General features: G+C 34.2%; 2 protein-coding genes across 2 annotated transcripts; both read right to left on the minus strand.

Annotated features, from left to right (window-relative positions):
* Nucleotides 1-19,128: 19,128 nt before the first annotated feature.
* LOC128204884 (uncharacterized) lies at nucleotides 19,129-20,688 on the minus strand. Its single transcript, XM_052906286.1, has one exon. It carries the CDS (start codon nucleotides 20,686-20,688, stop codon nucleotides 19,129-19,131), a length of 1,560 nt encoding a protein of 519 aa, XP_052762246.1.
* Nucleotides 20,689-29,830: 9,142 nt separating this feature from the next.
* LOC128204885 (receptor-type tyrosine-protein phosphatase S-like) lies at nucleotides 29,831-59,977 on the minus strand. Its single transcript, XM_052906287.1, has 20 exons — nucleotides 59,974-59,977; nucleotides 59,331-59,403; nucleotides 58,342-58,574; nucleotides 55,809-55,976; nucleotides 55,015-55,172; nucleotides 54,759-54,846; nucleotides 54,522-54,589; nucleotides 53,060-53,096; nucleotides 52,567-52,670; nucleotides 52,179-52,304; nucleotides 48,715-48,863; nucleotides 47,987-48,122; nucleotides 47,294-47,422; nucleotides 32,085-32,187; nucleotides 31,850-31,926; nucleotides 31,553-31,687; nucleotides 31,129-31,257; nucleotides 30,644-30,798; nucleotides 30,167-30,302; nucleotides 29,831-29,923 (listed from the first exon to the last, which is right to left on the minus strand). Exons 1-20 carry the CDS (start codon nucleotides 59,975-59,977, stop codon nucleotides 29,831-29,833), a joined length of 2,301 nt encoding a protein of 766 aa, XP_052762247.1.
* Nucleotides 59,978-64,548: the final 4,571 nt, after the last annotated feature.

Consider the following 64,548-nt stretch of genomic DNA (forward strand, 5'->3'; position numbering starts at 1 on the left):
AAATTAGAAAATGCTTCTCAACAAATACGTCTGCAGCGGGCGCACCGGATAGGTCCCTACAATCCTGAAAAAATTCGACCGTTTGTGGCCAAGTTCGTCGACTTCCTCGCGAGAAGGTACGCCGTGCGGCGAAAGAGCTGAAGGTACAATCTACGGTATTTCTGAACAATTCCCAAGAGAGGTAGTCGAGCAACGCCGGAAACTGATACCCATCATGCTCCAGGCCCGGAATGATGGAAAGGAAGCCTACATTAAGGTCGATAAACTGTTTATTAACTACCAGCTTTACCGTGGACGCTAGTGAGAGTGTGCTCAAGTGTATATCATGGAATGTAGAAGGGCTTACACTTCAGAAAAAATCGTCCAGTAGTTTTGTAAATATAATTAGTGAATATGACATTATATGTTTAAGGGAGTCATGGACTAATAAGAGCTCTATTATAAATATAATTTTTTAAAGGATATTCTAAACCTATTCATTCATATCATAAATATCAAATCGACGGGCCAAACGATCCGGTGGTGGAATTATAGTATATATTCTAGATTACATTCGAAATGGTATGTATTCACTAAAAAAATACAATTGATTGTTTTTGGATAAGACTAGATAAAAACTTCTTTCATATTGATGATGATCTATATATTTGCTTTTCATACATTGCCCCGGAGTCATCTCCGGTTCATAACATGTATAATGTTGACATTTTTACCCAGTTTGAACAAGATATTTAATTGTTTAGGCCACGTGGGAAAATATTTTTGTCAGGCGATTTAAATAGTAGGACTGGTAGTAAAGCGGATTTCATTCAATGCGATCGTAGTACAAATGTAAATGACGTTATCGCCATAGATACACCTACGTCTCGCGTCTCGCGAGATTTTACTTCCAAAAGCTTTGGTGAATACTTACTTGACCTGTGCAAGGCAACGTATAGCGTATAGTTAACGGTCGATGGCCAGGCGACCGTGGGAATTTTACCTGTATGACCTATAACGGGGCCAATGTAGTTGATTTTTTGTTGACACACCATGATCATTTTGATCTGCTTACAAATTCCACAGTCGGGGATTTTATTACGTTTTCTAACCATGCACCTGTGTCATTCTCATTTAAAATAAAGACAGTAATCGGGATCCAAGCGATGGAAATAATGAATTCACATTTTATAAATTTGATACAAAATACACGGCTTCTTTTGTGAGAGATATAACACAAAATATTGATAGCCTGATACATGATCTAAATACTGAGATAAGCGGGGAGGGGAATGTTGGTAGATTGACATCGATTTTTACAATCTTTTTTATGTGATCACGGAAATAAGTATTTTCGTAAAACATCTAAAAGAAGAAATGTCGGATGGTTTGACGATTTGTGTAAACATAAATATGAAATATATAAAAGTGCAGTGCGTCAATTTAATCTTAACCATTCTGATGTTGATAAAGCATCTTTGTATAACGCGAAGAAAGACTACAAGTATCAGTGTCGGAAGACTAAAAATATATTTAACTATGCACGTTGTTGTAAAATGAATGATCTCAGACGAAAGACCCCAAGAGAATTTTGGAAAATATTTAAACCATCGAAGATGGTAAATGGGGCCGATAATATCACTAACGAGGAATTTCGAAGTTTTTTAGTAACCTCATGTCAGGTGTTGAATCGTGTGATAATGATGACTATGATGATTTTGTTGGCCAGTATGATGCGGAGGTAGAACAAAATGTTACGTTTGAATCGTTGGATCCACCTATCACATTATGATGAAACTAAAAAAGCAATTGGGAAACTAGGCTCAAATAAGGCAGCCTCTATTGACAATGTGTTATACGAGTATGTTAAGGTATCAGTTCCACTAATCATTGGGCCATTGAAACCTTTTTTTAATCATATATTGGACATGAAGTCATTTCTAAGTTCTTGGGCATCTGGTGTTATTATCCAAATCCATAAAAAGGGTGATCAATCAGATCCAAATATTTATAGGGGATTACTCTTACTAACTGTTTTTCAAAATTATTCACTGTTATATCGAATGAGAGATTAAAAGCGTGGGCGAAGGAAAATAGTATATTAACAGATTCGCAATTAGGGTTTAAAAATAAGAACAGTACTATGGATTCTGTTTTTATTTTTGCGTTCATTGATTCAAAAGCAGTTTGAAAGAGAGAAAAAAAGCTATACTGTTATTTTATTGATTATACAAACGCTTACGATTGCATTGATAGAAACAGACTCAGGTATAAATTTATTAAGTTGGGAATTGATGGTAAAGTGGTGTCCCTAGTAAGATCAATGTATAATGAAGTGAAACTATGTGTAAAACACTTGGGAACATTATCAGATTTTTTTAATAGTGACATTGGCCTGTTTTAAGGAGAAATAACCTCGCCGATATTTTTTTCTTTCTTTCTGAATGATATTGAAATGCATTTACAAGAAAACCCTGACGTCAGAATTAACATTGACCATATTTCAATTTATTTGCTGCTTTTTGCCGACGATGCGGTTATTGTATCAGAGACTAAGGTGGATTCTCTTAATAGTTTACATTCATACTGTCGCAAATAGAACCTCACTGTTAATATAGCTAAGACTAAGGTAATTGTGTTCAGGAAGGGTGGAAGACTTGGTATAATGATAAATGGTTTTATGACAATAAGGAAGTAGAAATTGTTAGCTCGTTTAATTATTTAGGAATTGTATTTATTTGTGGCGGTGCATTCATGCAAGCTACAAAAACTTTAGCTGGAAAGGGGTTGAGATCACTTCACTCTTTGATGGCACAAGTCCGTAATATTTAAGTGCCAATCGATATAATGTTTAATCTTTTTGTTGCATACGTATTATCAGTCCTTAACTATGGTTCTGAAGTCTGGGGTATATAAATTCGGATGTGGTAGAAAGAGTCCACAATCAGTTTTGTAAATGGGTATTAAATGTGAAACAGTCAACCAATACCTTGGCTTTGTATGGAGAGTTGGCCAGGTTCACATTGTATATCGAAAGACATGTAAGAATGGTTAAAAACTTCATATAGTCAAGCAAGATAATTGCATTTTAATGCTTTATTACAGGATCAAATGTATAGTGTTGAAAATCATTCTTCTACGAACTGGGCATCAAAGGTTAAGGAAATTCTCCAATCATCCGGTCTTTATGAAATATAGTTATACCCTGAGTCGCTAAAAATGGACGTATTTGTTTCCGTTCTAAAAGGTAGACTCATATATATTTATATCAGCAATTGGAGGTCTGGGTTAGACTTGTCTTCGTCTCTAGATGTGTTCAAAGGCAATTAAGACAAATTTTGAACAATCTTCATATCTCAGACTTGTTGAAAATACAAAGTATAGAAGTATTTTATATAAATTACGCCTATCAGCCCATAAACTAAATATAGAAATAGGTCAACACAATAAGGTTCTAGGAATGAAAAAAAATGTTCACTCTGTAATCTAAAGGATATTTTTCATTTCGTCCTCAAATGTCCAGTATATGCGGACCCTAGACGTCAATATATTCCGAAGTATTTTTACACTCATACGAGTTTGATAAAAAATATATTGTTTTAATGCAAAGTAACAACCAAACCACCCTAAGGACGTCAGCGCTTTACTGTGATAAGTCCTTCAAATCACGTGATTCCATAATAAAGTATACTTTTTTGCTATGTTTCTTTGTTATGTTGATTGTATCATAAACGGTAGTGTTTAAACATAAACATCTGTAGATCCTTAGGACATACTAGATTTACATATTTTTGTTCCTTTTGTGTGCGTGTTGTTTGTTGTTGTTGTTGTTTTTGTTGTCTTTTTTTGTAATATTCATATCCTTACACAGTAGCCACAAAGTCGTATGTACCATGCAGCATGAACCTTGCGGCTGTATTAATCAACGTTGAGCAGTATTTATATACAGAGAGACATTCATATAGATTTATATAACACCGAAATCATTGCCTTTTCGTGTTATACCTTAATATCGATCACATTCTTGTTTTTGTTATACACACTCTCACAATATTTATATCAAACTCATGATTGATTTATTAATAGATCTTATGTTATAATTGTCACATGCCATGCATTATTTCTATACATATTGTTGTGACGATGAGATTTTTATGCTTTAGTCGAATAAAATTTCTGTTGTGTTTTGTTCCGTATTTTCGCAAGGTTGATTTTTTGCAGGTTATTATCAATCTCATTATTATGTTATTTTGTCATCAATCTGTCTTTTACTGAATTCAGACTTGAAGCACTCATCTCTTTCTACATACCCTAGTCAAAATTTAGCAAACAGAATAATGTATCTTAAAAAAAATGTATAAAGTGTTCACTATTTGTGCTCTCCATAGCACGAATTAACGGATAATTTACTGTCAATGAAATGAACGATTTTGACGTAAAAATTAATAACTTGTACTTTGACATATGTTGCCACATTGTCCACAGATGTGTACGACCATAAGAAATTTTAACTTCCTACAACAAAATCTCTCCAAGATAAGTGTTAAATACCTCAATAATGTTCGGTTGTGTGACCTTAGCCAGAAAACATTGTATAATATATTATTGTCATACCGTTTATTTTGTTTTACTCACGGGACTTGTGATTTATTGAACCTGTATTCAAAAATAAATCTTTTAATATATGTACACACTATACACGGTCATGTTCTTATTATGTTATGTTTCTTCATGATGAAAAAAACTCAATTCTAAGATTATATTAATTATCTTTTTACATTATTGGAGTGACAGGTGACATTGTTTTAAATAGAAAAGTATTGCATGGCCATGCCGTGCAAAGCCTACGCCACTGTTTAATTGATGATTGCGATCAATTGATAATATTAACATCCCTGTCGCATAACGTTACCATATATTACCCATTATAATTTCTATGCATATTCACTTGAAGATCCTCTTACTCCCAGTTAATAATAATTTTTAATATTGTTTTAATATTCCAAAAAAGATGAATAAATGTCGAAAACAATGATTCTTGTGAAGGATACCAAGTTTATTTTGAAGAAATGAACATAAAACACCGTATTTCTAACTTATGATAAGTGATAAGTTATTAATATTTTCTAAAAACACACCATTAAGTAAGTTATTAAAAGTTGATCGGTCAAAAATGATGTTTGTAATACCTGTGTATACATGTGTTGATCTTGAATAAGTGTGTCACTTTAAACGACATTTTTCAGAATACCTCTAAAACTGCGTTGTCCACGAAACCGATTTTGATTGAAGCGCCATTTTCAGTGATATAGTGTAAAAACATTGACTACTTGGCAATAAGGTTTAACTTTCTATGGACACATTTAGTCGGTGCATGAATTTTGAAATACTTTTTATTACATCGAATTACTGCAATGTGTAACATTCAGACTTAGCTAAAAGCTTGTTTTTGTTTAAATAATGTATTGGCTATGATTGTTAAGTGTTGCTGATCACGTTTAAAGCGTAAAAAACTAAATGACGTTAATGAAAAACAAGAGTTCTTCACTATAAATAAATGGAATGCTGGCGAAATATTCCCATGATGGTAGTATAGCCTTAGCCAACGTTTTACATTCAATTAAGTGTTACAAATGATCAATGTTTGATCAAATTCCATGCAGTGATATTGTGTTTTGTCAATAGCGCTTTCCGATGTTAAAGCCAAATGTAATTACAAATGGTCATATATGGCAAGAGATGTAGATATTAATATTACCTATAACATTTAATAATTGCTATGCCTACCACAGCAGTTAAATAACGCGACCTTGATAATATTACTCGATTTAATCTTAGAAATGATTCCAGAAACTTTAAGAACATTTCTGCTGACATGTATTATTAAGTCATGACTCAAATAGAATTTAACGCGGTATAATCATCCGTAGTTTATTCAGGTACTGACTCATGGGTGAGCCAAAACTACGAACTGACGGAAAAACACACATACACATTGCATAGGTACGAACCGAACATTGTGTAAACTGATGCCTCATCCGGGAAAATATAAAATTGTGACAATCGAGACGTTTTCTTGTTATTAAATAACAAACATTGCAGACATAATCGATGTTAATTCATTCGATCCAAATAATACAGAAAAAATGCATGACAACTTGGTGATATGTGTTCTCTTCACATTCTTCAATAAATTTGACAACTTGATGAAAATTGGAGAAAGCATTTTTATTTTATTTGCAGTTCTTTTTCCCCTTGTGTTTTAGTGTTGTTCGAAAAAATTGTGGATGGGAACAACCATCAAACAACTTAGAATGTTAATACAATTATACTATACCGGAACCGAATTTCAACATTAACTGATAAATAATTACTCAAATATTAAGAAATGGTTGAGCCAAAACTTTAAGACGGCGTTTGATATTGCATTTAACATGAAACAATTTATACATTTGAGTTTCGTTCAATTTAGCTTCATCTAGTTGACCAATATCCATAGCGATCTAACTGAAATGCAATAAGTATTACAATTAGGAATTTATTATTAGCATACCATAAAACAAAATTGTTATTATAGAAATCAATGATATTCTTTAATGCAGATAATATTAGACAAAATCGGGAAACAATCCATTCTGATCGTTTTTGATCTTTAAACTTATGATGTAAATAAAAAGATTATTTAAATTTTACGGCTGAAAAAGTTCATACCAGGAAATAAAAAAACAGCTAATAACACTAAGGTATGTCAAATGTTTAAACCCTTTATTCAACAAATTCATTCGTTTTACAAAACATAGGAAGTTATACACCGTCAGTTGTGGTGTAGGTATCTTTAAAAGCTTTGGCTAAATGTACATTGGAGCTAAATGCAGAAGTGGATGATGACTTCCTTATGCCGTACACCTTCTTGCCTATTTTACAATTAATAAAATAGAGAAAATTTATGTCATGTTAGATGTGGCTTCAGCCTGTTGTAAGCCCCTAAACGTAATAATAAGTATATGTTTAATTTATGAACTATTAGGAATCGTCAAGTTTTAAATTGCTACTTTTTCCATTTGAGTGTTTTATCATCATAATCATACTCATATTTCTCCATCTGTCATTAATATGCCTGATTTAACAGTTGTCGATATGAGATTACAACAAAGTTAAATGCATGCATATATCTGTCGCAAAGAGTTTCGAAACAAGTGTAAACATATGCTTGTGCTTCCATTTTTTCGAATTTTAAACAACTATTTTTTTCACTTTTAAAATCACAATTAGAATATACAATGCTGTTTCCCCTGCTTAAGAAGCTCAAATGATATGTTGTCCAATTGAATTATTCAAAGTCCAATTCGTTCGGTAAATCAACAGTATGGTGCTGTTTATTTTAATCATGTAGATCGCTTGAATTGAAAACATGCAAAACATAATATTGAAAATTTAGCCGGTTGATGTTTTAATTTGCATTGATATGTCAATGACCGGCTGTTCTGGGCCTTAGATTGTTTAAATTGTTCAATGTATATCAACAAGATAACTATGCGTGATTACAGCTGGCATTTGACTGAAACCTGTTGTCAGACGATTTTCAATAAGGACGATTAAACAAGGAAGATTACAATTTATAAAATGAACACACACATTTGATGCTAAAACAAGGCACGGAAGAAAATAATACATTTCATCATGACCCTTATGATACTACGCTAAGGCCACTCCATTAAACAGTTTGTTTTATAGATTTTGACAAAAAGGAGCGAACGTAATATAAAAAATCAACACATTTTTTTTGTTTAGTTTATAAACGAGAAAACATTTGGGTCCATGTTATTACTGTTCTCAATTCACATATTGAACTAGTCACCACTCTGACTGCAATTTCAAACTTAGGCATTGTTGTTAAAGGATAGTATACTCTCATGAAATATTTTGTAATTTGAGACAACATTGTTCGCATGTCAACAATGTTTTAAAAGGTGGTGGGACATGGCATTTTATATTTGTTATCGTTATAGAAATTTATAAGCTGTCAGTGAAACCGTTTCTTAAACTATTAAAACTAGTTGACATAATTACATATGCCTAACAAAAAATAAAACAGCTTTCCTTGTTTTAGGTGCGGGGATAGCAGAGACTTTGTCTGAAATAGCTCATTTTGAACTAGTTTAATACTCTTTAGTCAACTATATTAAATTATTAAATAAGTAAATTCTTACACAATTTTAGTGGGAAATGCGCCATCTCTATCCCCCCCCCCCTTGCTACAATAATGCACCAGTCAGTCAATGGTAACCATGCCCCCCCCCCTCAAGGTTCGGGGAATAGCCGGGACTTTTACTTTCGGTCCAGCCAACCCAGCTAAATCTTAGTAGACCAAAGAATTGTATGTTTACGGATTTTTTTACGTTTTTTGATATGGCAAATCCTTCACGTACAAATTGTTTAGTATCAAAAGTGGGTAGTTATTCCGATCGGGATTCCGGGTTAAAGCATTTAACATCTCAAAAATATCATAAAACAAGAAATATTACCAGATTATGTTATTTTATATCAGTTCCATACATAAAAATGTCATATCCTACGAATAATTATGAGTTTGACGTGTTTTTTTCATTTCTTGATGTCAAAACATAGCGATATATACATGAAGGGCACCTGCAAGGCTTCAGGGCACAATTTTTAAACAATCAGAACATTTCGGCCATGGCTGAGTTGTAACGATTGTATTTACGAGGTCTATCTAGAAGCTTGTCAGTGGTGGCCGAGTTATTACGATTGGGTCGAGTTGTTCCGCTTGGCATAATTGTTGTCGTTTTATTGGAAAGGTAAATAATGTGTTTTAATGCAAAATAACTTCACTTACATGATAAAATATGAATAAAAACCTTTATGATCAATTTAAACCATAAAATACTTCAATTAATACAATTTCAATATTTTTCAAAACACCCCCGGTTTTTGCACAAACCTGTTAAGACGTTACTGGCTAAGGTCACAAATCCGAACACTTTCTGATGTTTTTTACAATTATCTTGGAGAGTTTATGTTGTAGTAAGTTAAACTTTCGTATGAAACATCTTTGGTTCATGTGAAAACAGCTGTCAAAGTACAGATTCACGATCTCGTCAATATTATGTCTAAAATCGTTCATTTTATGGACAGTAAATCACCCTTCAAATTACGCTATGGAGGGCACAAATACCGAACACTTGAAAAGCGAAAATACATGGTCATACAATTATAGTTAAAAAGTATGCTATATTAAATAAACACTTAGCTGCAAAGTGATTTATTGTTTCCGAGGTTTTTTCAAAACATTTGCTTCAAATGTAAACCGTGATTTCTATTTATAAATATCTTAACTGCAAAACCTAAAGATGTGCGTGCGCCCTCTGATGTCATTCCCCCATGCGCTACATTTTGATCTTTAAGCGTATAAACATTGAATGGCATTTTTTAGAAAAATACTTAACAAAACAAGATGAAACTTCGCAAGTGTGACCAAGTCAAGCCTCTGTATTGATCTAGATCATCGAATAATAGATCACGGTAAACAAACGCGTGTTTTAGCCGGTGTTCGGGATTTGTGCCCTGTTCGGAAATGTACCGTCAACCAGTAAGGATTGGAAGAATGTATTACACGTCTATAATTTTAGACTGGGGGGGGGGAAGGTACAATAATGAGCGATTAGGGATACTTTTTTATTAATTTGACATTTCATGTGTATCCCTGTAACTGCCATAGTCTAAAAATCGTCAAAAGACTCATTGACGGTCATTTAGGTGGACTATGGGGGGGGGGGGCATGGCTACAATTGAATGGTGCAACCACTGGGACACCATTTTTTATAATTTTGATATTTCTTAAAATACTCGTTGACGGCTATTTAGGCAGAGTATCCCCACTCCCTGTCGAAGTGTGGATAAGAAGAGGCCTGTTTCAAGTGAACGTTCTTTAAGAGATGTCCTACTTCTTGACTGTCTATATATTAAAAAATCAAGACAAAAAATTAAATGGCTTACCAATGGGTGTTTGAGATATTAATTTGGCACCACTTTAGTGCCATTCATCGCTCTTCAAAGCTCCATAAAACAAAATCATTCGTCTAACACACAGTTACCTGGTATTTGGACTGCAGTTTTGGCCAGTCGAGCTATCTGATTGGGGCGATTCGGTCCCTTGGGTGATCTCTTGGTCTGAGAATTATAAAAAATGTGTTCGTGTACTCTATGATACAAATAAATAACAAATAATGCACTTTTGGTCGTATATTTTTACATATTAAATATTTTAATATTTCATACAATCTTTATCACTCACAAGTTATGAAGGTTAGCAGATTTCGGATTTAGTCCACCTAAATGGCCGTCAACCAGTCTTTTGACAATTTTTAGACTATGGCAGACTGGTCAAGTTGGGAGAAGTTGATGATGATGATGTTCGTGATGATGATGATGATGATGATGATGATGATGATGATGATGATGATGATGATGATGATGATGATGATGATGATGATGATTAGGTATCACCATTTTTGAACACTGTTGCGTTTCTCTGCACAATACATAGAAAAGGGAGGATAACTGTGACTGCGCACAGGGTTAACCATCATTGACGGATGGGTACAAATTTATTCGATAAAAATCAACATGTATAAAAAATGGTGGACTGCTACGCTCATTTCGTGACCCAGAGTATATTTATGTGAAAATAACGACTCTAACGACAAATCCAACCCAGTTAAGATCACTGTTAGGTACATTTGTAACAATTATATCATTATTAATCAACATCGATGCATAATATTACTATATATTCTTTCGCCCAGTGTTAAATGGTAGAGAGTTGTAGCGTTACAGGGATACACATGAAATGTCAAAATAATAAAAAAGTATCCCTGATCGCTCATTATTGTAGCTAATTTCGGATTGAGACACATGTGCAGAAATTAGCTCAGATCTACAAGATTTTTTCAATAAAACAACTATCTACCTCGCATGCATGTTCAGAAGGAATTTATCTCCAAGGTGCAATAGCTCAACAATCACAAACTAGTCGCGTTTTCGCAAATTTCTTTAATAACTCGGCCGAGAATACGGTTTATTTACCGTCTCACAGATCTTCGCCAGTACTTTTGGGTATGCACACCGGCCGGACCCGGCATGCGCTTTTCAGCTCTTCGCGCGGACGGGAACCAGTCAAAATGGTAAACATCTACTGTGTTGAATCATCTACTCACACTCTTCAAAGCAGGAGATTGAAATATTTTCGAAAAAAATGTTGAAAATCTACTTTAGCTGATACATATTAGTACATCATTACACCTACTGTTAATGTTTATCAAATAAACATCAGGAAAATGTGGAACACAGACCATTGTGTGTCTTGGTAAGATTTTTGAGAAGGATACATGCGTTTGTTTACAGTTTACATTTTACTTTTTTAACTGCCTGTGTAACTGTCCCGTCATTAAATAGTTTGCGTTTGTGGGGAGAGGTGAGCAATCATAGGGGTACCATACTGATAACTGAAGTCAACGTTGGAACTATTTACTGAGATTTTCAATTTAATTAGAAATATATCCCTTTTTAGAATGTTTTATGAAAACGGTTCTGAAACATACAGGGGCGGTTCCAGAAATTGAGGGAAGGTGGGGGGGGGGGTGCGGCGTTACTTAAGTGCATACACCAGTTGACACTCCCTCTTCCTCAGAAACAAAGTTTAAAATGTTGGCAGGGGGTTTGGGGGAAGTCTCTAAGAACAATTAAAAAAATGTAGTCCTGGATGTTGCATTTCATTTAAATGACCTTGACGATTATTGAGAAAAATGAAGGGGGCAACGTGCACGCCGCTCTAACTTTGCTAATAAAATATAAATTTTTATATTTTTTAAGGTTGCAAGAACAATATGAAGAAGGTTCAGGTGAAGAAATACTGCACGAAATTCATGAACTCTATGCATTGGAGGGAGGGAAAATGAACTCCAAAAACCTTGGGATCTACATCAAGTATCTCTTTCCGTCTGCCGAAGTAGTAAGGAAGTGGTCAAATAGACTGAAAAAGAAAGTGAATTGCTACGAGGGTATTAAAAAAACAGTGGTGTGTGAGGGTACCCATTCCAAAGGCAACAAATGCTCCCACAGTGGGTCCCAAACCCCTTCTTTGTTTGTGAGTCCACGGACTCACATGTATCTTTTGCCCTGTTCGGTGATTCTGTGAACGGCAATGCTACTATTAAAAAAGTGAAATTTGATGTCAATGGCAAATGGCAATTGTACTTTGGCAGCACAGAAGTTCACCTGACGGACCTTGGCATAGAGGGCACATTCGAATTTCAACGAAATGTCGTGTTTAATGTGTGTCACATTGTAAAAAAACTTCCTTCATGCAAAGGCAAGCCCATTGAGCGATGTAAAACTAACATAGCTTCAAAACACGGAATCATCGAGTTTGTAGATGATATGAAAAAACACATTGTTCGGTCAAAGAGCTGTCTAAAAATAATGGGGCCTTTTGCAAAAACTGATTCATGCAGACAATGCCAATATCTGTACAGGGATATTCAGAATTCAAACAATGAACTTGCTGAACAAAATATAGCGAGCACGCCAAACCAGCAAAGTTGTGTCTTAATTGAAGAAGACAACAAAGACATGAACGCAGTACTGGAGAACATTCTCCCAGAAGCGCCACCTGAAATGATAGAGTTGTTATCCAACCAAAAACAAAATCTTTCAAGGGATCCATCAGGAAGGCGCTGGGATAAAAAACAATTAGCCTCTGCTTATCACTGTGGTGCCGCAGTCAAAAAAACTATCAGCAGCTTCGTGAAAGCAAAATCTTGGTTCTCCCTTCCGGTAAGAGGAACATATACATTAATGGGGCTTTTTCTGATCGTTTTGTTTTCTAACGATTTCTTAAACGTTAACAAAATTCCACTTCCTTTCGATTAACTAACGTTTTTGGTGCAAAACAAACATGTATTATCGATGTATTGGTGATATTTCATTGAAATAAGCTCTCTCGGCCAATACAATTATATTTGTTTATGTCTAACACCATAACATCTGAACGAGTCCCTTTAAATCTTGCAACAACCGTTTAAATACTGCAGCGTACTATTTGAATTGCCCTTAATGCTTTCGGTTGAAATTTTACTCATTAAATTTACATATAAGCTTTAATATCTTTTTAATTTCTACAATACAGTCTTCATAACTTGAAAAAATACAGGGTCACTAAGATTAAAAATAAACAAAATCGTAGTTATATTTAAGAATATAAATAATACATTTTCTTGAAAACTTCATTTACATTTTTAGGTAGAGCAATGGGCTACTACAAGGCAAGCGTCGACCAAAGAGCAGGCTTTAACCAGGAAGTTTTCCAGTGGATGCGCACTGAGGCTGGACGCCACAAGGCCCCGGAAGGCAGCTTCGTGGGTGGGGTGTGCATTGATGAAATGAGCATACAGGATGACCTATGCTTTGTGAAATCGCATGGGGAAATAAGGCTCATGGGGTTTGTTGATATGGGTCCTGTTGCACATGATCTGCATATATTAGCCGGTGGCCAGGAACGACCTCTGGCTACTCATGTTATCCAGTTCCTATATATAGGCCTAAACGGATTCCGTTTTCCTTTTGCATGTTTTCCGGTGAACCAAGCGAAAGCAGGCAATCTTCATTTTCTGTTTTGGGAATCTGTGAAATTCCTGAATATGCATGCATTTCAAGTCAATTTCGTCTCAATGGATGGGGCGCAAAGCAATAGGGACTTTATGCACATGTTTTTTAATGAGACTAGTCCTCGATTAGAAAATTTTTCAACCAAGAACATTTGGTCTCCGAATCACCCTGATATCACTTTTGTAATGGACTACTCACATGTTATTAAACGTGTTAGAAACAACATACTTAAAAGTAGCCACAAAAATCCTTCAACCAAATTGCTTTGTTTTAGTACCACCATCCTATGGGAACACTGGACGAATGCCTTCAAATGGGACCACGACACCAATGACTTCCCATTACATAGGAAACTGACCAATGACCACTTCTTTCTAACCTCAGAGTCAAAGATGAGAAATAAATTGGCAGAAGATGTTCTCGATGGTGAAATGCTTAACCTCATGGTGACATTTCAAGGTTTCTTAGGGGATAGTGGGTCTGAGCTTAACAGTACAATAGAATTACTTCAAGCAACAAGTGTAATTGTAAGAGTGTTTAGAGACAGGAGACCCATCACTGAAACAGCCGATGATAGGCTAGAAGATTTAGCGTCGGCTTTAAAGTGGTTTAACGACTGGGAAGCGCACGTGCAAGAAAAGGAAGGTCAAACTAATGCACAAAAAGAAAAGCAACTGATGTCTGTTCAAACAAGAGAAGATCTTAACTCGTGCATTATCGGTTTCACATGCCTCTGCGAGAATGTCTTATCACGTGCACGTGTCTCGATAGTTCCGGCAAGGGTGAATAGTGATGTCATTGAGAACATCTTTTGCCAGCAACGTGGAATTATAAATGGCAATAACACAAACCCAAACTTCTACCAATACGTGAAAAACGTAAATTCGGTGCTTCTTGGACAGAACGTTATTTCCAAGAACTCGAATGCTGATCACAGAGGATGCGAGCCACTCTGTTTTAGTTCCGATCGGGCCGTCTATCCAAAAAAGCGCAAACTTGGTGAAGTGTCATCTCGCAGACCATTGTCTGAACTGAATAGATAGGCACAATACAATCGTGAAAATAGTTCTTAATGTGTTCTGAACCTCGCGCGTTTGGACTGTCCAGACAGCTGGTGATGTCCCATTTTGAACTATTTTTTACGTAAATGTAGGCACTGAACATAAAATCCTTCAACTAATTTTGTCAGTAAGAAATATAAAGAGTCCACACATGAAATACTTGAAAGTGTTCAGATCCTCGCGCGTTTGGACTGTCCAGACAGCTGGTGACGACGCTTCGTGATACATAAATGTACAAATAAATTAATTACAGTTTGCAGATTGATTTTATGAAACACAAATTGTTCTCTTGATATGAATGCATGCTTTACAGACTGTCAGCTCAATTTCAGTGTTGATACAATAATAATAATAATAATAATAATAATAATAATAGTAATAATAATAATAATAATAATAATAATAATAATAATAATAATAATAATAATAATAATAATAATAATAACAATAATAATAATGATAAAATAATAATAATAATAATAATAGTAATAATAATAATAATAATAATAATAATAATAATAATAATAATAATAATACTTATCCGGTTTTCATGTTTGAATTTCAGTTTTGTAATAATGCACACAGAAACATTTTTACACATATAAACATTTATTTGCATGTACAGTATATGAATACTGTTGAATATATACGAGAATTAGGTATATAATTCGGGAGAAACATTATTGATTTGAATTTTATGTAAATGTTGTATTTTTCTTGGTGTCTTCAACATGTTTTTGATCATTATCTTTATAACCATTTAAGGCTATTGTGTTCGTTATAATTCTTAACACCATTATGAACTTTGGTCTTACAGTACAGTATACATTGCATAAAACAATGAATTTTAAGATACATACACTATCAAATGAACTTTATTCGTGTTTTCTTTTCACATTAACTCAAATGCATACTGACTTCACAATCTGAAATAACCATTTTTGGGAAATTTCCTTGACTGGGTGTACACCATCGACTAACAAAACACTTGATAGTGACTTCCTGTGTCCTGGAAGCAACGATGACTTCCTTTTCCTAGTTTCCATACAGTCAATGAAGAATTTGGGTGACAAGTAATTTAGGTTGCCATTCACGTTTCGAACATAAGAATTTACCACATCTAACTGCTCGTGCATCTTGCCGTCTGTGAACGTATTCCATTCCGGATGGTGGTTAATCTGGTTCCACTTTGACCAAAAGACCGGTGGTGCCTCTAAGATACCAATGTCGATATTTTCTCTTTCGCCATGTATTTCAAGTAACCGGTCTATGCTAGGTTTGACGGATTCAAGAAATTCCTCACCGGAGCTAAATCTTGGCATAAGCCATCTCTCCGGCAATTTAAATTCGTTAACGTCGCACGTAAGATGCCAGAACAGCACAATCGAACGACCATGTCTGACCCCCCTCTGCCTAATCTTGTCCTCAAGGAACTGAACTCCGGATTCTGTGTTTCTCCCCCCTCTGTGCCAGAAATGAACGTTATCGGTGTTGATTAAGTCTTTAACTGAATTTTCTTCTCTTTGAAGATACTTTCCTTTACTGTCGGATAAAATGTACACGTTGTCATATGAATGAACGAAAACTCTGTTCTCTTCACGTGTTTTTTGAAGAAAAGACTGCACTTTCCTCAACTCCAACGGCCCAGGTTTATCTCCTGACATTGAAGCCATACTAAAAGCAAAAACAAATAAACGTGATCTTATTGATTATCATAAATACTCTTACATACAAGAAGTAGGTCATGTTTGGCTAATGTGGATTTTTGCAGAATCAGATTTCACGAGGATCTAGCTGTGGGAAGTCAAAAACTGCGAAAATCCAAGAGAACAGAATAACAATATCCGAATTAAAACCCTTTTATGATAAACAATTCTTGTTTAAAACCGAAAATCACATGTAATTCTGGGATGGCATTCAATATGCAACTTAATTTAATTTCAGGGTCATACATCATTGACTTCATTCACTCTATTGGCCATTTATTAATAACGAGCAATCCAATTAGCTACATCGTTCTTAGATCCAATATTTGATACCACTATTGAATAACAGCCCAGGACTTCCTTATTTTCATTTCAATGACACCTTAGCTGGTATTATGACGTCACTTCAGTAGCCTGCAATAATCCTTGTTTTAATTTGGTACCACTAAAATTTACAAAAGCTTAAAGGACTTTGTCACAGATTTGCACCAATTTTTTTTTTCTGTAACGAATCTCAGGACATTAATCTTATAGAATGTGTTACGCTTTGATGTCATAATTGTAAAAAAGTACCAAAATGTAAAAAAAAAATGTGTCGGAGACCGGGTTCGAACCCGCATCGCCAAAATTGAAGACCAGCGTCTTCCTTACTGAGCTGTCATGGCTTACATCAACAGGGTTACATAATTAAGCTATATGGAAAATACAAAATAACTCCTAAACTTAAATAAATTGTAAACTAATTGGTACTTCAATTAGTAAGTTTCAATGCATTGTACACATCGATGCCAAGTTTATGTCATTATTCGACCATTTCATTTTTTCCCCGCTATTTTATCATCTTGAGACAGCCCCTTTAAGCCAAAAACGTCAGTAGCGCTAATATGATGATATAACGATTAAATTCAATTTCATACCTTTTTACACTTGATCTGTTTACAAATAAAGACAATTAAGTTGCCTTTAAGAATAAGTTAATGCGTTTGTTTAAGGCATTAAATTAAATAGCATATTAACAATGTTTATGATTATTTCAAATATGCTTGTATGCAGTGTGTACAATTGTTAACCGATAATGTAATACAAAATACAATGTTGTTATAAATGTATTATTACAATATAGTTTCCGCTTACCCAGCTTATTAAGCTGTCTAGACGGTCTAAACGCGCGATAATAAACTGGGCAGAGCTAAAGACAGAATGGACAATAAAACGAAACGTCTCCTTCGTATTTAAGCCAGTCGTCGGAAGTGACTTTGTCAACACAACTTCCATGAACCCACTTTTCACAACAGTCACACATTATCCAATCTGGTGTATCGTCATATTTCTTTTAACATATTGAACAACATTCAGATGCGTTTTCATCTGATTTATCTTTTGTCATTTTCTTCTTTTTTGTTTGAGTTGGGTTTTTTGAACTCTTTTTGGATCTCTTTCCTTTACCCTTTCTAATTTCTGGTTCGTTTTCATCGGTATTTGTAGAGCCAGTAGGTTCATCAAGATGAGAAGATGGTTCACTTGCCGAACATGCATGTGGGGTCAGCATACATTCACTTAATTCTATTGCATTTACCAAAGTGCCATTCATTTGATCTTCCGTATGTTTTGTAGTGTAGGTATTTCATAAGCGGAACGCAATAACTGAATGTCTTTCTTTGTGTACACTTTGTCAATGAAATATTTATTATTGTCTAAAACACCAGCCTTAAGACGTAAATGTGACGCCAATTTTCCATCCGATTTATCTGATTTTATTTCTGACATTAATACCTTCTTTGTAGATTTCTTTTCCTTTGATTCCAAAACCTTTTTTCTATGGGCCTTGCTTTTAACCACTTTTACGTGCGTTATAAAGTCTTTCCTAAAATTAGATGCTGAAACAGATATAAATTTTTGACAAATTTCGTTGAAAAGATCATCTAGGATAGCTTGTTCAATGACTGGATCTGCATCATTTTCAAGATTTTCAAACAAAGTAATCCAGATGTTTCTAAGTTCGGTGTCGTTTGCTATGTTTGACTTGATATTTTCAATCAAAAACTCGCCATGCTTGTGAAGATTTGAAAAGGTTTCGCTATTGCGAATCGCTTCGTTCAATTTTTCAAAGAACTCAAAAGTAACGTCACTTATATTAGTCAAACTCTGTCTAATATTTTGTTTTCGATGTGTTGTTTTCAATGTGTCAGTACTGGTAGATGAAACTGTCAAATCAGAGTAACTGACCGTTACATGGGACAAAAACAATACCTTCTTTCTCGCATTTTCTAATTGTGATACCTTGTTTGTATCGTAAAGCGCGGACTGCACCTTCTTTTGGTATTTGTACTTCAATTTGGCAACACAATAACCGCCGATGTGTCTGATGTTGCCGCGTCCAACGTCGCTCTTTTTAGAAGGTTTTGTCCGCTCTTTAATGACTGAATCAAACTTGACAAGTGATGATTTATGTTCTATTTCAAGATATTGCAACTTGAACAAAATAGACGTGCAAAAAAACTGCCCTTCTTGTAATTCGCTGGCGTTATAATGTAACAACAGGTCCTTGCATGACTCAAAGTTCTTGGTAGTTTTCAGATAGCTGTTGATATCTGTACAAAAGCGAGTAATTTGTTTTTGTTGTGCCTTTTCACCATCTTCGAAATTGCTTTCCGAAACATGTTTCACGGAAAGAAACTGCTGACACAACCATTCATTTATTTTTTGTCATTTTGCAAAACATTATCAGATAACGCTGAAATGTTGTTTTCGAAAGGAGTATTAGCATATTCGTTACGAACATCAAGAACAATTGTATTCATATTAATATATTCTGGAAACGGGCTTGGTCCAAATTCAGGTAATTCCTCTGATGATGGTTCATCCTCGTTGACAAAGTTTTCCGGCCCAGTGATGTCGTCTGGATCTTCGTCTTCTGTTAATTCTATATTGTCTATATCAAAAGGAGCAAACAGATCAACTTCTAAGTCTCTGGAAATGAATTCAGCCTTGCAACATGACAAATCGTCGCATGAAGGTTTAAAAGAACAGTCATAAAAGTTTTTGATGGCCTGAGGATGTTTCGATACTAATGATGGTTTGAAATTTTTCACTTGAAGCTGTTCAGAGCTCGTAGCGCGACCAAGAGCAACACCTATTTGGCCTGGTATTTTGGCGTCTTCACAATCAATTATAATAGACTTCAGTGACATTCCTTGTGATTTGTGTATGGTGAGTCCAAAAGCTAATATTAGCGGAAATTGCACGCGCTTTGCTAATGCCCGTCGAGAAACAGGATCGAACTTAACAAATAATTTTCTTTCAATCGTAACAATTTGGTCTACCATTTCGAAATGAACTTTGACATGATCTTCGGTCAGCTCTTTTACTCTACCAGTAAGGCCATTTACCAGGTGATCACTTAAGTTTGTAACTAGCATGACTTTGCAACTAATTTTTAATCCAAGTATTGGCGGTGCTTGAAACCTGTTTAAGTAATAGGCGTCTCCCTCATTTCTTGATTTATAAGTTTTCAGGTCACCCTCCATTTTCATCACCTGATCATGGTTATGTAATTTTGCCTTATAATTTGTAGCAAACAAAAACACTGTTTCTTCATTATGATCAATGTCTTTGGTAACAGTATTTATAAATTGCGCTGTATCATCTGATAATTCTCCCTTTTCAAGTGCGTTTATCGACTGTATTAAGTTGTTATCTTCTTGGCGGAAAACTGTTTTCAGATCAACATGATGAGGCACTGAGCTGTAGAATGCTTTGGACTGGAAACAGAACTTTCCTGTCTCCCCATTCAACTGATCTGGAACAGGAGGAAGATGATAAAAGTCGCCAGCGAGAATAAGCTGCAGTCCTCCAAAGAATGCATTGTTTTTCTTAACATTTCTGCAGATACTTTCGATGGTATCGAACATTTTTTGGCTTAACATGGAACACTCGTCAATAACTAGCACGTCGCATTTCTCGATTCTCATTCGTGCTTTCAAGTATTTTTCTTCCTTTGGAATAAGGTTTGAAAGCTCTTTCCCGGATATGCTTCCATCTCCTAATCCACACCAGCTGTGGATCGTTTGTCCGTTTGTGTATTGAGTCGCCGCAATTCCGGTGGTCGCTGTTACTGCCACATTTTTTATGTCCATCAGACGGGCAACAATCGCCCTTATCGCATACGTCTTCCCGGTCCCACCTTGTCCCGTCAATATGATATTGTGTCCGTTGCTAGCTAAATTCAAAAATTCAAGCTGCTCTGGACTATACATAGTCATTTGTTTATTTCGCACTGTAACCCTAAAAAATTGATATTGTTGAATATGATAATGATTTAAGTTTTAAAAATCTAAATGACATTCTAAATGATGACAATTCATATCTTGACAATTTTTAACCTATCGAATTCCGTATTAGTCCAGATGGACAACAGTGAAAATCAATTGAAGAATTCATTAACGTGCTAAAAAAAGGTTCCTCGTATTATAGTAGTTGCCATCAGGTACAATTAATCTCCAAACTTTAACCAGTAAGCGCAATAGGTAACGCACTTGCTCCTCACCTAGGCTACCCGGGTTCGATAACCGTTCTAGGCGCATGTGAGTTTGGTTTATGGCTAACCGGTTTCCCCCACTACACACAACCACAATATCGCATACTATCGTGCCAACGAGTGTGATTAATATAATGTTGTAATAATTTTTTCACAATCATTGTAAAATAAACAATGTAAACCTATATCAGGTACACAAACTAAACAATACATGCTAAAAAATATTTATATCAATGTGACACTGCGCATATTATACAAACGCAGTATTAATTCGATTAACAAACCTTATTGCATGATCTACCTAATTCCTTGTAATATCAGTAGAATTTCATTACGTTAATACATACGAAAGGATGTGCACCTTATTGACAATTATTTCATATGTGCATAAGTGGTGTATAATACCTTTATGGTCAAAAGAATCCGGATTTAATGATTAATACACGATGCTACTCTGACATAGAATGGTGTGTGAATTACATCAGCATCTGAGCAAACTCCCTAGTATTGCTCCGTATCGCTAACCTTATTTGAAAAACATCATTCACTTTCATAAGTCTCCGATAAAAACTAATTAATTTCTAGAATAATTTTCTTGACATATTCATGTAAAAATATAAGAACAGCATGTATGTCTTGACAAAATGAGGCATTAAAGGAAACTAACTAAAATAAAATTGCATTAATGTTTTCGTTCCATGAGCAAGACTATGAAGGTCTGTCAGAGTAGATGATTCAACACAGTAGATGTTTACCATTTTGACTGGTTCCCGTCCGCGCGAAGAGCTGAAAAGCGCATGCCGGGTCCGGCCGGTGTGCATACCCAAAAGTACTGGCGAAGATCTGTGAGACGGTAAATAAACCGTATTCTCGGCCGAGTTATTAAGAAATTTGCGCTATTGCACCTTGGAGATAAATTCCTTCTGAACATGCATGCGAGGTAGATAGTTGTTTTATTGAAAAAATCTTGTAGATCTGAGCTAATTTCTGCACATGTGTCTCAATCCGAAATCTGCTAACCTTCATAACTTGTGAATGATAAAAATTGTATGAAATATTAAAATATTTAATATGTAAAAATATACGACCAAAAGGGCATTATTTGTTATTTATTTGTATCATAGAGTACACGAACACATTTTTTATAATTCTCAGACCAAGAGATCACCCAAGGGACCGAATCGCCCCAATCAGATAGCTCGACTGGCCAAAACTGCAGTCCAAATACCAGGTAACTGTGGTCTAACACATCCCCGACATCTTAACGCAGATGGTATTGATTACTGTGACATGTTTGTGTTAAACCGGTTTGAACGTTCATTCATTCGAGTAATAAAGATGCACTCTTAAGTACTCCCAGATAAGGTTTACCACAATTAATAATATTGTTTCAATATTCCTAAAAGGATGAATAAATGTCGAAAACAATGGTTCTTTTGAAGGATATCGAGTTAAATTTGAAAGAAATGAGCATTACACACGGTATTTCTACCTTATGAGACTATAGTAGACCACAATAAATATTTAAGCATTTGCCAATCATTTAATATTTTTTGCGCTTTCTGCTATTAAAAACACGGTTACAATCTTGTTATCAGTAATAAATATTTTCAATAAATGCATCATTTAGTATGTAGTTAAAGGTTTATCAGTCACAATTGATGTTTGTTAAATATGTGTATGTATTGATTTTGAAAAACAGTGTCACTAAACAAAAATTAATTACACAAATTTCACAACCTAAAAGGTTGTCCTGTTTTTTCCAGTTCTTCTGGATTACCCTGTATCCCCTACCTCGAAACGAAAAGTTAACTTGGACGACATCGGTACGTTGTCCCCCCCCCCTCGCCTCCTTCTGGCCACTAGTGCAATTGCAAAATTAATTTTGATGCGTGAGGGATATACTTAAGCGACGATGTTAACCATTGCTTCAATATTTATGCATGCATATGTACTTGGCATTTTGGGTGCCTCATTTCTACCTCAAAAATGCTCAACCAGGTATGAGTTTATTGTATAAGTTATAGCTCGTAGTTTGTAAAATGTGGTTCTTTAGCAGATTTGTTTTAAATACGAAATAAAAGATGTTGCTTCCAAGGTATGCATGATCAAAATATTCATAAATTATGTATGAGTCCCTTTTGCTGAGTGGTTATGCTATTTATTTTTCCTTGACGTAACAAGCGTAGGTTCACCCCTGATTAAAACAAGACTTTATTTTCATACTTTCATTGTATTTTGTTCTGCAATTTCAGTATCAAAGAGTTAACTAATCATTTCAGACACATTACCTGGAAAATGATTATTTGGTGCCAATGAGGTACGAGTCCCTTTAAGAATGACAAAGTGTTTTTACAATCAGCTAGATAACAAGTTCAATTTTTTCCACATATACAAGATGATTTACAAGTAATCATCATATGTGTATATTTGCTTCACTGCTATCTTGTAGGAAGACTGGCTTATATACTACTACCGGGTATGTAGTAAAGTGACACCATGGCATTAATTACCAATAGCGTTTATTTTGTAATGAAAAATTCACCAGCCTTATATTTTTGTACAGTTCGATATTTTTTTTCTAAAACATATACTAGTATTACTGTTTGAGGAAGGCATTTCATGGGCACATGATGCATGTTAACATTCTAAAATGCCTTCCAGCATTTTTAATGGTGTTTAGCTTGGACCAGCTCAAAACCAAATAATAGGGGTTGGAAAGTCTTTGGTTTAGGAGTTAAAAAGTCTTTAATATGGTTATTAAAATAATTCAACTAGGGGTTGAAAAGTCTTTGATATAGGAGTTTGAAAGTCCAAACAGGTAGGGGTTGAAAAGTCTTTGAAATAGGGGTTTAAAAGTCTAAGGGTTGAAAACTGAAAAGTGTTCTCTTTTAGAAGGGTTGAAAAGCCTCTTGGGGTTGAAAGGTCCTGCTCCCCTGCAGAACAGTGTGTATGAAATAAACTATTATCTTAGGTAAAACATTTCATATGGATTTCCATCAATTAATTACATCTTCATTACAAATCAAGAAAATGGTACATTTTTTGTGTAAAGGTACTAACAACCGAAATAACATTTTCAAGCGTAAAACTGAGTATAGCTTTGGTCCCAAAATGAATAAGTTCTTAGTCGTTTGTAACCACAACTTAATCGATTAAAAATGGCGTCTGAGGAGATGAAACTAGTGTAAAGATATTTAAAAATTGGAATTTGTGTCACTGGTTGAGTAAGAATACTTCAGGTAATTTTTGATATGATTTATTGCATTCAAATTCATTAAAAGATGCTTAAATCTTATCGCTAAGATATCGGCACAGAAGTATTAGCTTGGAATTGGATGGATACAATGTCAGGACACAGGTAAACAATAAAACAAAACTTCAAATATATTCCAAAATAAATAAATAGGTATTCTTTTAAGAGATTTAGGAAAGTTGAAATATTTTCCCATTAAATTTATTGCCAGAACCTCCAATTGGATTAAGCCCATTGCCAATGTTACCAATTGGAAGATTCCAATGGGACAATGTTCCAATTGGAGTTTACCAATTTCCTGACTTTTCCCATATTGAATTGTGGGAAATATCCAATTGGAAAAATTGGTCGACGGGATTTTTTTTTACAAAAAATGATAAAAAGTACTATAAACGCACTTTTTCTAGATAACATTTTAACCATTAATGATAATGATTGTTATTAATCACTAATTCCTTTTTTGAAAATGTGGAAGAATTTTCCAACAAAAAATGTTGGGCTGATTTTCCAATTGGAAAAACACATTTTCCAATGGGAAGGCCATTTTCCAATGGGATTTCCATTGGAAAAGTTGACTTTAAATGCCAAAAAAACATATTTCTAAATTAAATTTCAGGAAACAAAAAATATCTCTTATTAGTATTACCTAACACATTTTAAAAATGCAAAAATAAAAAAACATTGGGTGAAAAATAAAAAAAATAAGTTTGCAAAAATTCCGGATTTGCAAACTTAATCCGGATGCTGTTACTGTACTTATAACAAGGTAACGCATCTTTTACTTATTTACGTTCCAATATGGAAGTTAAGTGTAGACGAAAAAAGAAACACTGAGGGTAAATGAATAGTTTTTTTTTTGTATATAAATAATGAAAGCAGAACTTTACCTTGCAACTAACGATAAACCGATGCAGTTCAACATAGTAATTCAATTTTACTAAAAAGAAGTTTGGATATTTTATTAAATTATTTTTATTAAAACAAATGTTTTGCCTATCACTCTGTAAATCAAATTTTGTTTTGAATACAAGGATTAAAGTTAAATATAATCACTACGGTGATATTCATATAAAGGGTATAGTTCAAGCATTTTGAATTAATCAAATGGGAGCGTTCGTTTCCAAAATAAATTAAAGGGATCCATGAAAAAAAGCGGTGGTACTTTAAGTTAAGATAAAACAATCAATGGAGTTGATACATTAAGTATAAATGTTAAAGTTAATTTATTGCAATTTAAACTCATTTATTAAAAGGGAGCAATAGCGACTGCTGGAATAGTAATGTTTGTAAAATTTATAATACCCAAACTAAACTTGATTATTCTGCTCTTAAACAAATTTTAAGCAATGAAAGTTATTGGCTAAGTGCTAAGTTAACGTGGCAGCTCCTACCAACTGACTAATTAGGATTATGAATGAGCGCTTTAGCGGGAGCGTACATTTTCATTCATGAGGTTTTTGTTATGACGTTACAGTTTTGAATGGTGTTGGCATGGACATGTAACTTATCAGCTTGCTGTTTACTTGAATATACAGTGTGGTTGAACCGTGCTCTTGTGACATAACACTAGAATGTCATCCCATGGATAGCGGTTTCGAAACCCCCGCCGCACCACTTCAACAAATACTAATCATCTGCTGGGTGAGACATTAACTGTGGTCCGGTCTGACAGTGCTATACTCGTCTGCATGTTAAAGACAAAAGTAACTCTAAATAGGGTTGCATTCCGTCTTTGTACTATGCTCTAAAAACCTAAACTGACTAACCCTCTCATCGAAACACTTGCCGAAGGGACCTTGCCTGAGTGTGAGTATAAATAAACTTACACACACATTGAATAGACTTGTTATTAATCCATTCAGTAGTTATATAAAAGTTTACGCTCATTCCTCCTGTAACTACTCGGTAATGAAGTAAATGTGTAGATGAAAACAGACAGAACATTCTCAAACATTGTACAATATAAGTTTCCATAGGCAATATGCACATTTAACAAATGCTAAATCTTGTTTCTGGTTGAATAAAGCCATGACATATTTTTGTATTAATCTGTTTACTACACTACACTACAACAATTAGCAAAATTGATGAAAAAGTCACCATAGAATTATGAATTGAGATATTTTACATAATTTTTAGTCAGTATTCCAAGATGCGTTAATGTCTTTGATTCGTAAATGATTTTGGCTCCTAACGTAATAATAACACAAGATTTTATTGCAGTTTGTTTATTAAAACAACAAATGCAGGATGGTGTACGAAATTTTTATTAGCATGCTTACCTTATGTGAAGGCCATATAATACATTCCAGTCTTAAATTGTAATTGGTATTGTTTATATTTGATTCAAATTCAAAATACTCGAATCAGAACAGTTACACAGTACATCAACATACCCATCATAGATGACAGGAAAATACAGTGCTGATTGTTATCTTAAATATCAGCATGCTATCTTCAAGATGGCTCTTTCATTAGTATTTATTTCACAAATTAATTTCAATTTGATGGTATAAAGGCCTACGCTGTTTATGGAAATCTATAGCATCCCATGCATTTCCTCGAACTGTTCGGAATAACGTACACTATTGTCTGTATATACCTGTTGCCTGGCAGTTTTGTAAGTTCTCCACGCTTGTTTGTTATAAAAAGGCATATTTTCTATCACAGGGAAATTTGTAATTGACAGAAAACCATTCATTCAAACCTCAGTGGTTACAATGTCATTGCAGTTTTTTAGATTGATAAATAATATAATGACACATATTTATTTATTTCTAAAATAATTGTATGGTTTGTAAAGAATAACAATTGTTTAAAGAAAAAAAAACTGCCATTGAGCGGTTGATGCCTTTAAATATCAAACTTGAGATCTTATAGTTAGTATTGGCCGTGCTTTTTATGACCATTTTCTGTCAAGAGAGATTAAGGAGAGACAAACAAATGATGGATTTTCAACAGTGTATAAACATGTGTGCCTTTTTCGAAAACAGTGAACCGAAAGCAAAATTACTACTCATCTTAAATATGACTATTGCAAAACAGGAGAGCATCCCTAGCCGTTAAAAAAGGACATCATAATTGGGTTCTACCTCGATTCGATCGTGAACTTTTTATGAGAATGTAGCTGTCAACAAAATCACGTAAAAGAATACGAGCGTATGTACGTATAAACTAGATAAGGGTGAATGCTGCCATGGTATATGTGTAACGCTGAGGGTCCGCTAACGTTGATGGCTGGTATCGGGAATATTTACGCGTTATATACTGGATTTCTCCTGGAGTTTTCATTGTATTATTATGAAACGGAAAAGACGTTTAGGAAACATTTAATAGAAATGTTTTATTCGTATAAAGAAAAATTAAATATAAGCTACCAATTACCTATCATGTTGAACAAACATTGCACACACAAGAACAATAATAGTATAGTGAATATACGCACATCATATAACTTCTCTGATTAAAAATGATTGACATATTCATTCATTGGGCCAAAAAACAATGTTTGTTAAGGGTAACCTTCCCAAAATTTCTAGGAAGGGGAAGGTAGGGATTTTTTTTTCAAAATCTGTCGTTCAGAGTGTTTTCTTGCACATGGCAGTGTTTCCTACATTACTGTCATTGCCTGACTTTGTTTTATCTTAATTTATAAACAATAATTCTGATTAAAATCTGCATTTATCCGTCCTTCGTAACTCTTAATTCGCTAACGAATATGTTTTTGCTCAGAAACGGAAAAAATAGTAAGTGTCGGCGAATTTTTATAGGTAGTGTCTGGTAACCCAAAACGGACATAATTTTTTTTTAGGCCTTGTCTGAAAATATAAATCGTGGACAACAATAAAAACAAAACAAAGAGAAGAGCAGTTAAGAAGAATTTTCACAGCACTGTAATGGCTATAAAATAAGGGGGAAAAAAGACATTTTATACCATCAGTTTGTAAATGAGTATCTTAAAATATCATGGAATACGGAACTTATAAGGCATATGTACACAATGTTGAAATTACACTAAGAAAATCTCACAAATTGTTCACACATATGTAATGTTAAACAAAATTTGCTTAAATCACCATGTGTTTATGGATGTTTTTCAATACACTTTGCTTGTTTTAAATGACCAAATGATACAAAATATATAATGTATCATAGTACTGTATGTTTCTCTTTTAAAGGTTCACAGATATCTCTTCATGTTACTTTTAACGTCCTATCATGTCCATATAACATTAACAATCAGTAAGAAAAAATACGTTGAAAAAAAGGATCACAAATTTACTCAAACGTTCGGTTTTGGAGATCGGTGTGAAGTCATTACAATAAAACAATAACAGCATTAAAGGATGATATCAAGTACCAAAGCTATGTACATGCTAGTCAAAAGGTAAGAAATTGATACAAAATATTTATATATTACATACATGTATTTGTACGTGCAAAAGAAATGGGTAAAACAACATTAAAAATTGTATAAAATATTACCACTCCATACCAATCTTGATTGTCATATAGAGCATTGTGATTAGGAGCAATCTGCACGTATTAAAAGCATTACGAAATGTAACTAAATAAGATGAATATTTATACAAAAAGCTACAGAAACAAGCTCAGTAGCAAAAAGTTTCAACATAAACCAGGTTTAGTGGCATACGGCTGTCCATAAAATATAATGCCAAACCTTCATAAAGATGTTTTGCTAAGGGGGGGATGAATTCTAAGATAAAATAGCCTTTAAAGTGACAACATGAATTCTGCTGACAAAATTGGTGTCAAAAATTTGTTTTAAATGTTCCTTGGATGTATTACAACAATGACATATTATATGGAATTTGAATTTTTCATATCTAACATTAAACATGGTAGCGTCTGTTTCTATTTGGCTATTGTAGTTCTTGTATGTTTCCTTGTATGATGAACTCAGAAACAAAGTTATTGCAAAAAAATCATCATCTCGTCTGAATAATAATCGAGCTTGAAGTAGTTGAATACTTTAACTTGCTTTCTTCAGTGTTATGATGTATAGCACTTAAGGTTGAGTGTGTTATCAATGAAAAGTTGAATAACTTACGTTTAAAATATTAACATATTTGTTCTTTAATTGAGTTCTGAATTATTTCTATTTGCTCATGAAGACCACAATGACATCGTGTAACATGTACTATGATTAAGGATGAATGGCAATTCATACAATAATACAACAGTGCATACTAGTATGTGTATGTTTAATAGAAACTAGCAATAGGTTTATTTTTCATACATGCACTGTAAAAGAGTAAGCATTCCATTACATTAAATACGTTTGATGTGTATTATAAAGAATGCAAAAGTGGGAGTTAGTGCTTGCTTACCATTTTTAGCAAAACACTTATAAAATGGATTACGGGACATGTTTTGTTCATAACTTCAAATATAATATTAATATATTTACAGTAATGGATTAAATACAGTTTAGCTAACATCTGTCAGCTTTCAAATAATTGCACAATGTTGTATAGGTGTAAACACAGTGCACTGCACCAAACATACATTCATAATACTATTTACATTGTCTATATCCTTAAATATCTCCCGTTTTACACTCGACAGCCGACAGGACAGCACTTTAAAGTTGCCCGGTGTCATCGTTAAAGTTGGCGTAGACGTCGAACGAACGAAGATATTCCAAGACGCATCCATGACAGAACACAAATTGTTCCTGGTAGCACAAATAAACACAGGTCTCCAATTATTTAGCAATAATGCCTAGTGCAAATCTATTTGAAGCATAAATCAGCTATGCCATCTTCTTATTAGACAATTGTTAATGAACTGGGCATCATTTCCATCAACACTTTAAAAGTGTAGAGTTTTTCGAACAAATAGAAAATAGTGATACGATATATTATATGTGAAGTATATTTTGTTCGTTATTGTTTAATTGATAGGATCAATTATTTACCTGATTTGGAATTGCTAGCCTTCGCGTGGTTTTGACCTTCCTTACAGCGTTAAGTACACTGACTTCATGTTCCACGGCCATTTTGTGGAGAAGCAACGAAACCACACAGAACAGACCGCTCTTGCCCGCACCGTCACTGTGTTAAGGATATTTTGATTGCAAATAATACTAAAGTTTTTTTTTCACCGTAATTAGCATGTAGTTATGTAATAATAATAACCGATCCCATTTGTCATGGTCATGCCATGAGAAACAGATTATAATAACTTAGAAATACGTACAAGTCCCACCAAGTGTTACCTAAAATTACGTACTTTATTCACATCTGATGTTTTAGCATCTGTTTACGTCTTTAGGGTACATTTTGAGATTTCTCGCAACCAAAACTGTGCATACCTAGACTTTTGATTATTTTGTTGTTGAATGGTAAAGACAAATTGAAAGGGTGAAACTAACATTTGACATATGTTTACTTACACACAATGGACCAATATCGGTCCGTCGTCCTGCTGCTTCATGACATTATCTATCACGTTCAGAAATGACAGGAACTTTGTGGTTGACCGTGGTATGTTCTCCATTTCATCCCAGTCAGTAAATTGAAGATGTGGAATGGTTCGATCAGTGCTCGTCTAAAACGGCATTCATTTACACGTTAGCTTTTTGAAAAAAAATGTGTTTTTGACATTGAATACACAAACAATTGTCGATTGCACCAATGTACATGTTTTCTAGCAAATGTTTAAACGATGTATTGAATGTTCAAATACTGTGAAAATAATGTTTTTCGGCAAATTGCAGTTGATAGGCCAGTGTCACAACAGGAATCATACTATATAAAATTAAGTATGTGGACAATAAGTGGACACGAATTATCATATTCTATGGTTTCCTTATATCAGTGTGCAACTGATAAGATAAGTAAGTGAAGCAATGAAACTTTTGTTAGTACTACATCCTACCCCTTTGTGCTGTATTGTCAATGTTCGTTCTGCGTAGAATGTTTTATTTTCCTCTCTTGAGCAGCTGACTTGGAATGTTTCCTTTTTCAAAACTTCTTGGTTGGCCGCAGGGTAGTATATTCCAATATTCTGAACCACGTGTTATTAAGAAGGAGATTGCAAACAAATTGAAATAGCATGATACTGTATTGAATTATGAGAAGCCACATGTTGATACGAACATTTTATAAATATACAGCATTCAACTGTGTGATATTGAGTATGTTGCCTCGACAAATATTTTGTTAAAGCCTGTTCGAGATCTAATTAAATAACCATACGTTATAATTCATTAAACTAGTTCCTTGATTGGCCGGCTCAGTGAATGTTTTTAATCAATAATTGCTGACGTTAATACGATCCTTCCAATAAAATTGTATCCTACCTTTTGTTTGTCCATGTCAGCTTCGAAGCTGACGATACACGAACACCTCTCTTGGACAGCTAGTGTCAAAAAGTCGATAACCGTCTCTGGAAGTGGAGTTTGTGCTACCAGGTAGCGTTTCTTCATTCTGAAGCTCTGTCAAAAGTGAAAACAATCCAAAATTCTGCGGGAACCGCACTAAAAGCTAGACACAACTTTGATTGATGACGAAGTTCATGATGGCAAAGTACAGGTTTTTAACGACCCGTTTGAATAATTAAAAATAATGTAATGGGTCAACTAAGGGAACTCGCTTACATGAATATACACAGCATTGATGTAGTCTGACGCTCCAGGTTTTAGATTCAGGTAAAGTCTTGGTCTGTTTTCATTACCTACACGAATAAAAATTAATCAACATCAGGTGTGTTAAAAGTGTATATTGTTTTCATATTTACGGTGTAAATGTTTGAATAATATTTCAAGACGAACAAAATTAATTGAGACTAAATTTTGTATATAAACACGCTTTTAGCCCACTTTGGCAATTTACCCGGAATATCGGCGTTTGCTCTGTTTTTACTCAGGTGGTGTTTATTTCGTTCAACTGCTTCTATTTCATCTTTAGATCGTGTCTCAATCGTATGCTGTAGTAGCTGGAACAGAAAAAGAATCATCAACATATATATTTAGAAGACCATAGTTGAAATTGTACAGACATTTAGTGGAATTATCTTTAAATTGATGCAACGCATTAATATATGTATTACAGATTACTATTTTCGGATATATCAGCTACTCTAACGTATTTCAGATTATTCTCAAACATCACTGACGGGGCCATTATCTAGTATGATCTATTTCAAGTGGTCTTATATATATATATATGTAAGCTTTCTCTTGCTTCAAGGCCGTTGTGATTAAATACCATGATTATTAAAATGATTTATATTATTCGAGTCTTACAATTAAGTAATAATGAACATTCAAATTATCCAATTATCTTTTTATTGGCTTTCTTAATTAAAAAGACTCAAGCACTTACTTTTCTGTCCAGACTATACGTCACTCTTCCAACACCAATGCAGAGGAAATATTGGGAAGCAAAATTTTTCATATAACAAATGAGTGCCACTTATTCCCAGCAGTCTTAACTGTCTGAAGTCCCATTTCAGACTACCACTTACAACTCCAATGGGTCAGGCCAGCGACTGGGGCCGGACTGACCAATGATGAGCTGATCCGAGTATTTATGCAAGTGCAAGGAATCATGATTTATTGAATCATGAAATGGTAGAATACGAATTTGCGGCTTGCGCAAACCTCTTCAGAATTACTTTTAGTGGGTCGGGTACGTAACATTATGTATGCAACCTTATTTAATCTGAATAGTATTAATAAGTAACAAATGTGAATAATTCAATGTGATCTAAATATTTAATGTTGAATGAATATGTTAAATGCTTTTCGGCTACAACGTTCGGGTCTTACACTGTCCATATTTACCTTAGATACTACGAAACTTTAGTCAAATCAAAACCGTGTCTGAGTAAATCAAAAGCTTCTGAACAAATGCGCTCTACCTAATGTTATTGTACACTTACTTAAATCACTACATTGAACGATTAGAAATCGCTACCTTGTTTACGGAAAAAACACTTATAACTAAGAGAGACAATCTTGAGGCGGTTACATCAAACTTAAAATATATAATAAAACAACAACAACAGAATCAACTATCATCTACACGCAGATATGAATAACGTTCAGATCCATTTCATTGGGCTGTCGGCTTTGCTTTAGAAAGAATGACCAATAGTTGGGGTTAATACGTCCCTGCTTGTGATAGAAAACTAGTAAGCATTCATATGAACAGCTTCTTATAGTTCATTTAAAATATTAAACGACCTCCAATTTGTGTTTGCAAATCCTAGATTTCGCAAACTAAAGTACCCTTTAAATACGGTGTAATCGAATACTGGCCAATACTTTAGTTAGAAGGATTCATTAAGGTATGATTTTGGTGTTTTTGTTTGCGAAATGTTTTTGGAAGTTTATCTAATTGACCCGCCAACTTCGGACCCCAGTGGGGGTTTTGCAGAAAAACACAGGGTTTTACACACTCCCGCGGGATTTTTCTCCAGTTTTTCAAAATCTGGGGGAAAATCCCGCGGGGTTTCAATAATGCAAGATTCAAATTATTTTAGCTCAAAACAGCATCTTATATCAAAAGGAGCATTATGCTTCGACACCGGAAGTGAAATAACGCGAAACAAAAAAAAAACGCTTTTCAGTACGGGGTTTTTCTCCTGCGGGATAAAACTCCAAGATTTTACCGATAATGCGAAATCCGTAAAAAACCCACTTCTAAGCTATTATATTATTGTTATGATGTTAATTATCACTTGTTTAAGGATTTTGAAATACTTGCTTTTTATTTAAAGAACAACAGAAATTTTATGAATGTTTTTTTACGGGAGAAAAACCCAGCAAAACCTGTTTTGACTATTTATGATTTAAAACGCGATTTTGCACTTCATTTAAAGCAAAAACAAATGTTACTACATATGTATCTTATATGTTTAATATAACAACCATGTTAGTTATGTAAATGATTTTATTATAGGTAATTTAACTAATTTCGAAACTTATGAAATAGTGTAATGTAACCTTTAAAAAAAAATAATCTTCCTTTTTTAACCGTCTTTAAAAATACTGCAGGAATGAAAATTATACGTGACGTTAAAGAGTTGTAACGTTAAAAAGATGATATTGCTTAAAATTGTTTAATTATTGGTACTTAAAATTGTTTAATTATTGGTACTTGAATCTGACTTTAAACCGGTTTAACACAAACATACAATTACAATAATCAATACCAGGGTACATGTATCATGCTGGAAAATTACGAATGTGTCAGACGAATTATTTTGTTTTTCATAGAAGATAAACAAAATCATCGAGCTTTGCAGAACGATGAATCAGAATGACTGAATGACACTAAGTTTTGCAAAATAGATATATCCCAACTTCCATGGTAAGTCATATATATTTTATTCAATTGCATTTTTGTGTGGCTTGTTGAATATGTATCAGCTAAGAACACAGGTAGATCTACTTGACACAAACAATTTTAATAAGAATATCTTAATACACTTATCCCATATATACGGCGATTATTGATTATGTGACTTGCACCTGTGGCTAAGAAGTAGGACAACTCTTGGTTATGCACCAGTCAGTTATAACCGCCCCCCCCCCGGTCCAGGGAATGGCAGGGACTTTGACTTTCGGTCCAGCTGAGCCCGGGCAAAGGCCCATTTTCCCCAGCTATCCCAGTTCCGGAGAATATAGGGGACTTTGACTTTCTGTCCAGCCAAGCCCGGGTAAAATCCTTGTCCTGCAGGGACGAACTGCCGGTAAAATCCCTGCCTAATGATCCCGTACCCCAAGGACCCTAGGTAAGGCCTCCAGTAATCACAGCCTTCCCAGGTCCGGAGAAAAGCGGGGACTTTGGCTTTCTGACAAGCCAAGCCCGGGTAAAATCCTTGTCCTGCGGGGACAAACTGCCGGTAAAATCCCTACCAAATGATCCAGTACCCCAGATTTTTTTATGATTTTTGATATGGCAAATCCTTAATGTACAAATTGTTTTGTACCAAAAGTGGGTAGTTGTTCCGGGTTAAAGCATATTGCGTCCATTAAATATAATAAAAACAAGTAATATTACCAGATTATGTTATTTTATATTAGTCTCGTACACAAAAAATAAGTATCCAACAAATAATTATGAGTTTGACGGTCTATCTCGAAGCTTTTCGGAGGTGGCCGACAAATTATGATTGGGTCGAGTTGTTCCGTTTGGCATAAGTGTTGTCTGTGTCAGTCAACTTTCATTTTATTGGAAAGGTAAATGTGTTTTAATGCATTAAATGCTTGTTTTGTCCAAAATAACTTCTTTTACATGTATGGTAAATTATGAATATAAACCTTTATGATCAATTTCAACCATAAAATACTGCACTTAATACAATTTTAATATTTTTCAAACACCTCCGGTTTTTACACAAACCCGTTTAGACATTAGGGATTGGAAGAAACCCGTATAACACGTCTATTATTTTAGACTTGTACCCCAAGGACCCTAGGTTAGGCCTCCGGTATTCATGGCCTCCCCGCCCTCCTAAAAAAACGTCGAGAAAAAACAACATTATTATTAAAAGTATTTATTCTTTTCATGAAAGTATTTTGCCTGTAATTGCGCATTCAACATCCTAATGCAATATAAACTGTCATGATCTGCCCCCAGATTTCAGATTTAGTAAGCTTCTTATGACACAGACAACAGTTTTGCCTATATATGATCTGCAGGTTGGCGCATGATTATTATATATTAATGGCATATTTAGCTGACTGCAGTGGTCAAAATTGACACCAGCCCAAATTTTATTTAGCAGGGCTTGATAAAAAAATTAATGCCAAGCATTAGTGTTAGAAGTCGGGCTTGTACCTTCAAAAGTCTAATTGGATGACTGACTCAGTATGTGCATGTTTTGACATATTTTTGTTACTGTTTGGACTTGTCAATGTTATGTCCGTCCCTGAATAACTGTCACCATTTGGTGTGTCATCACCATGTACATGTCAGAATAACTATTACTATAGTATAATGTCAATGTATGTTTGTCCCTGAATAACTGTCCAAATGGTTCATTTCTATGTAAAGTAAATGTCAGGATAATTATTAGTATATGGTTATTGTCAAGTGTGATGTCTGTCCATAAATAAGTCTCCTCATGGTGTGTGTCTTTGCAATGTTCATGTAAGAATAACTATAACTATAGTGTATGTCAATTAAGTCTAGTCAATGTAACATCCGTCCCTGAATAACTCAGTCCTCATGGCGCTTGTCTTAAAATGTTAATATGTCATCATAACTAGTACTTATAAAAGTGTATACATCAATGTAATGTCCGTCCCTGAGTAACTGTCCCCATGGCATTTGTTGTTACAATGATAATGGCAGAATAACTATTCCTATAATGTATGGCAATGAAATGTCTATCCCTGAAATGTCCCCATGGTGTGTTTCTTTACAATTTTCATATCAGAATAACTATTTTTATAGTGTATGTCAATGTAATGTCCGTCCCTTATTAACTGTCCCCATGGGGTATGTCTTTGCAATGTTCATAAATTTCAGAATAACTATTTCTATATAGTGTATGTCAATTTAGTGTGACAGGCCCTGATAAACTTTCCCCATAGTGCGCGTCTTTGCAATGTTCATTTCAGAATTACTATTTCTATAGTGGTGTTAATGTAAAGTCCGTCCCTGATTAACTGTCCCCATATAGGGATTCTATGTAAAGTACACATCAGGATAATTAATTGCTGCATTGTATATCAGTGTTATGTCTGTCCCTAATTAAGTCACCCTAAGGGTGTCTGGTGTGTGTCTTTGCAATGTTCATGTCAAAAATACTATTAGTATAGTGTATGTAAATGTAATGTCCGTCTCAGAGTAACTGTCACCATGTAGCGATTCTGTGTAAAGTACATGTCAGGATAACTAATTACTATATAATTGTATGCCAATGTTATTTCCCTAAATAAGTCTCCCCATGGATGCACCAGTCAATTGTATCCACGCTCCCCCCCCCCTACCCAGGTCCGGGGGTATACCGGGGATAGCCGGAGAAAAGGGCCGTGTTTTTACTTTCCAGGTGGTCCCGCAGGGCCGGGTGACCGCGGTGGTGATGTCATAGGGCCAAATTAAGCCAAGATTGGGCCTTATATAGAGTATCTGGGGTGCGGGGGCATTTGGCCGGGGTTTAACCATCAGTTCGTCCCCGCAGGGCGGTGATTTTACCCGGGGTCGGCTGGACCGAAAGTCAAAGTCCCGGCTATTCCCCGGACCTGGGGGGGGGGGGGGAGCGTGGATACAATTGACTGGTGAATTATAATGTCAGTCCCTAAATAAGTCTTCCCATTGGTGTGACTGTCATGGTAATGTACATGTACCGGTAATTATTACTTTATTATATTATTTTAAAACTAACAGTAGGATGTCAAAATGACTTAATCAATTACCGTACACCATGATAAATGATAATATATCATGAGTGGATGGTACTCTGAAATAGCAGGCACTAATATTATTTTTTTTAGTTGAAAGATTTTATTATTGTTAAAGTGACTGGAATAAACAGAATTTATGATGAAATGGGTTTCATTTTCCTACATGCCTTGGCGAAACAAAATAATAGTTCTCTCCATTCCTTGAAGCTGTCAAATAAGTTCACATTTGGATTATATATATCTTAAATATATATGTCTAATGTCTACACTCATGCACAATATTTTGCTAAGAATTGGGTGCAAGTCTATTAACGCGTTCACAGGGGGTACTTTGACTGACTGGGGAATAGCACAGTAGGGCCCCTAGTGTGCCTTCTTGTTTTCAGTTCCTACTGAAAGATTACTGTTGGTCAGCCTTAGAGTATTTGAGGTTGGCTGATGTAGTTTTTTCAACAGTCAGAGACTTCTGTTCAGGATTTCCACTCCTTTATTCTAAGAATAGTGTTCCTTTTAAATCAGCGATAACAAATAACACAATTGCAATTGCAAATCCAATATGGTTTAAGTCTAGTTAATGTATAGTTATATGAATTTTTCATATGTGGCAGGTCTATTTTAGAAGTCTTTTGTTTATAATTGTCTCTGTGGCTGCATTTATGCCACTCTGATCCTGTTGTTGTTGAGATAATGAAGATAAAATTCTCTATTAACAAAAAGTCCACAATTAGAAAATAGTAGGAGAGAACATAATTAAACTTTTCCAATAAAAAAATCTTAATCAAGATATAGAAAGGGCCCTTATAAACTTAAAATTAAAAACAAAAAGTAAGACTTGTTAATTACTGTAAAATCTAGGCGTTAGATGACATTAAAGCTGCACTCTCACAGATATACCATTTTGACAACTTTTTTTTGTTTGTCTTGGAAAGAGCAAATTTCTGCCTAGATATATGCAAATAAATTTATGATTGTATAGGCCTTATTATGTCCATGTTATCATATCAGTGATCAAAATAATCACAAGCCCACAATACCTGCAAATGTAAAGTTCTTTCTTGGCTGTCAGGGGCCCAGGGCCCACTTCAACTCTTGATTTATGGTAGGTTCTGTTGAAAGTGTTTGAAGCAAAATACTAGTTTAAAAATATTGGCTTTAAAGGTCTCCATAGTAACACTTCTAAACCTAACAAATGGAGTGAATTAGGGGGTTAATTGGGGGGTAATAAAACACATCTTGATAGTGACAATTTAAGTTTTAATCTTTCAAGTGGTGGTTCAACTAAGGAGGGATATATATATATATATATTCTGTGACATTCTAAACTTGAACATAAAATGTTAACTTAAATTTAATAAGAAAAACTATAATTAAAATGTGAAACTTTTTTGTCATTTAAAAAAACTTGTCACAGCTTCACATTCTCTTATTTTTAAGGCCTTCGACATATTTGAGTGGGATTCTGAAACAACCCCTGACACAAAAACTTAATTTACAAGAACAACCCTGCGTATAAGAACTACACTACTTCTGACAAAAACAAACAAAAGCAACTCCAGATTTATGAACAACTCTGATTACTAGAACATGAACACCAACCCCATCTTCAAGAACAACAACTTCAACCCCAGAACATCAACACTTCCTGCAGGGACAACTACAAAAACATCGGCTTCAAGAACAAATTCATCCTAAACACAAACATCAGCAACAACAGCTACCCGAATAAAACTACTCGAACTACAAGAACACCAGCAACACACTCTTTAAGAACACCAGCATCATCATCTTCTTCTAGACTTGCAAATGCAACAAACACCAAAGACAAAGTTGAATGGTATGTATATATGAATGCAAAGTTTTGACATACACATGTATAAGATATAGTTATTTGTCTTATTCCATAAATATAACCTACTCATTAGAACGTCATTGATTAAATTATGTAATTGAATAAAACTAAACAATCAATATGCTATCATGGATTCTTTAAGTCAATGAGCATATGACTTTTTTTATTGTCTTTTTATTTTGTTAATGTCTCAAAAAAGAATGACTACCTCAAGTTGGCTGATTTCCATTAGATTTGAAACATTATTGAAGTATTCAACAATATATTTTGAATAGGCTTTTTTTATTGAAGATTATGTTCATGCAACATACCTACTTTATTTGTGTGCAATGTAGCCATAAACTTAAAGGGACTAGACACCAGGTTGGCAAGTACAGTATTTCTTCAAAATAAGCCTAGAACTGTCGATGTGATCATTTAGAAGGCTGATAATACAAAAGGGTTATTAGTACTGTGTTTTGATCCGGGAGGTTGTATTTAACTTGAGTGGATTTTTGCAGATTCGGATTTCACAAGGCACAAGCCTCCCGGATCAAAACGCAGTACTAATAACACTTTTATTATATATACATTACTAATTTACTTGTTACATCACTTAAAAGCCACATGTTTTCATAATCAATGTCATTTTAAAGGGTCTGTCTTACAGATGATGAAATAGCGAAAAAAACAAATTGTCGAAAAATGACATCAACTTGGCATCGATGTGTACAATGCATTGAAACGTACTAATTGAAGTACCACATTGTTTACAATTTATTTAAGTTTAGCAGTTACTTAGTATTTTTCCATTAAAAAAGATTACTGGGTATGTGTTCAAGGTTTAATTCATTCAATCATGCGTGATTGGCTAGAAGGTGTTATCACGTGAAGTTGGACTTCAATTTTTGCGACGCGGGTTTGACCCAGTCTCCGACACAATCTTTTTTTTTTACATTTTGGTACTCTTTTTTTTACAATTTTGACATCAAAGCGTAACACATTCTATTAGATAATTGTCCTGAGATTCGTTACAGAAAAAACTTTTTTTGGTGCAAATCTGTGACACAGTCCCTTTAGGCTTAAGGACACATTATTTTGTTTTATGACATCATTTTAACATCACGCAATGACACTTGTAAAGTTGTTATGACGTGACGTCACAAGAGTTGAAAACGGCTGTAGTGCACTAGAGTGGAATACAGCCTACCTTATTTTGCGATATGTATTACTTGTGGACAAATGATGGGTATATATATATAATATATAATAAATAATTTTACATGATTAAAATAAACATCTAGCAATCATTTGACTATCTCATTTGGGTTTCATTGTGTAAAAATAGTGAATTAAGTTTTCCAAGTTTATATTATATCCATTTATGAATACAGATAAATATACTGATGCTTTTTTAAACTTACTGGGATATTATATGTGGTAAACACACCCCAGAAAGTTTCATATCGACAATATGTGCAAAAGCGGTGAAATTATGTGTCTTAAGCAATGTTATATAGCTATTAAAGTAAGATTAAAAGTTATACACTAGTATATCAATTGTATGTAAGTTTTTGACAATTATCTATTTATTTGCAATTGTATCATCTGGTGTCTAGTCCCTTTAATAAACACTGTTAAACTCATTCACACATTTATTTATTGAAAAAAATGACAAGCAGCAATTGTCATCACTAGATTGTTATCCTTGCCTTGGGGTTAAGTTTTGCGTTCAGGTCAGTTACATGGAAACTATCAAAGTTGTCACTTTAAAACTTGGGGAACTTGTACATCTTATACCCTTCTTCACATCATACCCTAACGATATTGAGTCTCACCTGTTTTTAGGGTAAAAAACGTGAATTTTGGTTGATTTTAAGAAATGGACACTAAGCTTCTTCATAGAAAATGAAAGGATTATGCCTTCAATATATCAAACTCATTTGGAAGGGAATGGGGAGGATGGCGGATATTTTAGTATTTTGTGTACTATAGTCTAATTTTTTTAAGTTTAATAAAATATTGTGCTTAGAAGGCGGCTTACAAGCAAACTATCAGAGAGCTCTATCACTTTTAAACATTGGAATATTCACTTTCAAATGTACAATATGAAATAAATTTACAATAAAAGGATATAATCAGATGAGCGTTCAGAACCCGCAGGTAGTGCTCTTGTCATATGCCAAATGTGCTGGTATAAACAAGTGCCATTGTTGTGTGAAATTTAAATTTTCCTTTCTTAAATTGCAGGCGAACTTCAATGGAGAGGACAGAGTAATGGCAAAAAGAGGATCATTTTAAAGAGAGGAGGAAGAGGGATATGTAAAGAGTGTTCTGAGGCCAGGAAATCAGCAGTGCGTTCAGTCAGGCGAGTGTTTACAAAACGCTCGCAAACGTTTTGTTTTGTATCTCTGTTGCAACGCAGCGCATATACGTTAAGCGGGAAACCAAACAGCAAACGTTCGCCGCAAACATCTTTACTGAACGCGTTGCAGATTCATGATGGGGGAGGGAGGGGGTGGGGCAGTGGAACAATTTTCGAGAATTATTGACATACATGTGTATAAATATATATATATATATATAAATCATTGTAGGAACTGTTTGCCTTGTCAACTGTGACTTAAATATTTAGTTCTTGTGTCAGCCTGTGCTTATCTCAAATATTTAATTGTTTATATGCAATATATATTTAAGGATGCATATTTCTTTTATTCTTGAATCTATTTTTTGTGTTTTTTTTCATATATATCGAAAATATTTTTCATGAATGTGGGTTTTTAATTCTTTGTCAGTCTCAGAAGAATTAAACAACTTGTGTTGAATTTATTTGCTAGACTGAAACTAGGCTGTTAATATTTGTCAGACTAATTGAATCAGAGAATAATATGTACAGCTAATCGGATTACTGACAAATAGAGTGAATTTAGTCAATGATGTATGACCCTTAAAGATTAAGATTGACTTAAAGCTGCACTCTCACAGATTGAAGTGAACTTCTTTATTTTTTGGCTTGGAAAGAGCCAATTTATGCGAAAATGCATGAAAAATAGTGTCATAAGACTGCATACTTTCTTATTTAAGTTCAAGAAGTGATGTTGAATGCTATTACACATTAATTTTCGAACAGAAATCTATAAATCTGCGATCTGATCTTTTTTCAGCAGTCTGATTTGCAAAAAAGAATGTAGAAATTTGCTCATTTAAGACAAAAAAATAGAACAGCTGTCAAAACCGTAAATCTGTGAGTGTGCAGCTTATTTGCATATTTTGAACTTATGTTTCTTCATTCGTTTTTTTCATTTTTAAAGTTATTATCAATTTAGATCTTAGAATATTGTTTTTATATTGATTTATAAATATATAACAGTATTATACTAATATCAAAGTAAATTTGTACTGGTCAATTTTAAATGGACAGTTAAAGCTGTACACTCACAGATATACACTTTTTACAACTCTTATATTTTTTGTCTTGGAAAGAGCACATTTTTGCGTAAATATCTGTAAACCAGTAATAAAAGATTGCTGCCAAAATATCAAATTGCGGACTTTCATATTTATGTTTGAAAATTAATGTTTTATTGCATAAGACATCAATTTTTGAACTGAAATATAAAGATCTACAATCTAATTTTTCAGCAGTCTTATTTAACTGTTTTCTATGGAATTTCGAAAACTATGGCTCCAAGACAAAAAATAAAAAAAAATTGTCAAACGTTCAATCTGTGAGAGTGCAGCTTTAATAAATGGTTAAATGTTGTTGTTTTTTAATTCTGATTTTTATAATAAGTTGATGATCGCCATGTATCATTGATAAAACATGTAAAAAAAAATAATCTTGTTTATTTTCCAACGCTGTTTTGCATTTAAATTTGCTGACATAATGCTCTCCAAAAACTTCTGATATGTGGTTTTAAAATGTGTGTTCATCCTTTATTCAGCTAGTGGATGGAATTCATTAAACTACTGTATCCAGTACACCATGCAGCTCTTCCAATTGTTTGAAAGCAATTATTTCACAGAATCTGATAATAGAGGGACCGGACTCAAGATTCTACATTGCAAGAAAAAGTGAAAATTGTCAAAATTTATCATCAAACTGTTATGTTTCAACAGTGTACAGTGGACTGAATCTTACTTATGTAATCATATAAGTCGAAATTAACTCACTTTGTCTACCATGTAAATCGAAGTAAATTTAGCAATCATGTATTTATCTGTATATATGTTTATGTGACCTTTACATCTTTACATGCTTAAAGTAGATATGATAATACTAATAAACGGGAAAATCATTATGTGCTATTTTTAAAAGATTACTTGTCTCAGAGAGAGAGACAGTGATGAAATATTTTAAACATATTAAATGATGTAATATCAGTCTCATAATAATTGGTATTGATTTGGCTAGGCTTGTTTTGAGGTAATATTGAATATCTTGTTTTTGGATCATCTGGTGTCCAAGTCCCTTTAATGTATGTCTGGGTGGGAATCAGCCACTGGGGTCAGCCACCGGGGCTGAGTAGGAGACAATGCTAGTGCATTGTCTATCATGGGTTTAATCCCCATATTGAACACCTTATCCATACTGTTTTACCAATCCTTTAACATTCAGTATAAAACATTGTGGACACAGGGTATAGATTACAAAAGTATTACATTAGTATTAAATGGGTCGTGTCACTTGTGTGTGTGTCTATGGGGTGAAGATTTTTGCTAAGCAAAAAAAAAATTGTTGTCATTAATGGTATTTTTCCTAGACAATAAAATAATTATAGATAATTATTAAAGCTGCACTCTCACACATTGAACGATTTGACAACTTCTTTAATTTTTGTCATGGAACCTGAAAGTGCATTCAAACCATTCATATAAGACTGCTGACAAAAAAATAGTCACAGATTTTTTCTTTATAAGTTAAAATTTTATGTTTCATGTATTTTTCTTAAACCGTAAGAAACGGTTTATAGAGATAAAAGATTAGTTTTCTGACTGAAATTTAAAAATCTGGTATCATGATATATTTTGACAGCAGTCTTTAACCACTGGTTTCAAGATACCAATAATGGGTAATTCGAAGACAAAAAATAAAAAATCTGTTAAAACGTCAAAACTGTGAGAGTGCAGCTTTAAAATGTTAAGTGGCAGTGAAGGGGAGTGGGGTTGGGGGTTAGTTATCCATTATTTAAACGAAATTATATATCACTTGGTAGTTCTTAAATGAAATTTTAAAGCCTTGAATGAAAGTGATCATGTAGACAATAAATAAACTGGAAGATCACTGATGGCTATAACGGCTGTATATCGACGATGCTGACGGTTACAAACAACTAATTATTAAAATCTGATTTTTATGCCCCCGAAGGTGGGCATATTAAAATCGCACCGTCCGTTCGTCCGTCCTTGTATGGACAGATTTTAAAATAACTTGCCGCATGTGTTCCACATACCAAGACGACTTGTGGCGTGCAAGACTGTGTCCCTACCTCAAAGATCAAGGTCACACTTAGTGTTTGTTCACAATGGAGTGCTGCATATAAGGACATAGAGTATAGGTGGTCGTGTCCGAGCTGTAACTTTCCTTTGTATGGACAGATTTTAAAATAACTTGCGAAATGTGTTCCACATACCAAGACGACGTGTCGCGTGCAAGACCCGTGTCCCTACCTCAAAGGTCAAGGTCACACTTAGTGTTTATTCACAATGGAGTGCTGCATATAAGGACATAGAGTATAGGTTGTCGTGTCCGGGCTGTAACTTTCCCTTGTATGGACAGATTTTTAAATAACTTGCCACATGTGTTCCACATACGAAGACGACGTGTCGCGTGCAAGACCCGTGTCCCTACCTCAAAGGTCAAGGTCACACTTAGTGTTTGTTCACAATGGAGTGCTGCATATAAGGACTCAGATTATAGGTTGTCGTGTCCGGGCTGTAACTTTCTCTTGTATGGACAGATTTTAAAATAACTTGCCACATGTGTTCCACATACCAAGACGACGTGTCGCGTGTAAGACCCGTGTCCCTACCTCAAAGGTCAAGGTCACACTTAGTGTTTGTTCACAATGGAGTGCTGCATATAAGGACATAGAGTATAGGTTGTCGTGTCCGGGCTGTAACTTTCTCTTGTATGGACAGATTTTAAAATAACTTGCTACATGTGTTCCACATACCAAGACGACGTGTCGTGTGCAAGACTGTGTCCCTACCTCAAAGGTCAAGGTCACACTTAGTGTTTATTCGCAATGGAGTGCTGCATATAAGGACATAGAGTATAGGTTGTCATGTCCGGGTTGTAACTTTCCCTTGTATGGACAGATTTTAAAATATCTTGCCAAATGTGTTCCACATACCAAGACGACGTGTCGCGTGCAAGACCCGTGTCCCTACCTCAAAGATCAAGGTCACACTTAGTGTTTATTCACAATGGAGTGCTGCATATAAGGACATAGAGTATAGGTTGTCGTGTCCGGGCTGTAACTTTCCCTTGTATGGACAGATTTTAAAATAACTTGCCACATGTGTTTCACATACCAAGACGACGTGTCGCGTGCAAGACCCGTGTCCCTACCTCAAAGGTCAAGGTCACACTTAGTGTTTATTCACAATGGAGTGCTGCAAACAAGTACATAGAGTATAGGTTGTCGTGTCCGGGCTGTAACTTTCTCTTGTATGGACAGATTTTAAAATAACTTGCTACATGTGTTCCACATACGAAGACGACGTGTCGTGTGCAAGACCCATGTCCCTACCTCTAAGGTGAAAGATACACTAAGTGTTTATTCACAAGCGAATTCTGAATATAAGGACATAACAGTGTAGGTTGTCAAGTATGGGTGGTATTTTTTTATGTTCAGAGGCAATTTAAAATAACTTGCCATATGTATTTGACACGTAAAGGCAAGATCAACTTTTCATGTACTGACTTTGTTCGTAGATCAATGTCACATTCGGGGGCATTCGTCACATACTGTGACAGCTCTTGTTTTTTTTATTAAAAACGCATGTTAACTTAATATTATTGACTCTATATAAATATGTAAAACAACTTCACTTCCTTAACAACATCCAACCGCTGGAAATTGAAATGGCTTTTGTCGGTGTTTTTTTTTTCGTTAAATAGCATTCCTGATTTTTGCTGGGTTTTTCTCCCGTAAAATATGCATTAAATTAATAGATTTCTCAAATGAAAGAAATGGCTCTAGAATAGTCATTCGAATTAGTATTTACATTAAAGTAATGTATAATATCTCAAAAACATAAAGCTTGTTTTTTTTTTTTTTCTTTTGTTAAAATGTAGGAATTTTATCCCGCAGGAGAAAAACCCCGTATTGAAAAGCGTTTGTTTTGTTTCGCGTTATTTCACTTCCGGTGTCAAAGCATAATGTTTCTTTTGATATAAGATGTTGTTTTGAGTTAAACTAATTTGAATCGTGTATTACTGAAACCCCGCGGGATTTTTCCCCAGCTCTTGAAAAACGGGAGAAAAATCCCGCGGAAGTGTGAAAACCCCCGTGTTTTTCTGCAAAAACCGCGCTGGGGCCCGAAGTTGGTGGGTCAATTAGACAAACTTCCAAAAACATTTCGCAAACAAAAACACCAAAATCACACTTTAATGAAGCCTTCTAACTAAATTATAGGTCAGTATTCGATTACAGCGTATTTAAAGGGTACCTGAGTTTGCGAAATCTAGGATTTGCAAACACAAATTGGAGGTCGTTATAAGTGGATAATACTGTAGTTCATCATTCAAATAAAACAGATAATTAAGCACTAGGTTATCCTGCATGCACAACACTCAATATATTCATTCACAAATACTAAAAAAAAACTTTTTTTATCAATTGTACCTCAAACTGTTTATTTAGTACTCGTGTTGTATGTTTGTTCATGTACTCGTTGAAGTTCTCTCCCTTGATTTGTTTGCAGTCGAATGTTAGTGAATAAACCACGGCGGTGTGCAGAAACTGATACTGTCCCTGAAACGTGAAAATGACACGCATATGCAATCATAAGAATGTGATATCACGCCTGTTTGCACAGTAGCAAGGCTTAAAATATTAATTTAATGATATTTATATTTGGTAATTGTATCCACAATGGGAGAGTTTTGGTTGCAAATAAGGTTTGTGATTGTTCAAAGTGCAGTTAATGTGTACAATTACCAAAGCAGTTTCAATTACATGTGCACAATATGTTTTGAATTTGTAGATGATGTTTATTTATAAATGAATAACTTCAGTGATGTAGTATGTAGAGGCTTTACAAAGACAGTCAACAGTTGGGATACAGGCGTTTCGTAACCAAGTCCGTATAGTTCTACAAAATGACAAGATGCGGTCTTTGATCCGTGATGAATTTACCATATCAGAGCAATATTATCATTGTAGAGATTGGCTACTCTTGGTACATTTATTAATGATATTAAGGTCAGTTGTTGATGCATTTTGATTGGAAAATTGAGAACCCTTCGAATTCGCTTTGTTATGGTGTTTTGCAAAATCAGGGTATGCTTCATACAACAATTATCCTCTATATCTTACCAATGTCTGGACCATATTCGGCCTGTTCTGTCGCATTTTATGGACGCACCCGGAGATGTCAATGGCTTTCTCTGCTTCACCTTGTTTCGTCAGAATGTCCAGTGCAATGTAGGTGCCTGTTCTTCCGACACCAGCGCTTTAAATTAAGAAAAGAGGACAGTAATATGTAAAGGTAGCGCATCAGATTAATGCAAACCAGTTTATTCAGACTATATTTAGGGCATTTTTTTATTATATTCACTTTTCTCTTTACAAATGTTCGTCATGAACAAAGAGGCTCTTACTGTAAATTCTTAGTTCCATGTAAGACAAAAGTCATATCCTCTCGTCTTTACACGTACGAACTAACCGTTTTAATCTTAAAATTACTTTTAGCACACTGCGTATTTAAGCATTATACATTTCATGAAAATAGTTTGGAAAACTTACTCGTATCATTTATAATACAATGGTGATTGAATCAAAGAGGGTGAGAGTGGTCTAGTGGTAAAGGTTTCCGCCTCTCTCCCAAGAGGTTGTGGGTTCGATCCCTCCAGGGTTACTTTCTTATAGCCTCTCAAAAAGGACACAGTACTGGTTTCTGCCCAGGAAACGGAATCGAGAGTGATTCTATAAGCTGTCAGCTTTCGTCACAATCGAGCATAAATAAATTAGTGTAAACCAAATTAAAGAGCTAATATTTTACATTACTCTAAATACATTATTGATAATTTGACGTTGATACAAACCTGCAATGTACAACCGTTGGTCCATTCAGTGTACTCGGCGTAATCAGAACACGCTGTCTGAACTCTTTCATCGACGTAACATCGTCGGGTATCGCCTTGTCAGGCCAACACGTGAAATGCAGATGGTGCAACGTCCTTTCTTTCGATCCCTTTTGATACATGATGGTCCGAGTATGATATGCTTTATATGTTTATGGTATATATGTTATGGCCGTGCATTGCATTTGTCTCTGTAAACGAAGCTCGATAGCTAGTTAAGCCTATCAGTTTTCCCCGAATTTTCGCTTCCAGGAAATGGCCAAAACATGTGTACGGTTTTATATTCTGCTAAATACATCCAGCAAATGTTTTCTTGTCTAATAAATTCGCTTTAATGTTCGATATATATTCTTAGTGAGTTTTAGCGGACGGTAGTGTTAAGTGGTATTACTCATTTTCAGAAACGTGCCCCATTTATATCGTTTAGAAAGTACTTAACCTACATAGCTTACTGAGAATTTAAAATAGTTTTGCAGTGAATAAATAACGTTCAATAATATTTCGAATCTTTGGCATCCGCCTGGCTGTGCCGTCGATTAAGGAGTGTTATACCACGAACGAAGGACATTCGCGCGAAAGAGTTTGCATTTGAAACATCAATTTAAATCATACATAACGATAAGCAAGAATTAAAAAGTTGTCAAAACATTGAGCTTGATTTTGAGTTTGAAAAATGTTTTAAAAGTAGTTTTCTTTGCACAGAAAACTTAAAGTTTACAAGTGGGGAGTATTCGTGGATATTTATCTAGCACATCATATATTATATGTTTTTAAATATAACTACATTATACTGCTATCCGAAAAAAGTATATGTTAAATTACGATTGCCTTTTTCATATAGGCATCGTACTGATCAGCTTAACTTATCGCTGTTTCTCAAAACTTAGTAAATTAGCAATGTTGAGAAATCACTTAAAGATGCACTCTTACTCCCAAATAAGATTTACCACAATTAATAATATTGTTTTGATATTCCAAAAAAGATGAATAAATGTCGAAAACAATGGTTTTAATGAAGGATACAGAGTTTTACTTGAACGAAATGAGCATTAAACAATGTATTTCTACCTTACAAAACTGTAGTAAATAACAGTAAATATTTTAGCATTCACCAATCATTTAACATTGTTCCGCTTTCTACTATTAAATACATGGTTACACACTTTTTATCAGTAATTAATATTTTCCATAAATGCATTATTTAGTAAGCAGTTAAAGATATATCAGTCAAAATGTATGTTTTTTATACATGTGTATATATTGATTTTGAATAAGAGTGCCACTTTAATGTACGCAACGTCGTTGTAGAAAAGCATTAGCCTTTGCCATAACTCAATGACCGTTTAAAATATACTCAAAACACTTTATAACGAGGTTATGGTGCACATATTGAAATATTACAAAAGCAACAAAAACAGTTAAATCTGTCATGACAAAGAACAGTAAAAAAAAAAAAAAAAAAAAGAACAGTGTCATCTTGCCAGTCGTCGTTTATTACATTCATTACTTTGATTTGCTACTGGACTTGTTCGTTTTGTTCGGTTTACGTTATTTCTTACTCCGCATTATTTCTTACTCCGTTCTGTTTATTAGCACACATTTTTTCAATAAATAAGTGTAGCGGAATGCATGTTGGACAATTTTAATAACTTACATACTTTATGTAAATTTATGTCGGTGCATTATATTTTATTACCTTCATATTGTGATCGGCAAGTAAGTAACGTTCACAGCTGTATGGATTTACTTTATCATTCAACTTATTATACTTAGAAAATGTACATTTATTGGTATAAGGAAAACAAAATAATATATTACCCAAATTATGCTCAGAATAATTTAACAAAATATTAAATCAGTCATGGAAATGTGGTTGTAACTTAGTCTAGCTGAAAAGCATAATATTGGTAATAATTATACGTTGGTCATGTCACTAAAACCTTTTCATACAGTGATAAAAGGTAATTTAAACCCGTAAGAAAATACTTGTGTTTATCGTCTTAAGCATGCATGTTTTCATTTGGTTTACTGAGGCTTTATTGTCGTTCTGAATGTTAGACACTTGCTTTATCATTTTCCTGTTTTCAATAATATCCTCTCTCTTCGGGCTATATTTTAACAAAAGGGACACCTGTCTCAATTATATAACACTGGCAATTTCCAGGCAGAATGCTACATTATATAATGTCCAAAGATCATGTCTAATATCAATTTTATTGTTATCTATACAGATATTGCTAAATCAAAAGACAAGTTAAAATTGTACAATTACAAAAACATTTTAAATAAAGTGTTACAATTGATTCATTCATCACGTATTAAACAATAACTTTTTAACAAAAATACTGAGTTAAGTGTAACACTGTAATCGACCATAATCACTGTCTTAGCTGGTACTCTTTTATTATTAGTCATTAAGAATTATTCTATGATTTTAAATGGCATCGCGTGCTAACTTTCAGTTATCACATAAATATATTTTAACACGATCCGTATGAATCCTGCATGTGAGTCGGCGTTCTATTTGCATGCACAATTGACGTAAGTTTTACCTACGTCTGTCTATTAGTCACATAGAAACGGCTCCCTACGAACAGATGGAAGCACTGAAGGATGAGCAGACAGACGACTCAAAGTCTATGTCCTCCATGCATTTCGGCGGGTGTAAATAATCAGAATATAAACATAAATTACAATATGTTCGTGTATTAGCTTTTCATAACTAAATATTACTATGTTTAGACTGCAACATCATATTGCTTCTACATCTTATTACCAGCCACTTATTATAGTAGATTATGGTTGTCATATGGGTGATCGTGAACTGTTTCAATGCTTATACATTGCAAACAAGTGTAATATAATACATGCTTAATTACGGATATAATAGTCACAATCAAACAGGTGACAATATTTTGAACTATGCATGCTCACACTCTCAATATAAGTCTAAAATCACTAGCAGAGTGATATCATATTACATGTTAAAAAGGTTTTGTTACAATAAGCTTTAGTTATTTGTTAATATCAACCCGGAAGAAAAAAAAAATCGGTTAATGTTCAAGTTGCAAAAGTCTAAAGTACGCAATTTTTGTCAAACAAATACTTCAACAAGAGTACTTTATTACATTAAAATGAATTTAACATGTTCATCTGTAATAGTTTTAACGATGATGTTTTAGTATTGTAAAATCTCAAGAAACAATCTTTAAAAAATACAAGATTCGTCAAGATTTAAAGATCCTGAATCTAGTTATTGTCGAGAAGCGCACAAAATCCAGCAACGCCTTAGTTTGATTAAAACAGTTTGTTGACATTAATCGGACCCAACACAGTCGAGGACCCTTAGCACCAGCATAGAGGTACTATATGTTCAGAAGTATTATTTAATGACGTACAATGATAACAAAGGGAGTTTAACTCACCATTGTGACAGTGAAAGTCCTCCGTGTAAAATCGGCATACTCATCCTCCGATCGGCTCTCCACCTTCATATCATCATACATCCTAGCTGTGCCAGGGTTTGGCCAGTACTGCTCGCATTTAGGAGACTGAAATCGCACAGCAATAATCGTTTCAAACAGTTTTGACACGATGCTGAATATTAAAGTATTAAATATATAACAGTGCCTTGGCAAAACTGGTCCGCAGTGGTGCAAAACATTTCCTAAGTGTATTTTATATATGACTGAATCTGATAAAAGTCAGAGGATTGTACATAATTTATGTTAATTTCCTATACATTAATTTGTTTGGAGTGACTGAATGCTATGATTGATAAGATTTACATTATGTGTGTTTATTTATACTTACTCCCTGTTCAATGAGATTGGTAACCATGACAATCTTCTCGACTCTTTGTTGCCAAATCATTTTCCAGAACAGGCTGAAATCACCTAACTGTTGGGACATTGGACCTAAAATTGAATTAGGTTATAACGAAAATACATATGTTGTTAACATACTTATATGAAAAGGACATGCTATCTAATTTAACAACTATAAATGCCAGTGGAATGGATCTTATAACACATATGCAGTATAGTTTTGTTATTTGTATCTTTAAACAACAGATAAAATGGACCCGGGTTGAATACTGTTTGCGGTCAATTATTTTTAGTTTATTTTACAGGACTCAAATTATAAGTATATAGGCTTTTAGAAATATTTATTTAAATGCATCTGAAGGGTAATCAACTGAATATTAAGAAATTAAATATTAAGACTCATATTTCTGCAAGTTTTAAACAAAAACGCTTCATATGAAAGTTTTTGAATAATATTATATGCCACATTTCACTCCTACCTAATGTCGCAATATACTGATTCGGCCCTTTATATCCCTGAAAAATATATAAAGTATGCATGATTAGTGTCGAGATTGGGGGAAACTTATCCGGCGGGCGAGAAAGCGTAAGTGTAAGCGTATGACCAAGTTAACTTTCGGTTGATAATCTTCCCCAATATATACACCTACCATGTTCTCAATGTACCCTCCTGTTTAAGATATTAGATAATAAATAATCCTTGTTGTCACATAAACACCATCTCATTTGCCATGACTGAGATATGAGACGTATTATGGACTACCTTTTGAACTCCATCGGTGCGTGCAACATCACCAATCTTTCGAAATAAACACTCAAATTATCCAACGTATGTAGTGTATTTTTACACATAATTCATAATTGTCACACAACTCGAACATTTAAACTCTCTCACAAGATGAACTTAACCGCCCCTAACAGTTCAACTATCTTTGAACGATTTCACTTATCAGTCTCCACCAATTCCCAGCACAATTCATTACAATGAGATCAATATGTGTGTTCAAATTATAACGCAGCTACCTAAACCGTTTTTTTCTCAGTGCAGATCGAGTTGTATATAAATGTTTCCTTCTAGAAACAGAGTTTATGAATTATGTTACTTATCCATTACTTATTAAGATGAAATTCTCTGGCAAATTCGTTCTAGAACTATGGCATTGCCCAGGTGTGTTGTTTCAAGCTGTTTTCCTTGAAGTTGATTCTTAAGTATAAACAATATATAACAATAATACAGGCATTTGTTGAACACTACAAATAAATTGAAAGTTTATCTATTTTTGAAAAGGAAATGTTTTTAACTTGTTCAAGTATAAATTGCATAGCCCGCTGCCGTTTCAATTCGTATTAAACTGTTTGTACGTCGCTTCCGTCCTACTGCCGTTGATATCAACAAGTTCATCCGACAGGCTTTTATCATTTATAGGCGTGATTGCAGGAAAAAAAGGATCAAATGAGTTGATTATTATTTTTTAAGCATTTCTCTAAAGCTCGAAGCATAAAAATGTGTCAATCGGGTTTTAGAAAACACAAGTAAATAGGAAGTTTTTAAGGATTATATGTTAATTGAATTATCGTTTTTGCCTTGCATATTCAGTTCAGAAGTGCTAACATCTCATCGTATACTAGTATGTGCCGTTGATTATGGTACCAAAGTACATGCCACTAAAATCAGACAGATACATTAAAGTGTAAAAGCTATCCAAATCATTACTTTTCTACGTTTTGGTTAATAAACATACAGAAGTGTGATGAACAAAAACATAGCAAGAGCTCCGTATTTCCTGCATTTTCTCATTAATTTACATAGAGCTCTTCAAAAAAGGTGTTTCCCAAAATGGTATATCATAAATAACGTACGTAGTGATTTGGTCACACATATTTCCTTTTTACTTTTTTTCACAATTTACACATTTGAATAAAGATGATCATGGTACGTACGTCAATAAAGCTGGCATTTACGTAATCTGAACCACCACTGACTGTGACCTTTACTCTTGAGTCATCGTCTAAATTAGAAAAAAAAGAAACAATAACGTTTTTTTCATTATATATGATATATACATTATTTCTTTATCATGCAATTAAGAAACATGATTTAATTCATTCTAGAAAAATATCCAAGCTCTGCTTCACATAACAAATGCCACTACTAAATTAGACGTGGTTGTAACTTACATGGATAAATTCCTTTGTATCTATTCTTGGTCACGTTCTCCCTCTTCTGTGATACCACATAGGGCTTTACAAGACCAGGAGAAAAATTCTACAAAGAAGGGAAATGTAATTTTAACAAATTTATAAAAAAATATACAAAAGTAGATTTCACAATATCCCCATACTTGACATTTTTCATTACACAAATACAAACGCAAAATATTACAACTAAACCATGCAAATAAGTACGACTTTGACAGTTTTGCTCAGCATTTACCTCAAATTCTGCACTATATGCTTCATGAGTTTTTCCATCTACATACTTGACGAGCTGACCAGCCGGTATCATTGACTTATTAGTTGACAAACCAGCTTCATTGTAGTACGTTTGATCATCTTTGGATGAATTCTCAAGAACTTCATTGCTTTCATCATCTAAATGGCAGAATGTAAAAAAGGCTATATAGACTATCATATCATATTTCCTATATCTGCATTTCCTTTGTCTATTATATTGGGGAATCAAGACGTTCATATTCAATTGATATAAACGCAAAAGGGTTATGCTTTCATTGTTTATTTCATTACTGCGATCTGATTAAATAATCGCGTTGATGTACACCTAGTGATATACGAAGTCACAATTCTCAGCAAATGTTTAATAGAAACGGCTTTATTCGATCTACTTTCCAATGAATACTCTGCTGTGTAATTATTTACTTATTTATAAACATGATATATTATTATCTCAAGTGAAATGTAAGAATTGCTCGCATTATGTCAAGTTTGTTTATTAAGTATGAACACAGGATGATAAGCTTGCTCCAAGTCAACCTAACCTGAAGCAATCTCAGAGTGTAAAATAGAAGTCGGCTATTTCCTCTTGTTTCCTTCTGTAATAAATAACATTAATTTGTCCTCTTTTGTCTATGATTTATTTTGGATCATAATGATATAAAGTAGAAAAATGCGTTGTTTTAACATATTCATCATTTTTATATGGTATATCTAAAATGAAGCTTACACGTCAACCTCAAAATTAAATATAACAGAAAGCATTGATTTGCTTACCTATATCCAGATCAATATCGTGTTCAGATGCTGTCCCCACATTTGCAACCGCGTGCTGCTTGATGAGAATGGGTTTGTTTGCTGGCGGCTGGATACCACTTGAATGAGATTTTGTAGAAGCTCTCCTAATTTGTCCTTCGTTGTAGTATGTACGTTCGTTCGCTGGTGCTAACAGGTAAAGTTAAATAATATAATGTTTCAATTTACGCCGATTTAAGTAACAAGATGTATTGGCATTGCAAGCATATTATTAGGAAGGCATAGTTATGTATATAGTTAAGATATTACAATTATAATCATATTTATGATTTCTCTACCAAAAGGAAAAGAAGTTGTTTAAATAGACTTACACTCTTCTGCTCTTTCGTCGGAAATATTAGGTTGTGATGGTTTGCTACCATTTTGTTTGTTTTTATTGGCGGCAGGCAGACGAAGTGATCTAATAAAAGATAAGCTGCATAACGAAATCAAGTTTTGTATGAAAGTTTTTAAAATACATAATCGATATTCACGCTATTACTTATAAGTATTATGAAAGTAGAAATTCAATTTAATACACATACGACACTAATAAAATGTAAATACCCTCGACGAAGTAGGAAGATGGCTACAACGACGCCTATAATAACAACAACCCCACCACTGACACCTCCAGCAATAACCCCAACTTGTTTCCCGGCCGTAACCGCTTCATTTTTGGCTAAAACATATGCATATTTATTCTGCATACCAGGTAAGCTTATGTGTATGTATCCGTGCTTGATAAATTTGTCTTTTACAGTCTATGCCAGTTGAGCTACGTGCAACAAATCGCATCTTTTTGTGTTTAATTTTGTTGATGAAAAGAACATAATGTTATTTTAATCAAGTTCAAATACATTTATAATTATCAAATACTTCTAATAATCATATCAAAATATGGAAATAAATAAACAAGATTGAGCAACTATTTAACGTCAACAATAATCTTAAATCACCACGCGTCATGATGTCTGTAAAAAAAGTGTCGCACGCAAATTTTATACAAATTGATTTACAGCATGTAAGTTTTATTCAAGGATTTCCGGCCCACCTTAAAATATTGAACTCTCGTGCACGTTGCCTGGCAGGTCATGCGCTTCTTGATCTCGTTACGTGCGTGCCCTCGGTTCGGGTTAATTATTTAACAATGATAACATGAACGGATTTGTCTTTCATAATATTTTGGCACCGTTAAACAAACTTGCATAGAAGTACACACGGAGCGTTATAACGACATGTCTTGTTCAGGCAGAAAATGAGTATTGTAATGTGCACTTTCAAACATTTATTGATTTTAAGCTCCGATTTTATATAGATTATTTTCTATATTGCATCAAACTATCAAACTCTTAGCCAAAAAGGACAATTTTAATAAGAATGAAAAAACCTTTTGATTAAAAAGTAATACATTTATGGTTGCAAAAAAGTGTTATAAACGTACTTGTTATTAGTAAAGTAATGTTCATACCTATTTCACAGAAACTCCCTATATATCCGCCAACACAGCCATTTGTGCAAACACCGCTATCATTACATGGTGATTCACCGACTTTGTGTTCGCAATTGTCGGAACATTCTTTTTCACAATAAATGCCATGCCGATTGAAAATGCATCCATGTGTGCACTTTCCAGTTTCTTGATGGCATCGCGACTGGACACAGGAAGGGTCACATGACGTATTGCAAAAAGGTCCGAACACGACATCTGTAGTGCAGTTCAAACATACACTCGATAACTTGTCACACGAAGAACAGTTGAGATTACAGTTTGCATCGCATAAGTCAGACCAAAATCCTGCCTTGCATCCCAGGGTACAACGACCATTGGTAGTGTCGCATTTCCCTCCTAAGCAATTTATTCCACATGCAATACATTTTCCTTTTCTTGAGAAAAATCCATTGTTGCATTTCAAACAGTACTTGTCATGCCGTTTGCATTTAAGACAATTAGAATCTACCAGAATACATGACTTTGAGCAGTTTTGTCCATAAAAGCCATCATCACAATAGTCGCATCTTGTCCCATTGAAGCGCTGTTTACAATTGCAAGATCCATCATTTTGACAAACATTAATGCAACCCTCAGAACACAGGTGATTACAGTTTGAAGAAATGTTAAAATAACCTTCCTTACATTCATCGCAATTATCTTCGGTTGTGCATTTGCAGTTAGGATAAAAGCATGTTCTATTGCATGTGTTTCCAAAAAATCCACTTTTGCATTTCTCACAATTCGGCTCAATGAAATTCGGTAAACAAAAACAACTGCCATTGTCTTCGCATGTCGCACTTACACAACCCTTACCGCATGCCGTTTCACAAATGGTACTTATTTCATAATATCCAGCTTTGCACGAATCACAGCCAAACTGTTGACGACAACGGCAATTGCTATAGTTACATGTATATTGACAAAGATGGCCATATTTCCCTTGTACGCAAATATTACAAGTCTCTCCTTCATAATTAGCTGCACATAAGTCACATTTTGTTCCAGCGAAATTGAGCTTACAAGTACAGTCTCCATTTCCTGCACATATGTTATCAAGGCAACCTTGAGCACATGGTGTATTGCAGGCAGTACCATAGAAACCAGAAACGCATGAGACACATGTATGTGAATTTCTACAGCGGCAATTTGAGCTTTCACAGTTTTGCTGACATCGTGTGCCATATTTACCAGGTATGCAACTATCACATGCACTTCCCTCATAATAAGCTGCACATGCGTCGCAGGTTTGCCCACTAAAGTTGTAAAGACAGCTGCAGCTTCCATTTCTATTGCAGGCTTTGCCAATACAGCCAATAGAACAAGTGTATTCACAGTTATCTCCATATTGCCCCTGAACGCATGTGTCACATTTGTTACCTTCAAAGTTTTGTATGCATGTACAAATGCCGTTGTCCTCACATGTGTCATTAATACATAGAATTGGACAAGAATCAACACAGTCGGTTTTTTTGCCGTAAAATCCAGGTTTGCAGGTTAAACATTGATCACCCGTGTCTTGAGAACATCTCAAACAATTGCCTCTACAAGGATTTAAGCATTTATGACCATAAATTGTGTCGACGCATCCCTTCAAGCAGTTTGTATCTCCTACAAGTCCTGTCTTTGTTCCACATTTTCCGTCAGTGCAACAGGCACAGCGTCCACTGCAGTCAATGGCGGCTTCTATCACATAGTTTAAATTTGTCATTATTGCTATTGAACTGCTTATGTTTGTACATTTGATACTATTTAAATAAAGCAAATTTCATCTGTACCTAATCAATTATGTGGCTTCAATGGATTTTAAAAGGGACTGCCAAGCCTCCGTTCTTGTGGTCGGAATTGGAAATAAATAACTGACCAAAAAGTTGCAAGCGACAGCATGCGATCAGTTACACTAACCTGGGGATATATTATTCGTATTTTTAATTATTTCGAAACGAGTTTTGAAAGTTCGAAAATCCAACAGTTTGGTAAAAAAAATCACCTGGAGTTTTGCTCTTACTTACCTCCTTTGTACAGGTGAAATATGAACAACCAGTAGAAAATGTATCTTTTCATTCTCTGGCTGGTCTACAGAATCTGCATGTAAATTTATACAAAAGAGTATAATGTTATTTTTAGGCACATGAACTAGCAAGCAGATGTTTACGGCTATGAGCCTGTACCACCAAAAAATACTGGTGAATTTACTTTATATTAAATTTTATTCGTATTCGTTTTAAAAAAAACAGTACCATTTTGGAACTGATTTAATAGAGGACAACAAAAGGCAAGAAACGGAAAAAGCATTATGTTTAAAAAAGGACCTACGAGAAATCGAAACGAAGCAAATCCGCCAGGCGATACGATTAAACAATAACATTACTATAAAAATTGATAGATACATGATGGGTAAATATTCTTCTTATATTTAACGCATATTTAAACAAGGAAGAATATAATGTAACAAAGCAAAGTAGACTCATTCCCTTTTCCTTATTCCCGTCCGTTTTAAAACAACTCCAATATGAGATAAAGCTACGATATTTGATACAAAAGTCATTACATATTTACTTGGGTGATATTTGAGCTATGCAATGGAACAATGAGTTTGAAATTTTATACCTAACCTATATATTTATCATTGATGCCTGCAACATGGAACATTACTCATCTCTTAGACACATTTCAAGTATAAAGTTCGAAAAAGAAAACCGATTGTTGAGTGTTACAATGTTCTCCGTTTTACATGCTAGTTTGGAAATAATCATGCATAATGTTATCATACATGGTAATGATAATACATAGCAGGTTAGTACTTTTGTTGGTAAAAGTTCACTTGTTAAGGAATAGGAATTTATCGGTTTAATATTCGCATGAATAATTTCATAAATGGTTGATAAATACTACATTATGTGTCTTATATAAGCTCGGTGCTTTCTATTGGTTTCCGACAATTCATCTTTCTCAATGTCTATCTTACATTTCTTATAGAACACTGATAAATCCTGATATTTATATTAACAACTTCAGAAACAAGCGATGTAGTCTAAAAGACAAAGAACACGAAATCAAACAATCACAAATCAGAAACATGGAGTAACACAAACAACACAATAGAAGTGTGTATCAAGGATTGTTAGTTACCGCCTTGGAACGGTCAGTAAAATGTAAGTTTACCGGGAGAATAAACTAGTATGTGTGCACAATCTCACTCTTATTCCAACATTCCCGATTAAGGTAAAAACGTAAACGGTCAATTTTAACAAATTATGCATTAATTTGAGGAAATTTTATAATAGAACAAATAATAATGCACTTATAGGTGGACCCAAAGTACTTCTAAGCCTAGAGTCATGTGTTGCCATTTGACATAGGAGCATTCTGTTAGATCTTAGTCATAGACTATAGCCAATGGTATCTAATCTTTATTAAATCACGTTTGGAAGATGTTTTCCAAAAAGTGATAAAGTAGAAACTCCTTAATTATTGGATGCAGACACATGACGCTTGATGGACAAGAAAGGTTACACTATATATAAACACGAGTATATGCCAATCAAATTCCTTTTCCATATCAAACAGTGAAAATACAGCATGCCGTATTGATACTGACGTTTATGATTCCGCATCATGTGAGAACCGTGTGTAATCTCGGAACTACTTTCGCGTTGATAAAATAGCGTGACAAAAAAACTGGTAAAACCTGTCAACTTTTAAATACGTAAACTTATCTAACTTTGCTTACGCCCCAGAAGCATGTAAATATTCAGGAACATGGTTATCATGTTCTTCAAATGACCTTTAGGATAAGGACGAAGCAGATAACTATTCAAATCTGTCTGGACATTTTCTTTAGTGAATTATTTCTTTGCCATTTCGAAAGTCATAAATTACTGCATTATCCATGTGTATTATCATAAATATGAGTAGCTCGTCAATCCAAAGAAAAAGGCGAATTCGCGTCATCAAAAGAAATAACGATTGACTCACGAATTTCCATCAATTCTGCATATTATGATTGTCAAAACTACGTAACACATTCGAATTCATACGCGCATTTGACAGATGGCGGTAAATTTAAATCAAATTGAAACCAAAAAATAATAAGGAATGATTAAATAGGCATGTATGTTATATGAACTATTACGATAACACGTTTTTTCCACGGTTTCGACGGATACCTGTTTACACACAGAACTCGACGTAATACAGGTCACCAAAAAAGCGTCCTATTAAAATATCCTCTATATATTCTGTAAATCTTCATATTTTTCTAGCGTTTACATAACGTCCGTCCGTCCCTCCGCCCAAACATCTGTTGACCTATCTCTTTTGTTCTGTGACTCTTCGGGGTGAAATATATATATAGATGTTCTCGAAGCATTTCGACATATATATATATATATATATATATATATATATATAGATCATGATTGTTGTTTTATGATCAAACAAAGCATAATAACTCGATGTATGACTTCAAATTATTCATCGAATTTAATTATGATTTATGCAAGACGATCATTTTGAACTAACAGTACTGATTGATTAAAAGCTTGTTTGAGATTGATTAATATATAGAACGTTAACGTTATGTTGTTTTATTTGACTCTTCACAATAAAATGAAAATAGGAAACAGTTCTTACCTTAATAATATCCACTATTTATCAATATTCCAAATAACAATAAATGCGTATGTATAGTGAGACTGTAAAACGTTTCAGGTTTGCAATATTTTATGTAACTTTCCAAATCTATAAACTAATCATTCCATGGGTAATATATTGTATTTCTTGTAGAATGTACATTCGCTAAAAATGTTATTAAAATGATGACAACTCCAATTGAAGATGCACAAACCTCAGTCTTAATCATGACAATCCGCTGTCACAACGATGATATAACATTTAAATTATTAAATAAGGAAGAACATATCTCCATTTCTACTCCTTCTTACCCTACATAATTCAGCAATATTACAATGCACTGAATAGGGCGTTGTTATATGATACAACAACGTTTTAAGTTTTAAGAGTGTTCGCAATCTATTTGATTATAAGTGTTTGTTTTATCGCAATGAATTTAGTATTGTTGTGTACGTACTAAACAAGAATAAAATATTCTTATTAAATTAGAAAACATGATGAAAATGTATTTAATCATTGCACTTTACACATACAAAACTTATTATTGTTTTCATGCAGTGACTGTTGTCCTAATAATTGGTATTGCAGTGAATAGTGTTTCAATTGCAGTGACTGAGGTAAAGGTTACCGCCTATGGCTTGTTTGTATCGTCAGCAGCACAACTAATGGTATGTCATTTTGAAGATGATTTACAAACATTACTTCATAAATATTTACTTTGTTTGGATGTCTTGTTAGGTTGGACTGGCGATTTAATTGGTATGAAGGATTAGTTCATTGAGTTACTTACACAATGCATGATATACCCTTTTTTGTAAAATCATATATTTTGTATGCAGTAGGCAATCTACTTGCTACGATACCCAATCGTATATGCATATAACTTGTTCACTTATATATAATACTTGTCCTTTATTTTTGCCTAATTCATCCATGCATGTAATATAATGAGTAAATGCAAGAAACTTTCCTTGACTTCATCGACCTCACTGGATTGCAACAAGTGTAAGCCCTTTCTATTATATGGTTCATAAAATTAATACATAAAGAGACAGATTACTTTATAAACCGTTTAAATGAAAGCGTATATACAATCAATGCATTTCACTGAGGTCGATGTAACCGAAGCCTGATATCTTAATCATGTAGAAGTTAACGTGCCTTTAAAGAGTAAACCATTAGTGTTTTGAATCACGCAATGATGTAACGTGAACAAATGATTTGAATTCGAGATAGCGAAATGACTTAAGTATTTTCCTTTTGTTGAGGCCAAGGTTTAATAAACAAACCGGCGAAATAAATGTCAGTTCGCACAGACAAGTTTCCTCACTCTGACACGCGGGGACTTCAGCGATTACTCAGACTACATTTCTTGAAACATTTCGAACTAGTAGTTGCCATACAAAGTAGTTTAAGCCCACAATAGCCACTGAACTCGTGATTAACTTATGTAATTGTTGTCATAAGTTTATAAAACATAGCCGTCACTGCTTGGGACAGTGCATCTGATAATATTTATGTGTATAAAGTAAAGCTAAATTGTATTAAGAGAACTATTATTTATGTATTACTGGTAATATAGACGCCAATGAATACTGAATATATTGTTGTGATCGTGTGGTAAGCTGTTATTCTTTTGGAAGGCAGCATATGCAGAAAGGATTTCGGTGTACGGATTCACATTCTCATTATATACTAATTATGTATTATTCATACTTTATACAGATTTTTTTATGTTTTTTACTTTTTAAATGCATCAATGTTTCCAATACCATCATTCAAACAACTGAAGAAATCTCAAATTCCAAACGTGTAAGTCGACCGTTATATTAACAATATATAATGAATGGCATATATCAACAGACTATATTCGCTTTGTTCAAATAGTATGCTTATAGTGCATGACAGGAAAGATACCTTAATTGTTCTAAAAATTGTGATATACTGAATGTAATAGGTTTACCTTTAGATTGTCTGGCTAAAAAGAAGAAGAAAGGAGACGTGTTTGTGTTCGTTCAGACATTCAAGACATCCAGACACTACAAGTTAGATACAAGACACAAGCCATTTATTCAAATCGAATACACATAAATTACAACAGTAGCTCACAGAGCTACGTTACGACAAAATGCAACTCATATAACATTTTTAGAAATTCGTGTCGGAACTCGTATTTTGATCTAAAACCAAGACTGATATATTATGATTTTTTCTCAAACAGGAAGGAAATATTTCAATTCTTGTAGCCTTCCCACTGCAATGGACTGAACGCACCAATTTAAACACTGTCTAAAAGCGTACTCAAGGTTTATGAATAGACATACTCGTTTTAAATTTAAATGAGCTTTTTAATGCGTTGTAAAATCGATGATGCTTTGAAACCTGCTGTATGTGATAATGTTAAAAAACATTTGTTTATATATATATAAAAGATATATAATCATTTTACAGGTAAAACATGAAATGTTATTGTTCGGCCTTATGCTATCGTTGTTGCACGAACTTTTTTTATACACTATTTGTTTGTGCAACGAATAATAACAAAGTTCTTGTTTGATATGATAAAGGCACAACGTAGGGAAACTTCAATTAAGT

Source organism: Mya arenaria, chromosome 10, assembly GCF_026914265.1.
Source record: "Mya arenaria isolate MELC-2E11 chromosome 10, ASM2691426v1".
NCBI classification, from domain to species: domain Eukaryota; kingdom Metazoa; phylum Mollusca; class Bivalvia; order Myida; family Myidae; genus Mya; species Mya arenaria.

Coding starts and splice junctions, on each gene's coding strand:
- LOC128204884 (XM_052906286.1), bottom strand. CDS start 20,688: ATGTATAGTCCAGAGCAGCTTGAATTTTTGAATTTAGCTAGCAACGGA.
- LOC128204885 (XM_052906287.1), bottom strand. Junction 58,575..59,330: donor ATTTCACCTGTACAAAGGAG/GTAAGTAAGAGC, acceptor TTACAACTTTAG/TGGGCAAACCTGCGACGCAT. Junction 54,590..54,758: donor ATACAAAGGAATTTATCCAT/GTAAGTTACAAC, acceptor TTTCTAATTTAG/ACGATGACTCAAGAGTAAAG.